Source organism: Hemitrygon akajei, chromosome 9, assembly GCF_048418815.1.
Source record: "Hemitrygon akajei chromosome 9, sHemAka1.3, whole genome shotgun sequence".
Lineage (NCBI taxonomy): Eukaryota > Metazoa > Chordata > Chondrichthyes > Myliobatiformes > Dasyatidae > Hemitrygon > Hemitrygon akajei.
In genome coordinates this window covers 28,451,654-28,523,742 of record NC_133132.1, presented here as the reverse complement: position 1 = coordinate 28,523,742, position 72,089 = coordinate 28,451,654, and the positions used below count along the sequence as shown (strand labels likewise).

At 41.9% G+C, this 72,089-nt stretch overlaps 3 protein-coding genes and 1 gene segment (V, D, J or C); all 4 read right to left on the bottom strand.

Moving 5' to 3' along the window:
- Positions 1-6,895: 6,895 nt before the first annotated feature.
- LOC140732722 (immunoglobulin lambda-1 light chain-like) lies at positions 6,896-11,022 on the bottom strand. Its single transcript, XM_073055394.1, has 3 exons — positions 10,956-11,022; positions 10,484-10,831; positions 6,896-7,218 (listed from the first exon to the last, which is right to left on the bottom strand). The coding sequence occupies exons 1-3, from the start codon at positions 11,002-11,004 to the stop codon at positions 6,896-6,898; spliced, it is 720 nt and encodes a 239-aa protein (XP_072911495.1). The 5' UTR covers positions 11,005-11,022.
- Positions 11,023-25,169: 14,147 nt separating this feature from the next.
- On the bottom strand, positions 25,170-37,008 carry LOC140732642 (immunoglobulin lambda constant 7-like). The segment is given in 2 exon segments: positions 25,170-25,489; positions 36,954-37,008. Coding segments are annotated over 2 exon segments (375 nt in total).
- An 891-nt stretch (positions 37,009-37,899) lies between these two features.
- On the bottom strand, positions 37,900-69,197 carry LOC140732641 (immunoglobulin lambda-1 light chain-like). The gene is made up of 4 exons (XM_073055337.1): positions 69,076-69,197; positions 56,618-56,700; positions 41,452-41,799; positions 37,900-38,222 (listed from the first exon to the last, which is right to left on the bottom strand). The coding sequence occupies exons 1-4, from the start codon at positions 69,195-69,197 to the stop codon at positions 37,900-37,902; spliced, it is 876 nt and encodes a 291-aa protein (XP_072911438.1).
- Positions 69,198-71,467: 2,270 nt separating this feature from the next.
- The window catches only part of LOC140732720 (immunoglobulin lambda-1 light chain-like), a 4,257-nt gene continuing 3,635 nt past the window's right edge, over positions 71,468-72,089 (bottom strand). Inside the window, exon 3 of the mRNA XM_073055392.1 lies at positions 71,468-71,831. Coding sequence (XP_072911493.1) covers positions 71,509-71,831 — 323 coding nt within the window. The 3' untranslated portion in view covers positions 71,468-71,508. The remainder of the gene's footprint in view (positions 71,832-72,089) is intronic.

The following is a 72,089-nucleotide window of genomic DNA, read 5'->3' as shown; positions in this document are numbered from 1 at the left end:
GTCTGTGGCGAATTGTCTCTTTGTATTCAGAAACTACTTGCGCATAGACGACAGGGAGTAGTGGTTGAAGGGACCCATTCTAGCCGGAGACTGTTATTAGTAGAGTTACGCAGGGGTCTGAGCTGCGACTTTTGTTGTTTGTGATGTATATAAATGACCTGGAGTCTAAAAATTGTACTTTTAAGAAGCATAAGAGAGCACTGAAGAAGCAAATTAGGATGGCTGAAAGAAGGCATGAGGTTGCTCTGGTAACAAAGCCTAGGAAATCCTAAGAGTTTCTACATATATATTGCGAGTAGAAGAATAGCAAGTGACTAGTTTCCGATCAGAGCGGCCATGAAGCTGAAAGGGATTAGTGAGATCACAATTGGATTTTTTATATCTGTATTTACTCGCGAGACCGACACAGTGTGAGGCAAAACAGTAGTGTGTTCATGGACTTGAAAGGATTACAGAGGAGGAGCTGCTTACAGTTTTGAGACAACGTAGGGTGGATATATCCCCTGGAGCTGAAGAAGTGTTCTCGGACCATGTGGGAGGCTAGTGCAGAAAATGCAGGGGACCCAGCAAGCATTTTAAAATGTCCTTTGCCTCAGCTGAGGGTAGCTAATTTTGTTCCCTTGTTCATGGGCTCTCCAAGAATAATATTGGCAATTATAGGCAGGTGAGCCTGACGTTAGTTGTAGGCAGATTATTGTACTGGATTCTATGGGATTAGGTTTATAGACATTTGGAGAAAAACAGAGTCTAATTATGAATAGTCAACATGGATGTGCACGAGGTGGGTCATGTCTAACCAATTATTTAAAGGTTTTCGAGAACGTTATCAAGAGGTTTGATGACGGAAAGACAATGGATATTGCCCACATGGACTATAGCAAGGTCGATGACAGAGGCTCCATATGGGAGGTTGCGATGTAGGTTAGGTCGCTTGTCATTCAGTATCAGGTAATGATCTGGATCAGATATTGCTGCGCGGGAAAAACCAGAGCGTGGTAGTCGATGTTTGCCTCTCTGAGTGGAGGTCTGTGTCTGGTGGTGTATCTCAGGGATTGGTGTTATGTCCGTTGTTCTTTGTCATCTATATCAACGATCCGAATCATAATGTTGTGATCTAGGACATTAAATTTGTGGATAACAGCAAGATCGGGGACGTAGTAAACGGCGAGTAAGGTAATTGAATCTTGCATTGGGATCTGAAGCAGCTGGAAAAACAGGCTGAAAACGTCAGATGGTGATTATTCAACATAAAGTGAGGACAAACTAGGTTGGACTTACACGATGAGCTGTAGGGCACTTAGGAGATCGGTAGAACAGATGGAATGTCGATCCATAATTTCTTCATAGTAGCGTCGTAGGTAAGTACTCTGTAAAAAGAGCTTTTGGCATATTGGCCTTCGTAGATCAAAGTAAATATTGAGTACAAGAGTTTGGAAGAAACCTTGAAGTTGTATAAGATTTTTGCGAAGCCTTATTTGGTGTATTGTATATAGTCCTAGTCAGCTGCCCATAGGAACAGTAGAACACTAGTGCACAGTACAATACAGCGCAGTAAAGGCCCTTCAGCCCTCGATGTTGTGCCGACCCATATATTCCTTTAAAAAAGTACTAAATCCACACTACCCCGTAACCCTCTATTTCTCTTTCATCCATGTTCCTGTCGAAGAGTCTCTTAAATACTCCTAATGTTTTAGCCTCTACCACCATCCCTGACAATTCATTCCAGGCACCCACAGCCCTCTGTATAAAAAATTACTCCTGCTATCTCCCCTAAACTTCACTCCCTTAACTTTGTACATATGCGCTCTGGTGTTTGCTATTCGTGCCCTGGGAAACAGGTACTGGCTATCCACCCTACCTATGCCTCTCGTAATCTTGTACACCTCTATCAAGTCCCCTCGCAACCTTATAAGCTCCAAGGAGAAAAGTCCCAGCTCTGCTAACCTTGCCTCATAAGACTTGTTTTCCAATCCTTGCAACTTCTTGGTAAATCTCCTCAGCATCCTCTCCATAGCTTCCACATGTTTCCTATAATGAGGTAACCAGAACTGAACACAATACTCTATGTGTGGTCTCACCAGTTTGTAGAGTTGCAACATGACATCTCTCCTCTTGAATGTAACCCCTCTCTACTCTTGAATTCAGCCCCTCTGTTAATGAAGCCTAACATCCCATAGGCCTTCTTAACTATCCTATCAACCTGTGCAGCAACCTTGAGGGATGTATGGAATTGAACCCCAAGGTTCCTCTGTTCATCCACACTCTTAAGTGACCGACCATTAACCCTGTAATTAGGCTTCTGGTTTGTCTTTCCAAAATGCATCACCTCACACATCCGGATTGAACTCTATCTGCAACTTTTCTGCCCAACTCTGCATCCTGTCTATATCCACTTGTAGCCTTCGACAACCTACAGCTCCATCCACAACTCCTCCAATCTTCGTGTCATCCGCAAACGTACTCACCCATCCTCCCGCCTCTTCATCCAGGTCATTTATAAAAATCACAAAGAGCAGGGGTCCCAGGACGTATCCTTGTGACAGTCCACTAGTCACCAACCTCCAGGCAGAATACTTTTATTTCGCTACTACCCTGTTTTCTCCCTGTAAGCCCTTTTTTAATCCAGATAGCCAAGGTTCCACTGATCCCATGCCTCTTGACTTTCTGGATGAGTCTCTTCTTGGGGACCTTCTCAAATGCCTTGCTAAAACTTGCTGACGGTACGAAGCTTGGTGGCAGTGGGACATGTGATGAGGATGTTAGGAGAATTCAGGGTGACTTGGATAGACTGGGTGAGTGGGCAGATACTTGGCAGATGACGTTTAATGTGAATAAATGTGAGGTTATCCACTTTGGGAGTAAGAACAGGAAGGCAGATTATTATCTGAACGGTGTGGAGTTAGGTAAGGGAGAAATACAAAGAGATCTAGGAATCCTTGTTCATCAGTCACTGAAGTTGAATGAGCAAATGCAGCAGGCAGTGAAGAAGGCTAATGGAATGTTGGCCTTTATTACAAAAGGAATTGAGTACAAGAGCAAGGAAATCCTCTTGCATTTGTACAGAGCCCTGGTGAGACCACACCTGGAGTATTGTGTACAGGTTTGGTCTCCAGGGTTAGGGAAGGACATCCTGGCTGTAGAGGAAGTGCAGCGTAGATTCACGAGGTTAGTTCCTGGGATGTCTGGGCTGTCTTACGCAGAGAGGTTAGAGAGACTGGGCTTGTACACGCTGGAATTAAGGAGATTGAGAGGGGATCTGATTGCAACATATAAGATTATTAAGGGATTGGACAAGATAGAGGCAGGAAATATGTTCCAGAAGCTGGGAGAGTCCAGTACCAGAGGGCATGGTTTGAGAATAAGGGGTAGGTCATTTAGGACAGAGTTAAGGAAAAACTTCTTCTCTCAGAGAGTTGTGGGAGTGTGGAATGCACTGCCTCGAAAAGCAGTGGAGGCCAATTCTCTGGATGCTTTCAAGAAGGAGCTAGATAGGTATCTTATGGATAGGGGAGTCAAGCGATATGGGGACAAGGCAGGAACCGGGTATTGATAGTAGATGATCAGCCATGATCCCAAAATTGCGGTGCAGGCTCGAAGGGCCGAATGGTCTACTTCTGCACCAGTTGTCTATTGTCTATTGTCTAACATCCATGTAGAACACATCTACCGCCCTACCCTCATCAATTTCTTTAGTTACCTCTTCAAAAAACTCAATTAGGGTCGTGAAGCACGACCTTCCCTTCACAAAGCCATGTTGACGATCCTTAAGTAGACTGCACTTCTCCAAATGCTCGTAGATCCTATCCTTAAGAATCCTTTCCAATAGTTTGCAGACCAATGACGTAAGACTCACTGGTCTATAGTTCCCAGGATTCTCCCTATTACCTTTTGTAAACAAGGGAACTACATTTGCCGTTCCCTAGTTTTCCGGGACCTCCCCTGCAGCCAAAGCGGATTCAAAGATCATAGATACTGCTCCAGCGATCTCTTCTCTCACATTCAACAGCAACCTGGGGTATAAAACGTCCGGCCCTATCGACCTCGATGTTTTTCAGAAGATACAGCACTTCTTCATCCTTAATTTCCACATTGTCCAGCACACAGGCCTATTGTCTTTCGACCTCACTCCGATCAAAGTCGTTTTCACTTGTGAATACTGAAGCAAAGTATTCATTTAGGGACTCCCCAACCTCCTCGGCCCTCAGGCACATGTTGCCCTCTTTATCCTTCTGAAGGCCCCACCTTCATTCTTGCAATCCTTCTGTTCTTCACATACGCATAGAATGCATTGGGGTTCTCCTTAATCCTAGATGCCAAGGCTGTCTCATTCTCCCTTGAAGTTCTCCTAAGTCCTCTCCTAAGCTCCTTACTGGCTATTCCAATTTTCTCATGTCACCTACCCCCAGTTCCTGCTCTTTATATCTAACATATGCTTCTTTCTTCCTCTTGAGGAGTTGCCTCACGTGTTTCGTCATCCACGGTTCCCTTTTCCTACCATTTTCTCCTTACTGCAGTAGGACAAACCTATCCTGAACCAATCACAAGTGGTCCCTAAACTTCCTGCACATTACTTCTATGCTTTCACCCTTGAACATCTCTTTTCAATTTCCCTCTTTCCCTTTACAGTTAGACCTTCCACAGTTCAGCACTTACCCATTTTGTTTGCTTTTACCCTTTTCCATAGCTATGCTGAAGTTAAGGGAGTTGTGGTCACTCTCACCAAAATGCTCCCGCACCTAGAGGTCTGCCACTTGACCAGATTCAATACCCAGAACTAGATCAAGTATGGCTTCTCCTCTTCAAACACCAGGACATCTGCAGATGCTGGAAATTCAAGCAACACACACAAAATGCTGGTGGAACACAGCAGGCCAGGCAGCATCTATAAGGAGAAGCACTGTCGACGTTTCGTTTCCAAAGATGTTGCCCGACCTGCTGAGTTCCTCCAGCTTGTTGTACGTGTTGATTTGTCCACAGCATCTGCAGTGTGCTTTGTGTTGCCTACATTTATGTTTTCTCCCGTCTGTCCTTCCTCACCAACTCAGAACACATAGCATCATGCCCTTGTCCTTCTACCCTAATCTCTGCACTTACATTCTAATTCCCACTCCCCAGCCAAACTACAAACTTTTGTAGTATAAACACTCCCCAACAGCAATAGCAAACCGGCCCGCCAGGATATTGGTCGCTTTCCAGTTCAGGCCCGTCCTTTTGTACAGGTCAGACCTTCCCCAGAAGAGATCACAACACGATATCAATAATATTGAAAGAGTGCAGAGAAAATTTACAAGGATTTTACTGACACTGAACCTGAATTATAGGGAGAGCTTCAACAGGTTTTGACTCCATTAGCTGCAGCAAAGGAGAATGATTGGTGATTTAATGGAGATATACAAAATTATGAGATGTATAGACAATGTAAATGCAAGCTGGGCTTTTCCACTAAAATGGCGTGAAATTAGAACTAGAGATCATGGATTAAAGATGAAATGATTAAATGAAGCATGAGGGGAAAGTCTTTACTCCGGCCGTAGTGGGAGTATGCAACGAGCTGCAGTCGAAACGATTGGGTGCGGGTTCTACTTCAACATTCATGAGCAATGTAGATAGGCACATGGATGGGAGTATATGGAGGAGAAAGCCCTGGTGACTAGTCCGCGTAATAGTTCGGCTAGATGGGCTGAAGAGCCTGATTCTGTGCAGTAGTGGTCTATAACAGTATCTATACGTTTCGGAAGCTTTAAAGTACTGGCTGCAATAGTTTCAATTTGGGTTCCGGTGGGCATGAACAGTTCATATATTTCACTGGAATTCGAAACGAAAAACCTGGTAACCACGGTTATTATTAAAAATATTAAAATACCCCTTCGGTTTGAATGATTTGAAAACTATGATTTTTTAAATAAAGATCTAATGTAAAATGACTATTTCAGCAAAGTTCAAGTTGTGGACATACGAAGGAATAACAATTGGAGCAGGCTGACCAGATCTCCGGTCTCCGGTTTCTGTCATGTCTCGACTCCCTCGAATCTCTTAAAGATCTTTCGATCTCAATCTACTTGGGCATCGATAAAATTTCTAAGGAAACTAAGGATTAAATGTGCATCGAGAGAAGAATGCTATCTTTTTTCTTTAGTCCTCAATACCCAAACCTATTATCCGAACACTACAACTTTCAGCTCTCCACAGAAAACAAGCGGGACTCGGCTCGGAATTTAACTTGCCTGCTAACAAAGATTTTTAGATGTTTCAATAACATTACCTCCATTTCATCTAAATGCCATAGAAAATAGGCCGTATACATTTGTTCGCATAAATTCGCACTTAGTCTAGAAGCAAAATCTGCTGCACTTCACGCAATATGAGGATCGGCCCAGACCCACCAATTTCGCCACTTCTATATTCATCAATCGTCCTCTGTTGAATGTGTTCCTTCATGACAAATGACTGTGTGTCTGTGTACACGTGTGTGCGCTTTCATAGCTCTTTCTTTTACGTCAGGGCAATATCATTAAAGAGAGATTTAAAATATATTTCTGCTTCATTCGGAACTCGAAAGAAAAGTCATGAAAACATGTTGCATATCAGACTGGATCGTTAATGTTATTGGGTAGCTGTGGTCGAAATTATCAGCAGTCTGGCAAGAACCAAAAATGCCATCTTCAGATTACGGTTGTTTGATGAACATCTGGGAATGCCTTGGGACTAATTAACATTGGAGTTTGAATTAAGAATTATACTCATTTAATAGAATGTCATTTAAACCTGACAAAACTTAAAGACGAAGCTGAACGCAAATTCTGAACTGCAAAAGAATAATGTTTTAAAGCTATTTTAATGAAGGAAAAGACAGATAAAATAAGCTTTTCATCTTTATTAAGTTTGAAATATGGTTTTAGATACAGCTGGATCTCTCGATCGTTGCCACAAACGGGTTTGCTAGAGCCTCGTGTTTAACCACGCAGGAGTAACGTTCGTGTGAGCTCCATTCTGAGGCTGGAAGAGTCAGGTAACTGCTCACACTGAACGTGTTGTCCGTGTCCTGAAGGACAGGGCTCGTCTCAACGCCATCGCTTTTCGTACGTCTGTCCACGGTCCACTCAATGCCCACAGCTCCCGGATTAAAACGGCTCACCAAACACACCAGTGTCGCTGTGCCCTTTCCCGTAATTTCTTCGGCTGAAGGCCGGAGGACGGTGACAGCGGGGCTCCGAGGATCTGTTTAAAACAAGGTGCCAGTTTAGTATAGGTTGAGTAACTGTTTCTGTTAAAATATCTCTCTTGTTTAAAATGCATTTGGTATTTCATGTATTCCTTCATCGTAATGAACAAATATTTCTTTTCCGTTTTCCCATTTCAATCTGTTGAATTAGATGTGAAAAGATTACCACCTAAAATCTCCCGTGATATTTGTTTTTTTGTGACACTGGGGCACAATATGTATAGTGGCGTAAAATGAATGATTCCGGCTGGGGTTTTAACCAGCATTGAATGAATGAATGAAATTAATTTATTTTGGTCGGTACAAACATAACAAAAAGCATCATTTACAACGATTATTTCATAGGAGAAGATTACAACAAAAACATAGATATTCTTTAAAACAGGCCAAAGGGGTACAGCTTATTACATCTACTCCTCTTACTTACACAACAACATATCTGGCGTCAATCATCACGTCAACAAAAAACATAATCTTTTTACACAAAATCCAGTTCCAAATATCATATATTTATATTGCTCCCATTCATTTTAAATTTCTAAGTTTCCACCGTTTCTACTTCTACCTTAGACACTTTCACTTCATTCAAATCTTCCGTCATCAAGACAAGAGGCAGAAGTCTAATACAAGTTTTGCTTAAAATCGGGGTTTAGTACACGGGGCTCTCAACCTTTTTATGTCATAGACCCCTACTATTAGCAGAGAGATTTGCAGACCCGAGGCTGGGAACCCCTTGAATAGTGTATTTACTTCATCTTAACCGTCGGAATGCAGAGTTTGCTTTACGCAATATAAAATTACAGACTGCCTGTATAGTAAATCACTTTTGGACAGTTTAACATACATGTTGAAACATTATATTTCCACTTAAAGTAAATAATTCAAATCTGGTTTGTGCAGGGTAGCGGATCTTTCTCCTTACACTCACCACTGTTGAAACCACTTTCCTTTAATATTCACGACCTAGGTGGTAAAGAGAGGGAATACAACTGTGTTCATGTAATATGGTTCAGAACTACCGCTCAACGTGGTTTACTTTCATAGTTTTAAGTAATTTCTCGTGCAAAGTTGAAAAGCTCGCTGTCCTGTGTTTGCATTTTTAGTGTAATGAGAACTATAATGATAGATTACTTTCACTGATTTACTTCCCGTTATGCCGCTGTCGTTCAGGGCAGTAGTAAAGATCCTCAATCTATGTCTACAGAATGAATCGCACACAGATAGACAGGGATGTTTCATTGCTATTTCCGTAACAAACTTTGACCTGCTAGGGTTGTTATCCCTGAGATGAACTCCCTGGATGGCGTAAGGATCACTCTTAGTCTGGCCTCTACCCTTTGACCTGCTGGGCATGGTTGACACTATCAAAAAGCAAAGCACAAGGCCATGACACTCGCCAACATAGCTCACCGGGTCAATCAGCCACGCATGTCTTCAAACCCTACGATAAGGTGGTACTCTTGGAAATTGATTTCCACATGGTGACCCAAGAGCATCACGATTTTAAATTGCCAAATTTCATTATCACAATTGGCAGAAAAGTCTGTCTGAACATGTTTGCACATATTGACTTTCCAATGTAAGAGAGAACTAATACCAACATTTGAAAACATAAAATACTAAAAGGCGTCTGCTAATAACTATTTAGCCATATAATAATTACAACACGTAAACAGGCCATCTCAGCATTTCTAGTCCGTGCCAAACGCTTACTCTCACCTAATCCCACCTACCTGCACTCAGCCTATAAACCTCCATTCCTTTCCTGTCCATATACCTATCCAATATGACAATATCGAACCTGCCTCCACCACCTCTACTGGAAGCTCGTTCCACATAGCTACCACTCTCTGAGTAAAGAAGTTCCCCCTGTTACCCCTAAATTTTTGCCCCTTAACTCTCAACTCATGTCCTCTTGTTTGAAACTCCCCTACTCTCAATGGAAAAATCCTATCCACGTCAAGTCTATCTGTCCCCCTCATAATTTTAAATACCTCTATCAAGACCTCCCTCAAACTTCTACGCTCCAAAGAATAAAGACCTAACTTGTCCAACCTTTCTCTGTAACTTAGGTGCTGAAACCCAGGTAACATTCCAGTAACTCTGCTCTGTACTCTCTCTATTTTGTTGATATCTTTCCTATATTTGGGTGACCAGAACTGTACCCAATACGCCAAATTTGGCCTCTCTAATGCCTTGTAGTATTTTAACATTACATCCCAACTCCTGTACTCAATGCTCTGATTTATAAAGGCCAGCATACCAAAAACAATAAAGATTGAGAATTTCCATTCTAATATCTTCGAGCCACTCTTCGAAGCCCGTTCTGGTCTTAAATGCTGCAAGTTTGTTTCAGATTTCATTCAGATTCAAATTTAACTCTATACAACAAAAGACTGAAGGTTGGTTTCAAAATCCCTTGGCGGTTTGATATAAAGATTTAACAGCTCAAACTGGCGATGAAAAACCCCCCAATATAAACTAGGACAATGATTAATCTAGCAGTTAGTCGTCTCTGTAATTGGTTTCCCTGTAATTGATGGATAATTGATCCGTTGTTTTTGATATTCTGTTTCTCTAGGCACCTCAAGAATTTGCATTAACTGCCTGGTTCATCATTATCCATGTCTCTGATGACAAATATGGTACCAGTTTTGTTATTTTTTCGAAGAATGTAAAGAGACACACGAACAACTTGACCAAGGCGGCGAATGATTTAAAAAACAAAATCATATTTTCAGCGTGTTGGAGATAACTAGATACTAAGGAAAATTTCAGAAAGATTCTAGCTTATTGCAATGGATCCAATCGCCTATCTTTCTTCGTCTATGACCCTCCAGTTTGTGATTTTTGAAGAACCCTCCAGGATCCAGTGATCAGTAGCTAGCAGATAGGTTAGGGTTCAGACGGGCATCTGCCCAAAATGGTGTCATCAGCAAAGGTGCATCCACCAACTGATGCAATTAAAATTCGGGAATTTAGGATTATACTTATATACTAACGATAGAAATAATTCTGCACCTGGTTTAGCAATTAGCATTTCGGCTTCCAAAAAGCCAGCTCAAACTAAAGAAACAACAGAGCGGCATTTGGCGGTTCGGCAGCTCAAGTTCAATTAAATTATCAAAGGACCGTTACTTGTGGCTGGATATCCGAAAAGAGCCACCATTTGTATCGAATCCACCCTTAGACGACACAGTTCTAATTATTGTTCACGTAAGTACCAAAAGGCAAAGTGCATTGAATTGATATTTTACTTACTGCCAACTCCCAGCCTCGTTCCTTTGCCGAAGATGTTAACATTATTTTTCCACACAACACAGTAATAGTCTGCCGCATCATCCGACTGGACGCTCGATATTGTCAATGTTGCCGTGTTGCCGGATATTGAGCCGCCGAAACGGTTCGGAACTCCAGAGCCTCGGTAAAAGCTGCTCCCCGAATAATAGAAGAACAGATACCGAGGAACTTTTCCGGGAATCTGCTGGTACCAGGAAACAATGCTACTTCCTAAAGAGGTTCCAGACATGGTGCAGGGTATTTGGACAGTCTGCCCCAGAGATGTGGATTTCGAAGGTGGTTGATTCATTGCAATTTCTGCGTTGATATCTGGAAACATTCAGAGGGAAGGAAAAATGTCCCGAGATTAATATTCGAGTAATACCAGAAGTGCGAGAAGAATGTCATTGAATAGTATTCGAGATTCAATATAATATCCATAGAAAATACTCACAAATTGCAGTGAACACCAGCGTACTGACCACACGAACCCAGCAAGACATTGTAATTAATTGAGTGAAGCTCACACACGGTGCAGCGGTTAAGTGGCGTCTCAACTTTTCAGCTCGCTTATGAATCCTGTGACGAGCTGGCACTGCGTGATCCATATTTATGCAAATCAGTTCAAGCAGAATGGCACATTGACATCAATCACAAGTTGCCAACTTTTTCCTGTGTCAAATTAATTTCAAGTTGTTAGCCAGATAAGCATTTGGTTTCGAGTTGTGTATTTCGCCAATATATTTTAGATAAAGAACTTCTCCTCTCGTCCCTTCAGTTGCATGCGATATTAAAAATACGCAAACTCGCTCCATTATTAAAGATGGTGTGTCCGAGATTTTTGAAAGGAAGAGATGATGAATAAAATAATGGCAATTATTAACGGATCTGTCGGATTGTTAATGAAGTCCAAGCCACTTATCTGTATATTTTTAGAAAACTCAGTACCAAACCGATGTAAAGAGCTTGGAAAGATGTTGGAAAGCTTATTTTTCAGCAGCTCCCTAATCACTCCACTTTACTGAAGATATTCAGAAGGAAAATTGAGAGAGGTATTGAATCGAGCAGAGAGCTTATTGCGTGTTGTGAATAATTTAAAGTGAATCTATTGGATTCAGCTGTTGCCGAGGGTAGTTCACTATAAATTCTGCCAAACTTAAGTCAATATGGGGAACTATATTTACATGCCTTAGCCCATTTTATGTACATAGCGTGTGGCAAGGTGAAGATACGTCTCTGCCTAAGGAGATGTAAGGCGTCCACCGCTAGCCTGCAGGTCACCCTAAGGTAATGTGTCGCAGCTGCTTAGCCCCGCGTTCAATGTCACGTGAATCAGTCGAGCAGGCATTGTAAGGTCGTATGAGCAACTGGTGCATAGCAGAAGGCCTGGTTATGCGACCGCTGACCACAGGCAGACAATCTCTGAAGAGTATTGACAATGGCTGTGTTCAACCGACTTGAAAAGATACTGCCTGGGAGAAAGAAATGGCAACCACTTCTGTAGAAAAATTGCACAGTATAATCTTGAGATAGATCGCCCACGTCATACAACGGTGCCCATTATGCTGATGATGTGTTAAGCAGACACTCTGGAAGTGAATGTTTTAATTTTATTCGTCTCACAGATCAGGCAGAACAGTGAAAAATTCTTCGGTCGTAATAATAGTCAAACCAACGAACATGGCAAATTACGAAGTATATAGGTTTGGAACATGAAGTGCTATTAGAAGAATAATGCATTTTAGATCAAGTATTTAAGCCATGAATGTTGTTATCCTGTTTTCAGAGACTTCCCACACTCCTCAGAGAATAGAAGAATAAACTCTACAGTTTTGTGTCATTCTCAGGGGCATATAAAGAGACGAATTTTAACACAATAGAATTGAACGCGACAGTTAGAATAGAGTATGCCAGGCATTCCGAGTTCCTCCAGCATTTTGAAGGTGGAACGAACCTGGGATATGGGGATATCTCTCAATTCCTGTCGGAGCACAGAATTAGAATCTGACAATCAGTAGCTAACCAAATATCTCAAAGCAACACAGAATTTAAAGGACGATTTCCGAACCCAGAAGTTCATGTCCTCTTTGCAACAGATTTTTACATTAGAAGACGAGTCAATGAACTTATTCTATCAATAGGTAAGTGGCAGAACTCTTTCCGAATAATATACAGAATCGCTATCACGTTTCCGCTAATTCCAAAGAGAAAACCACTGAGATTTTTTGCTTGCACCTTAAATCCATCTATATGCAAATTAACGAAACACCGAATGAGATTAACTTGAAGGCAACAGCTGTACTTAAACCTTGAGCACACAACTCTAATGGAAATAAGTACATCGATGTTACCAAATGGAGCGAACAATTGCAAGTCTTCTATCATGTATTAACATGATGAACAACAGAAACGACCGTTTCCGCGGAGCTTTGTTGCGTCTCACCATAGATTGCTGTGGTACAGGTGTCATAAAACCTGCGAACGTGGAAAAAACATACATGATGTGAATTCTATTTGTTGTTACAATAACATTAATCAAAATTGCCTGAAGGAACATTTAATCATTTGCATTAAACTAATTTACATTTGCAGCAATCATCCAAGCAAAGTACTGGATTTGGGCTATTATTTGGAGATATTAACTGCTCCATAAGGTTGCATGGCTGGAACATCCCTCCTCAAATTTATATAATCGATATGTTTCCACAGTAATCGATGCGGCAGGTTTCAGGTTATCTCCCAATAGCTAAATCGCTCTTTTTCTGACCTGGGAGTGTTGGACAGAGTTGTGTGGAGGGTAATTTCACTTTCAATATCACCGTAAACACTGGCAGGGCCAGGGCAGCACGAGGTAGATCGAAAGAAAATCAGCTACACTGCCCGTTAGTAGTAACAATCTTCAGCAGAATACAGAAATACAGAATTTAGTTAAACGGATCCATTGTTTCTATTCCAGGATCGGAATCGACTTCCTCTTGGGAAATGAGACTTGGCAAGAGACCGGTGGGGGCGGTTTGGAGCCAGTCACCATAATTCCATTAGATTTTAAAGGAGTTTTGAGAAAGAGACACAGTTAGTTCTCTAGTTAAAGGCCTAAATTTGAGCAAAGTAAAATTTGATGGGATTAGACCGGAACTTTCAAAGATCAATTTGGAGAAGCTGTTAGCAGGCATAGTGAAGTTTGGCAAGTCGGAAGCTTTTGAAAATGGGATACAGAGAATTCAGGGGCAATATAGCAGTGAACGGCAAGGTAGGTAGGATTCAGGAGCCCTAATTAATGGAGGGAAATTGAAGTCTGCTGAACAGAAAGGAATAGCCGTCTGGGATATAGCAAAAACTGTTTGGAAAACGAGGACTGCTGGCGTCCAGTTAATGACGAAATCAGTAGCGAAAACGGGCACAAAGCATCCTTGACTGGTAAGTTGATCATGAGAGATTCTTTAAGTATATAAAAAACAAAAGAAGGAGCTGGGGAGAGAAAAGTTCCACTTTGGAATTAGTTTGATTGTCGAGACAAAGGAGGACCTAAATGAAAGCTTCCATTCTACTTTAAAGAGGAAAAGTCATGGAAGCGGGCAAGCTCAGGGACGAGAAGACTGATGCCCTGAAAGGTAATGATATTAAGCAAAATCGATGTTTCTGTTTTTGAAGAGGATAACGGTGAATAAATCCCTGGATCTTGCTCTCTGCACCCCAAAACGTGTAGCATGCTTGGGTGCATTTTGCTAGATCTTTTGCAGAGACCTTTGTGCGTTTGTTAACCACAGGTGTGCAAGGTAATGAGAAGCTGTACAAGATAACGAGAGCCATTGATCATGTGGATATCAGAGGCTTTTTCCCAGGTCTAAAATGGGTAGCTCGAGAGGGCACAATTTTAAGGGGCTTGGAAGTAGGTACAAAGGAGATGTCAGGGGTAGGTGTTTTTTTTTACACAGAGAGTGGTGAGTGCGTGGAATGGCCTGCCGGCTGCGGTGATGCAAGCGGAAATGATAGTGTTTTTAAAGATCCACCTGGACAGGTACATTGAGCTTAGAAAAACAGAGGGTAATGGGTAGGCCTATGTAGTTCTAAGGTATTCAGCACATGTTCAGCACAGCTTTGTGGGCCTAAGTGCCTGAACTGTGCTGTAGCTTTTCTATGCCTCTACGTTTCTAGATGTGGTTTGGAAGCCTAAAAGTTAGCTGATGTTGCCTCTTTATTTAAGCGAAACTTTAAGGATAAGCTACGGAATTACAGCCTGGCGAGCCCAACATTAGTGGTGGGAACGTTACAGCCGCTAATTCTGCGAGACAGGATGATCTATATGCACATGGAAAGGCAAGGAATGCTTAGGAACAGTAAAGTGGTTTAGTGCGTCAGAAGTCACGGATCCTGAATTTACATTCGGATGTTTTGAAGATGTCACCGAAATGGTTGATGTGGGCATGGTAGTAGTTTACCACATGGAATGGACGTCTTGAATTATAATGAACCACTGGGATATTCTGGGATTGCTTTCCTTTAACGCACGTAGGTTGGTATTGACATTATAGAGTCACATTACCTCGTGACGTGAATATATAGGGTGAAAGGTCAAAGTGCATTTCCCGTTGACACGGCTCCTAAAACTGGAGTGGATGTACTTCAGGTGAGAGGGGAATATCAAAGGGGACCTATGGATAAGTGTTCATCGCAAAGGTGGTGACGATGTGGAAATATCTGCCAGAGGAAGTGACAGGCGCAGCAACAATTTCGAGGTTTACAATCCGCTTGGAGATGTGCACGGATAGGAAATGTTTAAAGAGATACAGGGAAAATGTAGGTGAATGGTTTCAGCTCAAGATGACTGCGTATTCAGTACAGCTGAAGTGCGTCCAAGAATTCGGGAATTGATCGTAATGAAGTTGTAAAGGCGTTTATCGATCCGATACTACATTGGTTGTTTCGAGCAGATGGAGCTCGTTAGCCATGTTTGGCAGCTCATCGCGGAGAAGGAACACTCAGATCTCAAACCTCCGATGCCTTGCGGCTATGCCAACACATGGGGAAAGGCTCGGAGTAAACCCCGGTATCCTGGTTCAATTAGTGAAAACCCATGCAGCAGAGCGACCTCCAGTCTTCTTGTACAGTCAAGGATCTAGATGACGACATCTCTCTGTTAAACTGGTAGTTGATGTGCAACTGGTAATCCACATTAATATAAATATTTTGTCATATTAATTAATATATATATTCGAATTGTAACTGCAACTACGCAGCCAAATCGGGCACCGGAAAGTCTGAGTAATTGCACTGCAGCCAGTTAAATGATTTTTTTAAAAAAAAAGTAAGTTATAAATATTGTCGAGAGGAATGATCTCCCTCGCTCCTGCTTCTCTTAAAAATAACGCTCTCAAAGGTCGTGTACTGTCACCGCAGCTACGTAATGCCAATTGTTTGACACGCATTCGGCACCGTTCTACAATGTCAGCCCACGTTTTCCAACCATCTTCAATGTGGGACTTGAACCCGCAACTTGCCATTTGCGAGGCTGCAGGTCAAACCACCAAGAAATAAATGACTGACTGACGATTTGTTATCGTTCTTTAATATGGACATTTCTTTGTTACTCCAGGTGGAAATTGTCCTGCCCTTCGATTGCTGTTCTGCCACCCGAGGTTGAAGGACAGATTGTGACTCTGATGTGACTAGTCAACAACTATTCTCTTAGACAGGTGGAGGTGTCTGAGAAATGGACCACAATGTCGTGGCTGGTGTCCAGACAACCCGAGCCGTCCGGGATACCCACAAGACCTACACCCTCAACTGTTACCTCACGCTGATCGCCTCCCAGTGGAACTCACAAGAAAAGTGCACTTGTGAGGTTCCACGATTGATTCCTTTGTATTTGCAAGCGGCTTTCCTACAGTCGTACTTTACATTATGGCGGATTTACATTTTCACTTTGTACATGTAACCTGCAATCTTTTGCTACAAAAAGTAAAAATATATTCTTCTTGCGTGTCAGTGGTTGAATTAAACCAGAGCAGGGGCAGCTGATATCGTGCCCTGACTGGGTTGGTTATTAACCATAAAACTGGGAAGAGAAATACGGCCTATTGTCCCCCTAACGCGTCCAGATATTTATTAAATACCAGTTGATATTAGATCTCAGCAACATGTTCCTGCCCTTTTCCTTAATATTGAGAAATCTGTAATCTTATGAACGAATTTAATGACGATGCCTCCAAAGGCTGGAGAATAACACCATCGTCAGCACATTGAGTGTGTGTGGTTGAGTGGGGTGCAGGCTGTGCGAAGCTGCCGTTTCCGGGAACATGACGGAACACCCCTGAGTCAGAATTCCGGCAGAAAACCTTTTTCACATCTGTTCCTGGATGCAAACTCCTGATCTGAGACTGCAGCAATGGTTATGAACTCCTCATCTAGATAAGTATCTTCTGTTCATTGAGCATGTTAAGATCTGTTGGAATTTTAATTTTCATCGAGATTGCCACTCACTATCGTAAATATCTAGAGCAAAGAGGGCCAGTCTACGCAATTTCTTCTCAAATGGTCATTCTGCAAATAGTCTATGAATACCTGATGAAATCCCTCCATGTTTTTGATGAAATCTCCATCCCTACATTGGGCCAGATGGCCTAATCCTTGGCCTATGTCTGATGGCCTTTTTAAGCAGCCAAGGCAGGACCACGCAATGACGTCACCATTCCTGTACGCAAATTCTCTCACGAGAAAGGATTAAATAACATTTGTCTTCCCTGTGGTCTGTTGTTCTGGCATTTCGGCTTTCAGGAAGCCGACGGCCAGTTATCTTTACTACATTACCGAATGCCCCGCCATTAAAGTAATTGACACGTTTGTAAGATATATTAAAATTGGAGCATGATATTAAAGACTTAAACTAATGTTTTAATTAAAATTAGTTCCGGAAACAACAAACAATCGAATAGTTAAAATAATAAGTTAAAATAAGCCATATTTGAACAGTTTATATTTCCCTTTATGCAACTCATGTTTTCTCTACACCCCACAAACAATGGTGCCTCCAATGTTTTGAAGCGGTGAATCTGGCCTAGGATACAAGGCACAATCTAGTGTAATGTTGAGCGACGTCCTTTCGGTTCTGCTACGGGTTATTGCAGCTCTGTATTTGGTTCTCCAACGAAACCTGGCCGGTATGCAGATAGATTTCAAACTCTCAAAGCTTGAAAATGCGCGCTTTAGAAAGAAATACTATTTGCATGTCGTCGAAAAATAATTAATCAAAGCAAGAAATGCTGAACAAGTCAGACAGCTCTCCGCATAACGCTTAACAATTTAGTTCAATGCCCTTTCATTAGAAAGTGTAAGTGGTTGAAGTATAGATAGATAGATAGATAGATAGATAGATAGATAGATAGATAGATACTTTATTCATCCCCATGGGGAAATTCAACTTTTTTCCAATGTCCCATACACTTGTTGTAGCAAAACTAATTACTTACAATACTTAACTCAGTAAAAAATATGATATGCATCTAAATCACTATCTCAAAAAGCATTAATAATAGCTTTTAAAAAGTTCTTAAGTCCTGGCGGTAGAATTGTAAAGCCTAATGGCATTGGGGAGTAATGACCTCTTCATCCTGTCTGAGGAGCATTGCATCGATAGTAACCTGTCGCTGAAACTGCTTCTCTGTCTCTGGATGGTGCTATGTAGAGGATGTTCAGAGTTATCCATAATTGTCCGTAGCCTACTCAGCGCCCTTCGCTCAGCTACCGATGTTAAACCCTCCAGTACTTTGCCCACGACAGAGCCCGCCTTCCTTACCAGCTTATTAAGACGTGAGGCGTCCCTCTTCTTAATACTTCCTCCCCAACACGCCACCACAATAGAGGACAGGGAGGCCACAGAGAACAAAGTAAATGTCCGGATAGGATGAAGAGAAAACGAATGGCTCACCTCATCAATAGAAAGGTGGTGAATCACAGGTTTTAATTTATTTAGAGATACAGCACGGAACAGGCGCTTCCGCTACAACGAGCCACACCGTCAAGCAGCCTACCTGTTTAAAACTAGCCTAATCCCGGGAGAATTTACGATGATCAATTAATCTAGTAACGGGAACGTTTTTGAACTGTGGGAGGAAACCGGAGCACCCGGAAGAAGCCCACGCGGTTCACGTGAAGAAGTGAATACAAGTGCTTAGATTATGCAAGGTCACGGTTATAAATAAGAATTTCTTCGCGGATCTTCCTCAAGATTAGCATGTCCCTTCATTGCATAAACACAAATTGTAGGTCGTCGAAAAAAATTAACCTCAGTTCATTGAGAAATGCCAAAGGGCATGCTCGGAACAGTGAAGGTGCAGCTAAATTTAAACACAGAAAGTGTAGGGAATACTCTGCAGGGCAGGTAGCCTATGTGTAAGAAGAGCTATTGCTGACAATTGAATTCATCAGATATACTGATGGCTGGTGGGGGATCAGAAACAGAAACTCAGTTTCTTTTTCCACAGATGCTGCTTGAACCGCGTCTCCAGCATGTATGGTTTTGCTTTCGATTTCTAATATCTAACGTTCATTGTCGTACCAATATTACGTGTAAATCAGTGAAGGTGCAACGGAATATTACATGTATGCAAGATCGCAAAAAAGAATCCATCTTTTCAAGATAATATAGTGCTGACTGTATAAATACATCAGGGCATTTCGAGGTTAAGAAGAAGGAGGTGTTCGGCCTCCTAATGAGTATTAAGGTAGATCGGTCCCCAGGGCCAGATGGGAGTTACCGATGGTTATAGAAGGAGTCAGGAAACGAGATAGCTGGGGCCTTGACCAGTATCTTCGTGGCCTCTAACCATAGGCGATGTCCCAGAGGACTGACGTGTGACTAATGATGCACCTCTATATCCGAAGGGAACAAGGGGAAATCGTCGGAACTATAGACCAGAGAGCTCACGTCAGTTGTAAGAAATTGCGGGAGAAAATACTTCGGGATAGGATATATGAGCATTTGGAAATTTACACCCTAACTAGGGAAAGCCAACAAGGCTTTGTACGTTGCAGGTCGTGCCTTGTCAACTTCGAGTTATTTGACAATATTACGAGAGAGATTGATGAGGGTAGGGCTGTGGATGTAGGTTACATGGATTTTTGTAAGGCTTTTGACAAAGTCCCTCTCAGGAAACTAATCCGGAAGATTAGGAAGCATGGAGTCTGTGGCGAATTGTCTCTTTGTATTCATAAACTACTTGCGCATAGACGACAGGGAGTAGTGGTTGAAGGGACCCATTCTAGCCGGAGACTGTTATTATTAGAGTTATGCAGGGGACTGAGATGCGACTTTTGTTGTTTATGATGTATATAAATGACCTGGAGTCTAAAATTGTACTTTTAAGGAACATAAGAGAACACCGAAGAAGCAAATTAGGATGGCTGAAAGAAGGCATGAAGTTGCTCTGGTAACAAAGCATAGGAAATCCCAAGAGTTTATACATGTATATTGCGAGTAAAAGGATAGCAAGTGACTAGTTTCCGATCAGAGTGGCCATGAAGCTGAAAGGGATTAGGGAGATCACAAATGGATTTCTTATATCTGTATTTACTCGAGAGACCGACACAGTGTGAGGCAAAACAGTAGTGTGTTCATGGACTTGAAAGGATTACAGAGGAGGAGGTGCTTACAATTTTGACACAACGTAATGTGGATATATCCCCAGGAGGCCTGTGTCTAGTGGTGTATCTCAGGGATGGGTGTTATGTCCGTTGTTGCTTGTCATCTATACCAACGATCCGAATCATAATGTTGTAACCTAGGTAATCAAATTTGTGGATAACAACAAGATCGGGATCGTAGTGAACGGCCAGTAAGGTCATTGAACCTTGCAGTGGGATCTGGAGCAGCTGGGAAAAACAGGCAGAAAACGTCAGATGCTGATTATTCAAGGCAAAGTGAGGACAAACTAGGTTGGACTTACACGGTGAACTGTAGGGCACTTAGGAGTACGGTAGAACAGAAGGAATGCCGATACATAATTTCTTCATTGTTGCCTCGTAGGTAAGTAGGTCTGTAAAAACAGCTTTTGGCATATTGGCCTTCGTAGATCAAAGTAAATATTGAGTATAAGTGTTGGGACGAAACCTTGAAATTGTATAAGATTTTTGCGAAACCTCATTTGGAGTATTGTATATAGTCCTAGTCACCTTCCCATTGGAACACTAAAACACTGGAATACTACAGCACAGTACAGGCGTTTCAGCCCTCGACGTTGTGCCGACCCATACATTCCTTTAGAAAAGTACTAAACCCACACTACCCAGTAACCCTCTATTTTTCTTTCATCCATTTGCCTGTCGAAGAGGCTCTTGAATTCTCCTAATGTTTTAACCTCTACCACCATCCCTGACAAGTCATTCCAGGCACCCACAATCCTCTGTATAAAAAATTACTCCTGATATCTCCCCTAAGCGTCACTCCCTTAACTTTGCTCAGATGCTCTCTGGTGTTTGCTATTCGTGCCGTGGGAAACAGATACTGGCTATCCACCCTATCTATGCCTTTCATAATCTTGTACACCTCAATCAAGTCCCCTCTCAACCTTATAAGCTCCAAGGAGAAAAGTCCGAGCTCTGCTAAACATGCCTCATACGACTTGTTTTCCAATCCAAGCAACATCCTGGTAAATCTCCTCTGCATCTTCTCCATAGCTTCCACAACCTCCCTATAATGAGGTGACCAGAACTGAAGACAATACTCTAAGTGTGGTCTCACTTGTAGAGTTGCAACATGACCTCACTACCCTTGACCTCAATCCGTTTATTAATGAAGCCGAGCATCCCATAGGCCTTCTTAGCTATCCTATCAACCTGTGCAGCAACCTTGAGGGATGTATGGATTTGAACCCCAAGGTCCCTCTGTTCATCCACACTCTTAAGTAAACGACCATTAACCCTGTACTCAGCCTTTTGGTTTGCCTTTCCAAAATGCATCACCTCACACTTATCCGAATCGAACTCAATCTGCAACTTTTCTGCCGAACTCTGCATCCTGTCTATATCCTCTTGTAGCCTTCGGCAACCTACAGACCTATCCACAACTCCCCCAGTCTTCGTGTTGTCCGCAAACTAACTCACCCAACATTCCGCCTCTTCATCCAGGTCATTTATAAAAAATAACGAAGAGCAGGGCCCCCAGGACTGATTATTGTGGCACTCCACTAGTCACCGACCTCCAGGCAAAATACTTTCCTTTCACTACTATCCTCTGCTTTCTTCCTGTAAGCCATTTTTTAATCCAAATAGCCAAGTGTTCACTAATCCCATTCCTCATGACTTTCTGGATGAGTCTCCCGTGGGGGACCTTGTCAAATGCCTTGCTAAAATCCATGTAGACCGCATCTACCGCCCTACCATAATCAATTTATTTTGTTACATCTTCAAAAAAACTCAATTATGTTCGTGAGGCACGACCTTCCCTTCACAAAGCCATGTTGACTATTCATGAGTAGTCTGCACTTCTCCAAATTCTCGTAGATCCTATCCTTAAGAATCCTTTCCAATAGTTTATAGGCCAACGACGTAAGAATCACGGGTCTATAGTCCCCAGGATTCTCACTATTACCTTTTTAAAACAAGGGAACTACATCTGCCGTTCCCCAATCCGCCGGAACCTCCCCTGCAGCCAAAGAGGATTCAAAGATCATAGCTATTGCTCCAGTGATCTCTTCTCTCACTTCCCACAGCAACTTGGGGTATGTCACGTCCGGCTCTGGGGACTTATCAATCTCGATGTTTTTCAGAAGATACAACACTTCTTCATCCTTATTCCCACATTGTCCAGCACACAGGCCTGTTCTATGTCGAACTCACTCCGATCAAAGTCTTTTTCACTTGTGAATACTGAAGCAAGGTATTAATTTAGGACCTCCCCAAACTCCTCTGTCTCCAGGCACATGTTGTCTACTTTATCCTTTAGCGGCCCCACCTTCATTCTTGTCATCCTTCTGTTCTTCACATACCCATAGAAGGTCTTGGGTTTCTCCTGAATCTTACATGCCAAGGCCTTCTCGTTCTCCGTTCGATCTCTCCTAAGTCCTTTCCTAAACTCCTTGTTGGCTACCCCAATTTTCTCATGAGCCCCCCCACCCCCGCTTCCTGCATTTTATATCTGATATACTCTTCTTTCTTCCTCTTGACGAGTTGCCTCACGTATTTTGTCATTCACGGTTCCCCTTTCCTACCGTTTTCTCCTTATCTCAGTGGGACAAACGTATCCGGAATCCAGCACAAGTGGTCCCTAAACGTCCTCCACATTACTTCTGAGCTTTCATTCTTGAACATCTGTTTCCAATTTACTCTCGCTAGTTCCTGCCTCATGCCTTCATATCTAGCCCTTCCGCAGTTCAGCACTTTCCCATTTTGTCTGTTTGTATCCTTTTCCATAGCTATGCTGAAGTTAAGGGAGTTGTGGTCACTCTCACCAAAATGCTTCCCCGCCAAGAGGTCTGCCACTTGACCAGGTTCAATACCCAGAGCTAGATCCAGTATGGCTTCTCCACTTCAAACACCAGGAAATCTGCAGATGCTGGAAATTCAAGCAACACACAGAAAATGCTGGTGGAACACAGCAGGCCAGGCAGCATCTATAAGGAGAAGCACTGTCGACGTTTCGAGCCAAGATCCTTTGGCAGGTGGAAGGGTCTGGGACCGAAACATTGACTGCTCGTTTCCACGGATGCTGCCCGACCTGCTGAGTGTCTCCAGCTTGTTGTACGTGTTGATTTGACCACAACATCTGCAGTGTACTTTGTGTTGTCTACATTTATGTTTTGTCCCCTGCCTGTCCTTCCTCACCAACTCAGAACACATAGCATCATGCCCTTGTCCTTCTACCCCGATCTCTGCACTTACATTCTGATTCCCACCCCACTGCCAGGCAAGCTTAAACAACCCCCAACAGCTGTAGCAAACCTGCCCGCCAGGATATCGGTCGCTATCCAGTTCAGGTCTGTTCGTTTTGTACAGGTCAACTTTCCCCAGAAGAGATCACAATACGATATCAATAATATTGAAAGAGTGCAGAGAAAATTTACAAGGATTTTACTGACACTGAACCTGAATTATAGGGAGAGCTTGAATAGGTTTTTACTCCATTAGCTGCAGCAAAGGAGAATGATTGGTGATTTGATGGAGATATACAAAATTATGAGATGTATAGACAATATAAATGTAAGCTGGGCTTTTCCACTAAAATTGCGTGAAATTAGAACTAGAGATCATGGACTAAAGATGAAATGATTAAATGAAGCATGAGGGGAAAGTGTTTACTCGGACTGTAGTGGGAGTATGGAACGAGCTGCAGGCGAAAGGTTAGGGTGCGGGTTCTATTTCAACATTCATGAGCAATATAGATAGGCACATGGATGGGAGTGTATGGAGGACAACGCCCTGGTGACTAGTTCGCGTAATCGTTCAGCTAGATGGGCTGAAGAGCCTGCTTCTGTGCAGTAGTGGTCTATAACAGTATCTATACGTTTCGGAAGCTTTAAAGTACAGGCTGCGATAGATTCAATTTGGGTTCTGGTGGGCATGAACAGTTCATGTATTTCACTGGAATTCGAAAGGAAAAACCTGGTAACCACGGTTATTATTAAAAATATTAAAATGGCCCTTCGGTTTGAATGATTTTGAAACTGTGATTTTTTAAATAAAGATCTAATGTAAAATGACTATTTCAGCAAGTTCAAGTTGTGGACATACGAAGGAATAACAATTGAAGCAAGCTGACCAGATCTCCGGTCTCCGGTTTCTGTCATGTCTCGACTCCCTTGAATCTCTTAAAGATCTTTCGTTCTCAATCTACTTGGGAATCGATAAAAATTTCTAAGGAAGCTAAGGATTAAATGTGCATCCAGAGAAGAATGTTATCTTTTTTTTTCAGTCCTCAATACCCAAACCTATTACCCGAACATTACAACTTTCAGCTCTCCCAGAAAACAAGCGGAACTCGGCTCGAATTTAACTTGCCTGCTCACAAAGATTTTTAGATGTTTCAATGACATTACCTCCATTTCATCTAAATGCCATAGAAAACAGGCCGTATATATTCGTTCACAGAAACTCGCACTTATTCTGGAAGCAAAATCTGCTGCACTTCACGCAATATGAGGATCGTCCCAGACCCACCAGTTTCGCCACTTCCATATTCATAAATCGTCCTCGGTTGAATGTGTTCCTTCATGAGAAATGACTGTGTGTCTGTGCGTACATGTGTGTGCGCTTTCATAGCTCTTTCTTTTACATCAGGGCAATATCATTAAAGAGAGATTTAAAATATATTTCTGCTTCATTCGGATCTCGAAAGAAAAGTCATGAAAACATGTTGCATATCAGACTGGATCGTTAATGTTATTGGGTAGCTGTGGTCGAAATTATCAGCAATTTGGCAAGAACCAAGAATGCAATCTTCAGATTACGGTTATTTGATGAACATCTGGGAATGCCTTTAACTGAGACTAATTAACATTGGAGTTTGAATTAAGAATTATACTCATTTAATAGAATGTCATTTAAAACTGACAAAACTTAAATGTCGAATCTGAACGCAAATACTGAACTGCAAAAGAATAATATTTTAAAGCTATTTTAATGAAGGAAAAGACGGATAAAATAATCTTTTCATCTTTATTAAGTTTGATATATAGTTTTAGAGACAGTTGGATCTCTCGATCGTTGCTGCAAACGGGTTTGCTAGAGCCTCGTGTTTAACCACGCAGGAGTAACGCTCGTGTGAGCTCCATTCTGAGGCTGGCAGAGTCAGGTAACTGCTCACACTGAACGTGTTGTCCGTGTCCTGAAGGACAGGGCTCGTCTCAACGCCATCGCTTTTCGTACGGCTGTCCACGGTCCACTCAATGCCAGCTCCCGGATTGAAACGGCTCACCAAACACACCAGTGTCGCTGTGCCCTTTGCAGTAATTTCTTCGGCTGAAGGCCGGAGGACGGTGACAGCGGGGCTCCGAGGATCTGTTTAAAACAATTTGCCAGTTTAGTATAGGTTGAGTAACTGTTTCTGTTAAAACATCTCTTTTGTTTAAAATGCATTTGGTATTTCATGTATTCTTTCAACTTAATGAACATCTATTTATTTTCCATTTTCCCATTTCAATCTGTTAAATTAGACGTGAAAAAATACCACCTAAAATCGCCGGTGATGTTTGTTTTTTTTTGTGACACTGGGGCACAATATGTATAGTGGCGTAAAATGAATGATTTCGGCTGGGGATTTAACCAGCATTGAATGAATGCATGAAATTGATATATTTCGGTCAGTACAAAGATAACAAAAAGCATAATTTAAAACGATTATTTCATAGGACAAAATTAGAAGAAAAAACTTAGATATTCTTTAAAACAGAACGAAAGGGTACAGCTTATGACGCCTAACCCTCTTACTTACGTAACAACATATTTGGCTTCAATGATCACATCAAAAATAATTGATAATCTTTTTACACAAAATCCAATTCAAATATTACTCCCATTCATTTTAAATGATATATTTTATATTTGTTCATTAAATAATTTTTCAATATTTTTTAAACTTGTTAAGTGTAGTGCATGTTTTTAAATTCTTACTACAACTGTTCCATAGATTCATCCCTCTGACTGAAATTCAATGATTTTTCACATTTGTTCTTATCCTCTGATTTTGAAATATACATGTTCCTCTCAAATCATGTTGACTTTTTCTCATTCAAACAACCTTTGGATACTTTGTTGTAGTTGTCCATTGGACTCAGGTTGAATAAAAATCTGAGGTTATACCTGGCTACTAATTGTGGCTTCCATTGGGACCTTAGCTTCCACCGTTTCTACTTCTGCCTTAGACACCTTCACTTCATTAAAATTTTCAGTCATCAAGACAAGAGGCAGAAGTCTAATGCATGTTTTGCTTAAAATCGGGGATTAGTACACGGGGCTCTCAACCTTTTTTATGTCATGGACCCCTGCTATTAGCAGAGGGATGTATAGACCCGAGACTGAGAACCCCTTGAATAGCGTACTTAATTCATCTTAGCTATCGGAATACAGAGTTTGCTTTGCGCAATATAAAATTACAGACTGCTTGTATAGTAAATCACTTTTGGACAGTTTAACATACATGTTGAAAGTTACACGCTTTGTTTCTGAAATATTATTTTTCCACTTAAAGCAAATAATTCAAATCTGGTTTGTGGAGTGTAGCGGATCTTTCTACTTACACTCACCACTGACGAAACCACTTTCTTACAATGTTCACTACCTAGGTTGGTAAAGACAGGGAATACAACTGTGTTCATCTAATATGGTTCAGAGCTACGGCTCAACGTGTTTACTTTCAGATTTTCAACTAATTTCTCGTGCAAAGTTGAAAGGCTCACTGTTCTGTGGTTCCATTTTTTAGTGAATTGACAACTTTTATGATAGATTAATTCCACTGATTTACTTCCCGTTATGCCGCTGTCTTTCAGGGCAGTAATAAAGATCCTCAATCTCTGTCTACAGAAGGAGTCGCATGCAGATAGCGAGGGATGTTTCATTGCTATTTCCGTAACACACTTTGACCTGCCAGGGTTGTTATCCCTGAGGTGAACCCCCGAACCTGGATGGCGAAAGGAGCACTCTTAGTCTTAGTCTACCCTTTGACCTGCTCGGCATGGTTGACGCTATCAAAAACCAAAGCGCAAGCCCATAATACTCGCCAACATAGCTCTCTGGGTCAATCAGCCACGCATGCCTTCAAACCCTACGATAAGGTAGTCCTCTTGGAAATTGATTTCCACATGGTGACCCAAGTGCATCACGATTTTAAATTGCCAAGTTTCAGTATCACAATTGGCAGAAAAGTCTGTCTGCTATGTTTGCACATATTGACATTCCAAAGTAAGAGAGAAATAATACCAACAGTTGAAAACATACAATACTGAAAGGCATTTGCTAATAACCATTAACAATTTCAGCATGGAAAAAGGCCATCTCAGCCTTTCTCGTCCGTGCCGAACGCTTACTCTTACCTAGTCCCAGCTACCTGCACTCAGCCCATAAACCTCTAATCATTTCCTGTCCATATACCTCTCCAATTTTTTTAAAAATCACAATATCGAACCTGCCTCCAGCACTTCTACTGGAAGCTCGTTCACACAGCTAGCACTCTCTGAGTAAAGAAGTTCCCCCTCCTGTTACCCCTAAATTTTTGCCCCTTAACTCTCAACTCATGTCCTCTTGTTTGAAACGCCCCTGCTCTCAATGGAAAAAACCTATCCACGTCAAGTCTATCTGTCCCGCTCATAATTTTAAATACCTCTATCAAGACCTCCCTCAAACGTCTACGTTCCAAAGAATAAAGACCTAACTTGTTCAACCTTTCCCTGTAACTTAGGTGCTGAAACCCAGGTAATATTCTAGTAACTCTGTTCTGTACTCTCTCTATTTTGTTGATATCTTTCCTAAAATTCGGTGACCAGAACTATACACAATACTCCAAATTTGGCCTCTCCAATGCCTTGTGCCACTTTAACATTACATCCCAGCTCCTATACTGCATGTTCTGATTTATAAAGGCCAGCATACCAAAAGCAATAAAGATTGCGAATTTCCATTCTAACATCTGCGAGCCACTCTTCGAAGCCCGTTCTGGTCTTAAATGATGCAAGTTTTTTCAGATTTCATTCAGATTCAAATTTAGCTCTATACAGCAAAACACTGAAGGTTGGTTTTAAAATCTATTGGCGGAACAAGTTAGTGCACGAATTAGGTACAGAGCAAATCTCCTTTACTTTCTCCAATTATTATGTCCTTGAATTTGCAATTCCGATCTTTTTCAATTCATATCAATTTGCAAGTAAAATTCATATCTGTACGTTTTCCTTTCACACACTCCAAGAATACGAGTATGGTGAGTTTAAAACATATTAATTTCACTTACAATATCGCCGTAAACACTGGCTGGGCCAGGATAGCACGAAGTAGATCGAAAGAAAAGCAGCTACACTGACCGCTAGTAGTAACAATCTTCAGCAGAATACGGAAATACAGAATTTAGTTAAATGGATCCATTGTTTCTATTCCAGGATCAGAATCGACTTCCTCTTGGGAAATGAGACTTGTCAAGCGACTGGTGGTGTCGGTTTGGAGCCAGTCACCATAATTCAATTAGATTTTAAATAAGTTTTGAGAAAGAGACACAGTTAGTTCTCAAGTTAAATGCCTAACTTTGAGCAAAGTAAAATTTGATGGGATTAGACCGGAACTCTCAAAGATCAATTCGGAGAAGCCGTTAGCGGGCATAGTGAAGTTTGGCAAGTCGGAAGCTTTTGAAAATGGGATACAAAGAATTCAGGGCCAATATAGCAGTGAACGGCAAGGTCGGTAGGATTCAGGAGCCCTAATTAATGGAGGGAAATTGAAGTCTCCTGAACAGAATGGAATAGCCGTCTGGGATGTAGCAAAAACTGTTGGGAAAACGAGGACTGCTGGAGTCCAGTTAATGACGAAATCAGTAGCGAAAACGGGCATAAGACATCCTTGACAGGTAAGTTGATCATAAGAGATTCTTTAAATATATAAAAAACAAAAGATGGAGCTGGGGAGAGAAAAGGTGCATTTTGGAATTAGTTTGATTGTCGAGACAATGGAGGACCTAAATGAATGCTTCTATTCTACTTTAAAGAGGAAAAAAGGTCGTGGAAGCGGGCAAGCTCAAGGACGAGCAGACTGATGCCCTGAAAGGTAATGATATTAAGCAAAATCGATGTTTCTGTTTCTGAAGAGGAGAACGGTGAATAAACCCTGGATCTTGCTCTCTGTACCCAGAAACGTGTAGCAAGCTTGGGTGCAGTTTGCTAGATCTTTTGCAGAGACTTGTTGTGTCTTTGTTAACCACAGGTGTTCAAGACAACGAGAAGCTGTACAAGATAATGAGAGGCATTGATCATGTTGGTAGTCAGAGGCTTTTTCCCAGGGCTAAAATGGGTAGCACGAGAGGGCACAGTTTTAAGGGGCTTGGAAGTAGGTACAAAGGAGATGTCAGAGGTAGGTTTTTTTTTACACAGAGAGTGCTGAGTGCGTGGAATGGCCTGCCGGCTGCGGTGATGCAAGCGGAAATGATAGGGTTTTTAAAGATACTCCTGGAAAGGTACATGGAGCTTAGAAAAACAGAGAGTAATGGGTAGGCCTATGTAGTTCTAAGGTGTTCAGCACAGTTTTGTGGGCCGAAGTGCCTGTACTGTGCTGTAGGTTTTCTATGCCTCTACGTTTCTAGATGTGGTTTGGAAACCTAAAAGTTAGCTGATGTTGCCTCTTTATTTAAGCAAAACTTTAAGGATAAGCAACGGAATTACAGCCTTGCGAGCCCAACATTAGTGGTGGGAAAGTTACTGCCGCTAATTCTGCGAGACAGGATCTATATGCACATGGAAAGGTAAGTAATGCTTAGGAACAGTAAAGTGGTTTTGTGCGTCAGAAGTCACTGATCCCGAATTTACATTGCTGTTTTGAAGATGTTACCGAAATGGTTGATGTGGACATGGTAGTAGTTTACCACATGGAATGGACGTCTTGAATTATAATGAACCACTGGGATATTCTGGGATTGCTTTCCTTTAACGTATGTAGGCTGGTATTGACATTATAGAGGTTTATTAACTCGTGACGTGAATATATAGGGTGAAAGGTCAAAGTGCATTTCCCGTTTACACGGCTCCTAAAATCGGAGTGGATGTACTTCAGGTGAGAGGGGAATATCAAAGGGGACCTATGGATAAGTGTTCATCGCAACGGTGGCGACGATGTGGAAATACCTGCCAGAGGAAGTGACAGGCGTAGCAACGATTTCGAGGTTTAAAATCCGCTTGTAGATGTGCACGGATAGGAAATGTTTAAAGAGATACAGGGAAAATGTAGGTGAATGGGTCCAGCTCAAGAAGACTGCTTATTCAGTATAACTGAAGTGAGCCCAAGAATTCGGGAATTGATCGGAATGTAGTTGTAAAGGCGTTTATCGATCCGATACTACATTGGTCGTTTCGAGCAGATGGAGCTCGTTAACCATGTTTGGCAGCTCATCTCGGAGAAGGAACACTCAGATCTCAAACCTCCGATGCCTTGCGGCTATGCCAACACATGGGGAAAAGCTCGGAGTAAACCCCGGTATCCTGGTTCAATTAGTTTAAACCCATGCAGCAGTGCGACCTCCTGTCTTCTTGTACAGTCCAGGATCTAGATGACGACATCTCTCTGTTAAACTAGTAGTTGATGTGCAACTGGTAATCCACATGAAAATAAATATTAGGTCATATAAATAAATATATATATATATATATATATATTCGAATTGTTCCTGCAACTGCGCTGCCAATTCGGGCACCGAAAGGTCTGAGTAATTGCACTGCAGCGAGTTAATTGAATTTTAAAAAATTAAGTTATAAATATTGTCCAGAGGAATGATCTCCCTCGCTCCTGCTTCTCTTGAAAATAACCCTCCCAAAGGTCGTGTACTGTCACCGCACCTACATAATGCCGATTGTTTGACACGCATTCGGCACCTTTCTACAATGTCAGTCCACGTTTTCCAACCATCTTCAGTGTGGGACCTGAACCCGCAACTTGCCATTTGAGAGGCCGCAGGTCAAGACATCAAATAATAAATGACTGACTGACGATTTGTTATCGTTCTTTAATATGGACATTTCTTTGTCACTTCAGGTAGAAATTGTCCTGCCCTTCGATTGCTGTTCTTCCACCCACGATTGAAGCACAGATTGTGACTGTGATGTGACTAATCAACAACTATTCTCTTAGACAGGTGGAGGTGTCTGGGAAATGGACCCGAATGTCGTTGCTGGTGTCCAGACAACCCGAGCCGTCCGGGATACCCACCAGACCTACATCCTCAACTGTTACCTCACGCTGACCGCCTCCCAGTGGAATTCACAAGAAAAGTGCACTTGTGAGGTTCCACGATTGATTCCTTTGTATTTGCAAGCGGTTTTCCTACAGTCGTACTTTACATTATGGCGGAATAAAACATTTTCACTTTGTAAATGTAACCCGGAATCTTTTGCTACAAAAAAAAATATTGTTCTTGCGTGTCAGCAGTTGAATTAAACCAGCGGAGGGACAGCTGATATCGTGCCCTGACGGTATTGGTTATTAACCATAAAAGTGGGAAGAGGAATAAAGCATTTTGTTCCTCTAACGCGTCCAGATATTCATCAAGTACTGGTTGATATTAGATCTCAGCAACATGTTCCTGCCCTTTTCCTTAATATTGAGAAATCTGTGATCTTATGAATGAATTTAATGAAGCTGGCTGGCGAATAACAGCATCGTCAGCACATTGAGTGCGTGTGGCTGAGTGAGGTGCAGGCTGTGCGAAGCTGCTGTTTCTGGGAACATGACGGAACGCCCCTGAGTCAGAATTCCGGCAGAAGGCCCTTCTCACATCTGTTGCTAGATGCAAATGCCTGATCTGAGACTGGAGCAATGGTTGTGGACTCCTCATCTGGGAAATAATCTTCTGTTCATTGAGCATGTTAAGATCTGTAGGAATTTTAATTTTCATCGAGATTTGCACACATTCTCGTAAATATCTAGAGAAAACAGGGCCAGGCTACGCAATTTCTTCACAAATGTTGATTCTGCAACTAATCTATCAATCCCTGATGAAATCCCTCAATGTTTCTGATGAAATCTCCATCCCTGCATTGGGCCAGATGTCCTAATCCTTGACCTATGTCTTATGGTCTTTTTAAGCAGCCAAGGCTAGGCCACGCAATGACGTCACCATTCCTGTACGTAAATTCTCTCAGGAGAAAGGGTTAAATATCACTTGTCTTCCCAGTGGTCTGTTGTTCTGGCGTTTCAGCTTTCAGGAAGCCGACGGCCAGTTATATTTAATACATTACCGAATGCCTCGCAATTAAAGTAATTGACACGTTTCTAAGGAATATTAAAATTGGAGCATGATATTAAAGAATTAAGCTAACGTTTTAATTAAAATTAGTTCCTGAAACAACAAAGAATCGAATAATTAAAATAATAAATTAAAATAAATCATATTTGAACAGTTTATATTTCTCTTTATACAACTCATGTTTTCCCTACAACCCACAAACAATGGTGCCTCCAATGTTTTGAACAGGTGAATCTTGGCAGGATACAAGGCACAATCTAGTGTAATGTTGGGAGACGGCCTTTCGGTTCTGCTGCAGGTTCTTGCAGCTCTGTATTTTAGTTCATTAGAAAGTGTAAGTGGTTGAAGTATAGAGGATAGGGAGGCCACAGACAACAAAGTAAATGTCCTGATAGGATGAAGAGAAAACGAATGGCGCACCTCATCGATAGAAAGGTGGTGAATCACAGGTTTTTATTTATTTAGAGATACAGCACGGAACAGGCGCTTCCACTCCAACGAGCCACACCGTCGAGCAGCCTACCTGTTTAAAACCAGACTAATCCCGGGAGAATTTACGATGATCAATTAATCTAGTAACGGGAACGTTTTTGAACTGTGGGAGGAAACCGGAGCACCAGGAAGAACCCCACGCGGTTCACGGGAAGAACGAACAAACTCCTACACGCAACGCCAGAAGTGAAGTCCGAACTATTGTTGTAGTGTTGCACTAACCGTTATGCTAACCCGATGCCCGGGAGACACGAGCAAGGAAAGGTATAAGTGAATACAAGTGCTTAGATTATGCAAGGTCACGGGGATAAATAAGAATTCATTCGCGGATCTTCCTCAAGATTAGCATTTCTCTTCATTGCATAAATACAAATAGTGTGTCGTCGAAAAAATTGAACCTTAGTTCATTACGAAATGCCGAAGGGCATGCTCGAAACAGTGCAGATGCATCGAAACTTAAACACAGAATATGTAGGGAAAACTCTGCAGGGCAGGAAGCCTCTGTGTAAGAAGAGCCATTGCTGACAAATCAATTCATCAGATATACTGATGGCTGGTGGGGGATCAGAAACACAAACTCTGTTTCTTTTTCCACAGATGCTGCTTGAACCGCGTCTCCAGCATGTATGGTTTTGCTTTAGATTTCTAACATCTAACGTTCATTGTCGTACCAATATGACGTGTAAATCACCGATGGTGCAAAGCAATATTGCATGCATGCAAGATCGAAAAAAGGAAGCCATCATCTCAAGATAATATAGTGCTGACTGTATAAATACGTCAGGACATTTCGAGTTTAAGAAGAAGGAGGTGTTCGGCCTCCTAATGAGTACTATAATTTCTTCATAGTGGCGTCGTAGGTAGTTAGGCCCGTAAAAAGAGCTTTTGGCATATTGGCCTTCGTAGATCAAAGTAAATATTGAGTCCAAGTGTTTGGACGAAACCTTGAAGTTGTATAAAATTTTTGCGAAGCCTTATTTGGTGTATTGTATATAGTCCTAGTCACCTGCCTATAGGAACACTAGAACGCTAGTGTACAGTACACTGCAGCACAGTAAAGGCCCTTCAGCCCTCGATGTTGTGCCGACCCATATATTCCTTTAAAAAAGTACTAAACCCACACTACCCCGTAACCCTCTATTTTTCTTTCATCCATGTGCCTGTCCAAGAATCTCTTAAATACTCCTAATGTTTTAGCCTCTACCACCATCCCTGACAATTCATTCCAGGCACCCACAACCCTCTGTATAAAAAATTACTCCCGATATCTCCCATGAACTTCACTCCCTTAACTTTGTACATATGCCCTCTGGTGTTTGCTATTCGTGCCCTGGGAAGCAGGTACTGGCGATCCACCCTATCTATGCCTCTCATAATCTTGTACACCTCTATTAAATCCCCGCTCAACCTTATACGCTCCAAGGAGAAAAGTCCCAGCTCTGCTAACCTTGCCTCATAAGACCTGTTTTCCAATTCAGGCAACTTCTTGGTAAATCTCCTCTGCATGCTCTCCATAGCTTCCAGATCCTTCCTATAATGAGGTAACCAGAACTTAACACAATACTCTATGTGAGGTCTCACCAGAGATTTGTAGAGTTGCAACATGACATCTCTACTCTTGAATTGAACCCCTCTCTACTCTTGAATTCAACCCCCCTATTAATGAAGCCTAACATCCCATAGGCCTTCTTAACTATCCTATCAACCTGTGCAGCAACCTTGAGGGATGTATGGAATTGAACCCCAAGGTCCCTCTGTTCATCCACGCTCTGAAGAGACCGACCATTAACCCTGTAATTAGGCTTCTGGGTTGTCTTTCCAAAATGCATCACTTCACACTTATCCGGATTGAACTCTATCTGCAACTTTTCTGCTCAACTCTGCATCCTGTCAATATCATCTTGTAGCCTTCGACAACCTACAGCTCCATCCACAACTCCTCCAATCTTCGTGTCATCCGCAAACTTACTCACCCATTCTTCCACCTCTTCATCCAGGTCATTTATAAAAATCACAAAGAGCAGGGGTCCCAGGACGTATCCTTGTGGCAGTCCACTAGTCACCGACCTCCAACAGAATACTTTTATTTCACTACTACCCTCTGCTTTCTTCATGTAAGCCCTTTTTTAATCCAAATAGCCAATGTTCCACTGATCCCATGCCTCATGACTTTCTGGATGAGTGTCTCGTGGGGGACCTTGTCAAATGCCTTGCTAAAATCCATGTAGACCACATCTACATCTACAGCCCTACACTTATCAATTTCTTTTGTTACCTCTTCAAAAAACTCATTTAGGGTCGTGAAGCACGACCTTCCCTTCACAAAGCCATGTTGACTATCCTTGAGTAGACTGCACTTCTCCAAATGCTCGTAGATCCTATCCTTAAGAATCCTTTCCAATAGTTTGCAGACCAATGACGTAAGACTCACTGGTCTATAGTTCCGAGGATTCTCCCTATTACCATTTTTAAACATGGGAACTACATTTGCCGTTCCCTAGTCTTCCGGGACCTCCCCTGCAGCCAAAGAGAACTTAAAGGTCATAGCTACTGTTCCAGCGATCTCATTTCTCACTTTCAACGGCAACCTGGGATATATAACGTCCGGCCCTATCTACCTCGATATTTTTCAGAAGATACAGCACTTCTTCATCCTTAATTTCCACATTGTCCAGCACACAGGCCTGTTCTATTTCGACCTCACTCCGATCAAAGTCGTTTTCACTTGTGAATACTGAAGCAAAGTATTCATTTAGTGCTCCCCAACCTCCTCGGCCCTCAGGCACATGTTGCCTTCTTTATCCTTCTGAAGGCCCCGCCTTCATTCTTGCAATCCTTCTGTTCTTCACATACGCATAGAATGCCTTGGGGTTCTCCTTAATCTTACATGCCAAGGCCTTCTCATTCTGCCTTGAAGTTCTCCTAAGTCCTCTCCTAAGCTCCTTACTGGCTATCCCAATTTTCTCATGAGTCACCTACCACCACTTCCTGCTTTTTATATCTAACATATGCTTCTTTCTTCCTATTGAGGAGTTGCCTCACGTGTTTCGTCATTCACGGTTCTCTTTTCCTACCATTTTCTCCATATCTCAGTGGGACAAACGTATCCTGAATCCAGTACAAGTGGTCCCTAAACGTCCTCCACATTACTTCTGTGCTTTCATTCTTGAACATCTGTTTCCAATTTACTCTCGCCAGTTCCTGCCTCATGCCTTCATATCTAGCCCTTCCCCAATTAAGCAATTTCCCATTTTGTCTGTTTTTATCCTTTTCCATAGCTATGCTGAAGTTAAGGGAGTTGTGGTCACTCTCACCAAAATGCTCCCCCACCAAGAGGTCTGCCACTTGACCAGGTTCAATACCCAGAACTAGATCCAGTATGGATTCTCCTCTTCAAACACCAGGAAATCTGCAAATGCTGGAAATTCAAGCAACACACACAAAATGCTGGTGGAACACAGCAGGCCGGGCAGAGAAAATTTACAAAATTATGAGATGTATAGACAATGTAAATGCAAGCTGGGCTTTTCCACTAAAATTCTGTGAAATTAGAACAAGAGATCATGGATTAAAGATGAAATGATTAAATGAAGCATGAGGGGAAAGTCTTTACTCCGGGCGTATTGGGAGTATGGAACGAGCTGCAGGCGAAACGATTGGGTCCGGGTTCAATTTCAACATTCATGAGCAATATAGTTAGGCACATGGATGGGAGTATATGGGGGAGAAAGCCCTGGTGACTAGTCCGCGTAATAGTTCGGCTAGATGGGCTAAAGAGCCTGCTTATGTGCAGTAGTGGTCTATAACAGTATCTATACGTTTCGGAAGCTTTAAAGTATTGGCTGCAATAGTTTCAATTTGGGTTCCGGTGGGCATGAACAGTTCATATATTTCACTGGAATTCGAAACGAAAAACCTGGTAACCACGGTTATTATTCAAAATATTAAAATACCCCTTCGGTTTGAATGATTTTAAAACTATTATTTTTAAATAAAGATCTAATGTAAAATGACTATTTCAGCAAGTTCAAGTTGTGGACATACGAAGGAATAACAATTGGAGCAAGCTGACCAGATCTCGGTCTCCGGTTTCTGTCATGTCTCGACTCCCTTGAAACTCTTAAAGATCTTTCGATCTCAATCTACTTGGGCATCGATAAAATTTCTAAGGAAACTAAGGATTAAATGTGCATCGAGAGAAGAATGTTATCTTTTTTCTTTAGTCCTCAATACCCAAACCTATTATCCGAACACTACAACTTTCAGCTCTCCACAGAAAACAAGTGGGACGCGGCTCGGAATTTAACTTGCCTGCTAACAAAGATTTTTAGATGTTTCAATAACATTACCTCCCTTTCATCTATATGCCATAGAAAATAGGCCGTTTACATTTGTTCGCATCAACTCGCACTTATTCTAGAAGCAAAATCTGGGGCATTTCACGCAATATGAGGATCGTCCCAGACCCACTAATTTCGCCACTTCTATATTCATAAATCGTCCTCGGTTGAATGTGTTCCTTCATGACAGGTGACTGTGTGTCTGTGTGCACACGTGTGTGCGCTTTCATAGCACTTTCTTTTACATCAGGGCAATATCATTAAAGAGAAATTTAAAATATATTTCTGCTTCATTCGGAACTCGAAAGAAAAGTCATGAAAACAAGTTGCATAGCAAACTGGATCGTTAAAGTTATTTGGTAGGTGTGGTCGAAATTATCAGCAGCCTGGCAAGAACCAAGAATGCAATCTTCAGATTACGGTTATTTGCTGAACATCTGGGAATGCCTTTAACTGAGACTAATTAAGATTGGAGTTTGAATTAAGGATTATCCTCATTTAATAGAATGGCAGTTCAACGTGACAAAACTTAAATGACGAAGCTGAACGCAAATACTGAACTGCAAAAGAATAAAGTTTTAAAACTATTTTAATGAAGGAAAAGACGGATAAAATAAGCTTTTCATCTTTATTAAGTTTGAAATATAGTTTTAGATACAGCTGGATCTCTCGATCGTTGCCACAAACGGGTTTGCTAGAGCCTCGTGTTTAACCACGCAGGAGTAACGTTCGTGTGAGCTCCATTCTGAGGCTGGCAGAGTCAGGTAACTGCTCACACTGAACGTGTTGTCCGTGTCCTGAAGGACAGGGCTCGTTTCAACGCCATCGCTTTTCGTACGTCTGTCCACGGTCCACTCAATGCCCACAGCTCCCGGATTAAAACGGCTCACCAAACACACCAGTGTCGCTGTGCCCTTCCCCGTAATTTCTTCTGTTGAAGGCCGGAGGACGGTGACAGCGGGGCTCCGAGGATCTGTTTAAAACAAGGTGCCAGTTTAGTATAGGTCGAGTAAGTGTTCCTGTTAAAACATCCCTCTTGTTTAAAATGCATTTGGTATTTCATGTATTCCTTCATCGTAATGAACAAATATTTCTTTTTCGTTTTCCCATTTCAATCTGTTAAATTAGATGTGAAAGAATTACCACCTAAAATCTCCAGTGATATTTGTTTTTTTGTGACACTGGGGCACACCATGTATAGAGGCGTAAAATGAATGATTCCGGCTGGTGTTGTAATCGGCATTGAATGAATGAATGAAGTTAATTTATTTTGGTCGGTACAAATATAACAAAAAGTATCATTTATAACGATGATTTCATAGGAGAAAATTACAACAAAAACATAGATATTCTTTAAAACAGGCCAAAAGGGTACAGCTTATTACGCCTACCCCTCTTACTTACACAACAACATATCTGGCGTCAATCATCACGTCAAAAATAAAAAATAATCTTTTTACACAAAATACAGTTCCAAATATCATATATTTATATTGCTCCCATTCATTTTAAATTTCTAAGTTTCCACCGTTTCTACTTCTACCTTAGACACTTTCACTTCATTCAAATCTTCCGTCATCAAGACAAGAGGCAGAAGTCTAATAAATGTTTTGCTTAAAATCGGGGATTAGTACACGGGGCTCTCAACCTTTTTATGTCATAGACCCCTACTATTAGCAGAGAGATGTGCAGACCCGAGGTTCGGTACCCCTTGAATAGTGTATTTACTTAATCTTAGCCATCGGAATACAGAGTTTGCTTTACGCAATATAAAATTACAGACTGCCTGTATAGTAAATCACTTTTGGACAGTTTAACATACATGTTGAAACATTATTTTTCCACTTAAAGTAAATAATTCAAATCTGGTTTGTGCAGGGTAGCGGATCTTTCTCCTTACACTCACCACTGTCGAAACCACTTTCTTACAATATTCACGACCTAGGTGGTAACGAGAGGGAATACAACTGTGTTCATCTAATATGGTTCAGAACTACGGCTCAACGTGGTTTACTTTCATAGTTTTAAGTAATTTCTCGTGCAAAGTTGAAAAGCTCGGTGTCCTGTGTTTTGCATTTTTAGTGTAATGAGAACTATAATGATAGATTACTTTCACTGATTTACTTCCCGTTATGCCGCTGTCGTTCAGGGCAGTAATAAAGATCCTCAATCTATGCCTACAGAAGGAGTCGCACACAGATAGAGAGGGATGTTTCATTGCTATTTCCGTAACAAACTTTGACCTGCCAGGGTTGTTATCCCTGAGATGAACCCCCTGGATGGCGTAAGGATCACTCTTAGTCTGGCCTCTACCCTTTGACCTGCTGGGCATGGTTGACACTATCAAAAAGCAAAGCACAAGGCCATGACACTCGCCAACATAGCTCACCGGGTCAATCAGCTACGCATGTCTTCAAACCCTACGATAAGGTGGTCCTCTTGGAAATTGATTTCCACATGGTGACCCAAGAGCATCACGATTTTAAATTGTCAAATTTCGGTATCACAATTGGCAGAAAAGTCTGTCTGCCATGTTTGCACATATTGACTTTCCAATGTAAGAGAGAAATAATACCAACAGTTGAAAACATAAAATACTAAAAGGCGTCTGCTAATAACTATATAACCCTATAACAATTACACGTAAACAGGCCATCTCAGCATTTCTAGTCCGTGCCAAACGCTTACTCTCACCTAATCCCACCCACCTGCACTCAGCCTATAAACCTCCATTCCTTTCCTGTCCATATACCTATCCAATATGACAATATCGAACCTGCCTCCACCACCTTTCCTGGAAGCTTATTCCACACAGCTACCACTCTCTGAGTAAAGAAGTTCCCCCTCCTGTTACCCCAAAATTTTTGCCCCTTAACTCTCAACTCATGTCCTCTTGTTTGAAACTCCCCTACTCTCAATGGAAAAATCCTATCCACGTCAAGTCTATCTGTCTCCCTCATAATTTTAAATACCTCTATCAAGACCTCCCTCAAACTTCTACGCTCCAAAGAATAAGGACCTAACTTGTTCAACCTTTCTCTGTAACTTAGGTGCTGATACCCAGGTAACATTCCAGTAACTCTGCTCTGTACTCTCTCTATTTTGTTGATATCTTTCCTATAATTGGGTGACCAGAACTGTACACATTACGCCAAATTTTGCCTCTCCAATACCTTGTACAATTTTAACATTACATCCCAACTCCTATACTCAATGCTCTGATTTATAAAGGCCAGCATACCAAAAGCAATAAATATTGAGAATTTCCATTCTAATGTCTGCGAGCCACTCTTCGAAGCCCGTTCTGGTCTTTAATGGTGCAAGTTTGTTTCAAATTCCATTCAGATTCAAATTTAACTCTATACAGCAAAACACTGAAGGTTGGTTTCAAAATCCCTTGGCGGTTTAATATAAAGATTTAACGGCTCAAACTGGCGATGAAAAAAAAATATAAAATATGACAATGATTAATCTAGCAGTTAGTCGTCTCAGTGGCATCTCAATGACTTTCCCTGTAATTGATGGACTAATTGATCTGTTGTTTTTGATATTCTGTTTCTTTAGGCACCTCAGGAATTTGCATTAACTGCCTGGTTCATCATTATCTAGGTCTCTGATGGCAAATATGGTACCAGTTTTCTTATTTTTTCGAAGAATGTAAAGAGACACACGAACAACTTGACCAAGGTGGCGAATGATTTAAAAAAAACTCATATTTTCAGCGTGTCAGAGATAACTAGATACTGAGGAAAATTTCAGAAAGATACTAGCTTATTGCAATGGATCCAATCGCCTATCTTTCTTCGTCTATGACCCTCCAGGGTCCAGTGATCAGTAGCTAGCAGATAGGTTAGGTTTCTGACGGGGATCAGCCCAAAATGGTGTCATCCACCAACTGATGCAATTAAAATTCGGGAATTTAGGATTATACTTATATACTAACGATAGATATAATTCTTCACCTGGTTTGACAATTAGCATTTCGGCTTCTACAAAGCCAGCTCAAACTAAAGAAACAAAAGAGCGGCATTTGTCGGTTCGGCCGCGCAAGTTCAATTAAATTATCAAAGGACCGTTACTTGTGGCTGGATATCTGAAAAGAGCCACCATTTGTTTCGAATCCACCCTGAGACGACACAGTTTTAATTATTGTTCACGTAAGTACCAAAAGGCAAAGTGCATTGAATTGATATTTTACTTACTGCCAACTCCCAGCCTCGTTCCTTTGCCGAAGATGTAAACATCATTTTTCCCCACAGCACAGTAATAGTCTGCCGCATCCTCCGACTGGACGCTCGATATTGTCAATGTTGCCGTGTCGCCGGATATTGAGCCGCCGAAACGGTTCGGAACTCCGGAGCCTCTGTTAATGCTGCTCCCCGAATTATAGTAGAACAGATACCGAGGAACTTTTCCGGGAATCTGCTGGTACCAGGAAACATAGCTACTTCCTAAAGAGGTTCCAGACAAGGTGCAGGGTATTTGGACGGTCTGCCCCAGAGATGTGGATTTCGAAGGTGGTTGGTTCATTGCAATTTCTGCGTTGATATCTGGAAACATTCAGAGGGAAGGAAAAATGTCCCGAGATTAATATTCGAGTAATACCAGAAGTGCGAGAAGAATGTCACTGAATAGTATTCGAGATTCAATATAATATCCATAGAAAATACTCACAAATTGCAGTGAACACCAGCGTACTGACCACACGAACCCAGCAAGACATTGTAATTAATTGAGTGAAGCTCACACAAGGTGCAGCGGTTAAGTGGCGTCTCCACTTTTCAGCTCGCTTATGAATCCTGTGACGAGCTGGCACTGCGTGATCCATATTTATGCAAATCTATTCAAACAGAATGGCACGTTGACACCAATCACAAGTTGCCAAGTTTTTCCTGTGTCAAATTAATTTCAAGTTAATTTCAAGTAAATGCCAGATAAGCATTTGGTTTCGAGTTGTGTATTTCGCCAATATACGTTAGATAAAGAACTTATCCTCTCGTCCCTTCAGTTGCACGCGATATTAAAAATACGCAAACTCGCTCCATTATTAAAGATGGTGTGTCCGAGATTTTTGAAAGGAAGAGATGATGAATAAAATAATGGCAATTATTAACGGATCTGTCGGATTGTTAATGAAGTCCAAGCCACTTATCTGTATATTTTTAGAAAACTCAGTACCAAACCGATGTAAAGAGCTTGGAAAGATGTTGGAAAGCTTATTTTTCAGCAGCTCCCTAATCACTCCACTTTACTGGATATTCAGAAGGAAAATTGAGAGAGGTATTGAATCGAGCAGACAGCTTATTGCATGTTGTGAATAATTAAAAGTGAATCAATTGGATTCAGCTGTTGCCGAGGGCAGTTCACTATAAGTTCTGCCAAACTTAAGTGAATATGGGGAACTATATTTACATGTAACCACAGGTGCCTTAGTCCATTTTATGTACATAGCTTGTGGCAAGGTGAAGATACGTCTCTGCCTAAGGAGATGTAAGGCGTCCACCGCTAGCCTGCAGGTCACCCTAAGGTAATGTGTCGCAGCTGCTTAGCCCCGCGTTCAATGTCACGTGAAGCAGTCGAGCAGGCATTGTAAGGTCGTATGAGCAACTGGTGCATAGCAGAAGGCCTGGTTATGCGACCACTGACCACAGGCAGACGATCACTGAAGAGTATTGACAATGGCTGTGTTCAACCGACTTGAAAAGATACTGCCTGGGAGAAAGAAATGGCAACCACTTCTGTAGAAAAATTGCACAGTATAATCTTGAGATAGATCGCCCACGTCATACAACGGTGCCCATTATGCTGATGATGTGTTAAGCAGACACTCTGGAAGTGAATGTTTTAATTTTATTCGTCTCACAGATCAGGCAGAACAATGAAAAATTCTTCGGTCGTAATAATAGTCAAACCAACGAACATGGCAAATTACGAAGTATATAGGTATGGGACATGATGTGCTATTAGAAGAATAATGCATTTTAGATTACGTATTTAAGCCATGAATGTTGTTATCCTGTTTTCAGAGACTTCCCTCACTCCTTAGAGAATAGAAGAATAAACTCTACAGTTTTGTGTCATTCTCAGGGGCATAAAAAGAGAGGAATTTTAACACAATGGAATTGAACGCGACAGTTAGAATAGATTATGCCAGGCATTTCGAGTTCCTCCAGCATTTTGAAGGTGGAGCGAACCTGGGATATGGGGATATCTCTCAATTCCTGTCGGAGCACAGAATTAGAATCTGACAATCAGCAGCTAACCAAATATCTCAAAGCAACACAGAATTTAAAGGACGATTTCGGAACCCAGAAGTTCATGTCCTCTTTGCAACAGATTTTTACATTAGAAGACGAGTCAATGAACTTATTCTATCAATAGATAAGTGGCAGAACTCTTTCCGAATAATATACAGAATCGCCATCACGTGTCCGCTAATTCCAAAGAGAAAAACACTGAGATTTGTTGCTTGCACCTTAAATCCATCTATATGCAAATTAACGAAACACCGAATGAGATTAACTTGAAGGCAACAGCTGCACTTAAACCTTGAGCACACAACTCTAATGGAAATACGTACATCGATGTTGCCAAATGGAGCGAACAATTGCAAGTCTTCTACCATGTATTAACATGATGAACAACAGAAACGACCGTTTCCGCGGAGCTTTGTTGAGCCTTACCATAGATTGCTGTGGTACAGGTGCCATAAACCCTGCGAACGTGGAAAAAACATACATGATGTGAATTCTAATTGTTGTTACGATAACATTAATCAAAATTGCCTGAAGGAACATTTAATCATTTGCATTAAACTAATTTACATTTGCAGTAATCATCCAAGTAAAGTACTGGATTTGGGCTATTATTTGGGGATAGTAACTGCTGCATAAGGTTGCATGGCTGGAACATCCCTCCTCAACATTATATAATCGATATGTTCCCACAGTAATCGATGCAGCAGGTTTCAGGTTATCTCCCAATAGCTAAATCGCGCTTTTTCTGACCTGGGGGTGTTTGACAGAGTTGTGTGGAGGGTAATATAGTTTGCATCTGATTCTTGAGTTAATTTTCTGTGAATGATTCATCGTGCACGGAACAAGTTAGTGTACGAATTAGGTACAGAGCAAATCTCCTTTACTTTCTCTAATTATTATCTCCTCGAAATTGCAATAGTAAAATTCAAATCTGTACTTTTTCCTTTCACACACTCCAAGAATACGAGTATGGTGAGTTTAAAACTTATTCATTTCACTTACAATATCACCGTAAACACTGGCAGGGCCAGGACAGCATGAGGCAGATCGAAAGAAAATCAGCTACACTGACCGTTAGTAGTACCAATCTTCAGCAGAATACAGAAATACAGAATTTAGTTAAACGGATCCATTGTTTCTATTCCAGGATCGGAATCGACTTCCTCTTGGGAAATGAGACTCAGCAAGAGACCGGTGGGAGCGGTTTGGAGCCAGTCACCATAATTCCATTAGATTTTAAAGGTGTTTTAAGAAAGAGACACAGTTAGTTCTCTAGTTAAAGGCCTAAATTTGAGCAAAGTAAAATTTGATGGGATTAGACCGGAACTCTCAAAGATCAATTTGGAGAAGCTGTTAGCAGGCATAGTGAAGTTTGGCAAGTCGGAAGCTTTTGAAAATGGGATACAGAGAATTCAGGGCCAATATAGCAGTGAACGGCAAGGTCGGTAGGATTCAGGAGCCCTAATTAATGGAGGGAAATTGAAGTCTGCTGAACAGAAAGGAATAGCCGTCTGGGATATAGCAAAAACTGTTCGGAAAACGAGGACTGCTGGCGTCCAGTTAATGACGAAATCAGTAGCGAAAACGGGCACAAGACATCCTTGACAGGTAAGTTGATCATAAGAGATTCTTTAAATATATAAAAAACAAAAGAAGGAGCTGGGGAGAGAAAAGTTCCACTTTGGAATTAGTTTGATTGTCGAGACAAAGGAGGACCAAAATGAAAGCTTCTATTCTACTTTAAAGAGGAAGTCATGGAAGCGGGCAATCTCGGGGACGAGAAGACTGATGCCCTGAAAGGTAATGATATTAAGCAAAATCGATGTTTCTGTTTTTGAAGAGGATAACGGTGAATAAATCCCTGGATCTTGCTCTCTGTATCCCAAAACGTGTAGCAAGCTTGGGTGCAGTTTGCTAGATCTTTTGCAGAGACATTTGTGCGTTTGTTAATCACAGGTGTGCAAGGTAATGAGAGCTGTACAAGATAATGAGAGCCATTGATCATGTGGATATCAGAGGCTTTTTCCCAGGGCTAAAATGGCTAGCTCGAGAGGGCACAATTTTAAGGGGCTTGGAAGTAGGTACAAAGGAGATGTCAAGGGTAGGTTTTTTTTACACAGAGAGTGGTGAGTGCGTGGAATGGCCTGCCGGCTGCGGTGATTCAAGCGGGAATGATAGTGTTTTTAAAGATACACCTGGACAGGTACATTGAGCTTAGAAAAACAGAGGGACAGGGTGATCTATATGCACATGGAAAGGCAAGGAATGCTTAGGAACAGTAAAGTGGTTTAGTGCGTCAGAAGTCACGGATCCTGAATTTACATTCGGATGTTTTGAAGATGTCACCGAAATGGTTGATGTGGGCATGGTAGTAGTTTACCACATGGAATGGACGTCTTGAATTATAATGAACCACTGGGATATTCTGGGATTGCTTTCCTTTAACGCACGTAGGCTGGTATTGACATTATAGAGGTTTATTAAATCGTGACGTGAATATATAGGGTGAAAGGTCAAAGTGCATTTCCCGTTGACACGGCTCCTAAAACTGGAGAGGATGTACCTCAGGTTAGAGGGGAATATCAAAGGGGACCTTTGGATAAGTGTTCATCGCAAAGGTGGTGACGATGTGGAAATACCTGCCAGAGGAAGTGACAGGCGCAGCAAGAATTTCGAGGTTTACAATCCGCTTGGACATGTGCACGGATAGGAAATGTTTAAAGTGATACAGGGAAAATGTAGGTGAATGGTTTCAGCTCAAGATGACTGTGTATTCAGTACAGCTGAAGTGCGTCCAAGAATTCTGGAATTGATCGTAATGAAGTTGTAAAGGCGTTTATCGATCCGATACTACATTGGTTGTTTCGAGCAGATGGAGCTCGTTAGCCATGTTTGGCAGCTCATCTCGGAGAAGGAACACTCAGATCTCAAACCTCCGATGCCTTGAAGCTATACCAACACATGGGGAAAGGCTCGGAGTAAACCCCGGTATCCTGATTCAATTAGTTTAAACCCATGCAGCAGAGCGACCTCCAGTCTTCTTGTACAGTCAAGGATCTAGATGAGGACATCTCTCTGTTAAACTGGTAGTTGATGTGCAACTGGTAATCCACATTAATATAAATATTATCTCATATTAATAAATAAAAAAAATATATATATACATACACACACACACACACACACACACACACACACACACACACACACACACACACACACACACACACACACACACACACACACACACACACACACACACACACACACACACACACATATATATATATATATATATATATATATATATATATATATTCGAATTGTAACTGCAACTACGCAGCCAAATCGGGCACCGGAAAGTCTGAGTAATTGCACTGCAGCCAGTTAAATGATTTTTTTTAAAAAAAGTAAGTTGTAAATATTTTCCAGAGGAATGATCTCCCTCGCTCCTGCTTCTCTTAAAAATAACCCTCCCAAAGGTCGTGTACTGTCACCGCAGCTACGTAATGCCGATTGTTTGACACGCATTCGGCACCGTTCTACAATGTCAGTCCACGTTTTCCAACCATCTTCAATGTGGGACCTGAACCCGCAACTTGCCATTTGCGAGGCTGCAGGTCAAACCACCAAGTAATAAATGACTGACTGACGATTTGTTATCGTTCTTTAATATGGACATTTCTTTGTCACTCCATGTGGAAATTGTCTGCCCTTCTATTGCTGTTCTTCCACCCGAGATTGAAGGACAGATTGTGACTGTGATGTGACTAGTCAACAACTATTCTCTTAGACAGGTGGAGGTGTCTGAGAAATGGACCACAATGTCGTGGCTGGTGTCTAGACTTAGATACCCACAAGACCTACACCCTCAACTGTTACCTCATGCTGACCGCCTCCGAGTGGAACTCACAAGAAAAGTGCACTTGTGAGGTTCCACGATTGATTCCTTTCTATTTGCAAGCGGCTTTCCTACAGTCGTACTTTACATTATGGCGGAATAAAACAGTTTCACTTTGTAAATATAACCTGGAATCTTTTGCTACAAAAAGTAAAAATATATTCTTCTTGCGTGTCAGTGGTTGAATTAAACCAGAGCAGGGGCAGCTGATATCGTGTCCTGACTGTGTTGGTTATTAACCATAAACCTGGGAAGAGAAATACGGCCTTTTGTCCCCCTAACGCGTCCAGATATTTATTAAATACCAGTTGATATTAGATCTCAGCAACATGTTCCTGCCCTTTTCCTGAACATTGAGAAATCAGTAATCTTATGAACGAATATAATGACGATGCCTCCAAATGCTGGAGAATAACACCATCGACAGCACATTGAGTGCGTGTGGTTGAGTGGGGTGCAGGCTGTGCGAAGCTGCCGTTTCTGGGAACATGACGGAACGCCCCTGAGTCAGAATTCCGGCAGAAGACGCTTCTCACATCTGTTCCTGGATGCAAACTCCTGATCTGAGACTGCAGCAATGGTTATGAACTCCTCATCTAGATAAGTATCTTCTGTTCATTGAGCATGTTAAGATCTGTTGGAATTTTAATTTTCATCGAGATTTCCACTCACTATCGTAAATATCTAGAGCAAAGAGGGCTAGTCTACGCAATTTCTTCTCAAATGGTCATTCTGCAAATAGTCTATCAATACCTGATGAAATCCCTCCATGTTTTTGATGAAATTTCCATCCCTACATTGGGCCAGATGGCCTAATCCTTGGCCTATGTCTTATGGCCTTTTTAAGCAGCCAAGGCAGGACCACGCAATGACGTCACCATTCCTGTACGCAAATTCTCTCACGAGAAAGGATTAAATAACATTCGTCTTCCCTGTGGTCTGTTGTTCTGGCATTTCGGCTTTCTGGAAGCCGACGGCCAGTTATCTTTACTACATTACCGAATGCCCCGCCATTAAAGTAATTGACACGTTTGTAAGATATATTAAAATTGGAGCATGATATTAAAGAATTAAGCTAATGTTTTAATTAAAATTAGTTCCGGAAACAACAAACAATCGAATAGTTAAAATAATAAGTTAAAATAAACCATATTTGAACAGTTTATATTTCCCTTTAAACAACTCATGTTTTCTCTACACCCCACAAACAATGGTGCCTCCAATGTTTTGAAGGGGTGAATCTGGCCCAGGATACAAGGCACAATCTAGTGTAATGTTGAGCGACGTCCTTTAGGTTCTGCTACAGGTTATGGCAGCTCTGTATTTGGTTCTCCAACGAAAACTGGCCGGTATGCAGATAGATTTCAAACTCTCAAAGCTTGAAAATGCGCGCTTTAGAAAGAAATACTATTTGCATGTCGTCGAAAAATAATTAAACAAAGCAAGAAATGCTGAACAAGTCAGACAGCTCTCCGCATAACCCTGAACATTTTAGTTCAATGCCCTTTCATTAGAAAGTGTAAGTGGTTGAAGTATAGAGGATAGGGAGGCCACAGAGAACAAAGTAAATGTCCGGATAGGATGAAGAGAAAACGAATGGCACACCTCATCAATAGAAAGCTGGTGAATCACAGGTTTTAATTTATTTAGAGATACAGCACGGAACAGGCGCTTCCGCTCCAACGAGCCCCACCGTCAAGCAGCCTACCTGTTTAAAACCAGACTAATCCCGGGAGAATTTACGATGATCAATTAATCTAGTAACGGGAACGTTTTTGAACTGTGGGAGGAAACCGGAGCACCCGGAAGAAGCCCACGCGGTTCACGTGAAGAGGTGAATACAAGTCCGAACTATTGTTGTAGTGTTGCACTAACCGTTACGCTAACCCGATGCCCGGGAGCCACGGGCAAGGAAAGGTATAAGTGAATACAAGTGCTTAGATTATGCAAGGTCACGGGTATAAATAAGAATTCCTTCGCGGATCTTCCTCAAGATTAGCATGTCCCTTCATTGCATAAACACGAATTGTAGGTCGTCGAAAAAATGGACCTCAGTTCATTGAGAAATGCCAAAGGGCATGCTCGGAACAGTTAAGGTGCAGCTAAATTTAAACACAGAAAATGTAGGGAATACTCTTCAGAGCAGGTAGCCTATGTGTAAGAAGAGCTATTGCTGACAATTGAATTCAACAGATATACTGATGGCTGGTGGGGGATCAGAAACACAAACTCAGTTTCTTTTTCCACAGATGCTACTTAAACCGCGTCTCCAGCATGTATGGTTTTGCTTTAGATTTCTAACATCTAACGTTCATTGTCGTACCAATATTACGTGTAAATCAGTGAAGGTGCATCGTAATATTACGTGTATGCAAGATCGCAAAAAGGAATCCATCTTTTCAAGATAATATAGTGCTGACTGTATAAATACGTCAGGACATTTCGAGTTTAAGAAGAAGGAGATGCTCGGCCTCCTAATGAGTATTAAGGTAGATCGGTCGCCAGGGCCAGATGGGAGTTACCGTTGTATCTTGAAGGAGTCAGGAAACGAGATGGCTGGGGCCTTGACCAGTATCTTCCTGGCCTCTAGCCATAGGCGATGCCCCAGAGGACTGACGTGTGACTAATGATGCACCTCACTATCCGAAGGGAACAAAGGGAAATCGTCGGAACTATAGACCAGAGAGCTCACGTCAGTTGTAAGAAATTGCGGGAGAAAATACTTCGGGACAGGATATATGAGCATTTGGAAATTTACACCCTAACTAGGGAAAGCCAACAAGGCTTTGTACGTTGCAGGTCGTGCCTTGTCAACTACGAGTTATTTGACAATATTACGAGAGAGATTGATGAGGGTAGGGCTGTGGATGTAGGTTACATGGACTTTTGTAATGTTTTTGACATAGTCCCTCTCAGGACACTAATCCGGAAGATTAGGAAGTATGGAGTCCGTGGTGAATTGTCTCTTTGTATTCAGAAACTACTTGCGCATAGACGACAGGGAGTAGTGGTTGAAGGGACCCATTCTAGCGGGAGACTGTTATTATTAGAGTTACGCAGGGGACTGAGATGCGACTTTTGTTGTTTATGATGTATATAAATGACCTGGAGTCTAAAATCGTACTTTTAAGGAACATAAGAGAACACTGAAGAAGCAAATTAGGATGGCTGAAAGAAGGCATGAGGTTGCTCTGGTAGACAAAGCATAGGAAATCCCAAGAGTTTCTACATGTATATTGCGAGTAAAAGGATAGCAAGTGACTAGTTTCCGATCAGAGTGGCCATGAAGCTGAAAGGGATTAGGGAGATCACAAATGGATTTCTTATATCTGTATTTACTCGAGAGACGGACACAGTGTGAGGCAAAACAGTAGTGTGTTCATGGACTTTAAAGGATTACAGAGGAGGAGGTGCTTACAATTTTGACACAACGTAATGTGGATATATCCCCAGGAGCTGAAGAAGTGTTCTCGGACCTTCTGAGAGGCTAGTGCAGAAAGTGCAGGGGACCCAGCGAACATTTTAAAATGTCCTTAGCCTCAGCTGAGGGTAGCCAATTTTGTTCCTCTGTTCAAATAGCTCTGCAACAATAAGATTGCCAATTATAGGCAGGTAAGCCTGACGTTAGTAGTAGGCAGGTTATTGTACTGGATACTAGGGGATCAAGTTTATAGGCATTTGGAGAAAAACAGAGTCTAATTATGAATAATCAACTTGGATGTGCGCGAGGTGGCTCATGTCTAATAATTATTTAGAGATTTTCGAGAACGTTATCAAGAGGTTTGATGACGGAAAGACAATGGATATTGCCTACATGGACTATAGTAAGGTCGATGACATAGGCTCCATATGGGAGGTTGTGATGTAGTTTCGGTCGCTTGTCATTTAGTATCAGGTAATGATCTGGATCAGATATTGCAGCGCTGGAAAAGCCAGAGAGTGGTAGTCGATGTTTGCCTCTCTGAGTGGTGGCCTGTGTCTAATGGTGTATCACAGGGATGGGTGTTATGCCCGTTGTTGTTTATCATCTATATCAAAGTTCCGAATCATAATGTAGTAACCTAGGTAATCAAATTTGTGGATAACAACAAGGTCGGGATCGTAGTGAACGGCCAGTAAGGTCATTGAACCTTGCAGTGGGATCTGGCGCAGCTGGGAAAAACAGGCATAAAACGTCAGATGCTGATTATTCAAGACAAAGTGAGGACAAACTAGGTTGGACTTACACAGTGAACTGTAGGGAACTTAGGAGTACGGTAGAACAGAAGGAATGCCGATCCGTAATTTCTTCATTGTTGCCTCGGAGGTAAGTAGGTCTGTAAAAACAGCTTTTGGCATATTAGCCTTCGTAGATCAAAGTAAATATTGAGTATAAGTGTTGGGACGAAACCTTTAAATTGTATAAGATTTTTGCGAAGCCTTATTTGGAGTATTGTATATAGTCCTAGTCACCTGCCCATAGCAACACTAGAACACTGGAATACTACAGCACAGTACAGGCGTTTCAGCCCTCGACGTTGTGCCGACCCATACATTCCTTTAGAAAAGTACTAAACCCACACTACCCAGTAACCCTCTATTTTTCTTTCATCCATTTGCCTGTCGAAGAGACTCTTGAATTCTCCTAATGTTTTAGCCTCTACCACCATCCCTGACAAGTCATTCCAGGCACCCACAAACCTCTGTTTAAAAAATTACTCCTGGTATCTCCCCTAAGCGTCACTCCCTTAACTTTGCACAGATGCTCTCTGGTGTTTGCTATTCGTGCCGTGGGAAACAGATACTGGCTATCCACCTTATCTATGCCTCTCATAATCTTGTACACCTCAATCAAGTCCCCTCTCAACCTTAGAAGCTCCAAGGAGAAAAGTCCCAGCTCTGCTAACTTTGCTTTATACGACTTGTTTTCCAATCCAGGCAACTTCTTGGTAAATCTCCTCTGCATCCTCTCCATAGCTTCCACATCCTTCCTATAATGAGGTAACCAGAACTGAACACAATACTCTAAGTGTGGTCTCACCAGAGATTTGTAGAGATGCATCATGACCTCTCTACTCTTAAATTCAACCCCCCGTATTAATGAAGCCAAACATCACATAGGCCTTCTTAACTATCCTATCAACCTGTGCAGCCACCTTGAGGGATGTATGGATTTGAACCCCAAGGTCACTCTGTTCATCCACACTCTTAAGTAACCGACCATTAACCCTGTACTCAGCCTTCTGGTTTGTCTTTCCAAAATGCATCACCTCACACTTATCCGAATCAAACTCAATCTGCAACTTTTCTGCCGAACTCTGCATCCTGTCTATATCCTCTTGTAGCCTTCGGCAACCTACAGACCTATCCACAACTCCCCCAGTCTTCGTGTTGTCCGCAAACTAACTCACCCAACATTCCGCCTCTTCATCCAGGTCATTTATAAAAAATAACGAAGAGCAGGGCCCCCAGGACTGATCATTGTGGCACTCCACTAGTCACCGACCTCCAGGCAAAATACTTTTCTTTCACTACTATCCTCTGCTTTCTTCCTGTAAGCCATTTTTTAATCCAACTAGCCAAGTGTTCACTAATCCCATTCCTCATGACTTTCTGGATGAGTCTCCCGTGGGGGACCTTGTCAAATGCCTTGCTAAAATCCATGTAGACCGCATCTACCGCCCTACCATAATCATTTTTGTTTTGTTACATCTTCAAAAAAACGCAATTAGGTTCGTGTGGCACGACTTCCCTTCACAAAGCCATGTTGACTATTCTTGAGTAGTCTGCACTTCTCCAAATTCTCGTAGATCCTATCCTTAAGAATCCTTTCCAATAGTTTATAGACCAACGACGTAAGAATCACGGGTCTATAGTCCCCAGGATTCTCATTATTACCTTTTTAAAGCAAGGGAACTACATCTGCCGTTCCCCAATCCGCCGGCACCTCCCCTGCAGCCAAAGAGGATTCAAAGATCATAGCTATTGCTCCAGTGATCACTTCTCTCACTTCCCACAGCAACTTGGGGTATGTCACGTCCGGCTCTGGGGACTTATCAATCTCGATGTTTTTCAGAAGATACAACACTTCTTCATCCTTATTTCCACATTGTCCAGCACACAGGCCTGTTCTTTGTCGAACTCACTCCGATCAAAGTCCTTTTTACTTGTGAATACTGAAGCAAGGTATTAATTTAGGACCTCCCCAAACTCCTCTGTCTCCAGGCACATGTTGTCTACTTTATCATTTAGCGGCCCCACCTTCATTCTTGTCATCCTTCTGTTCTTCACATACCCATAGAAGGTCTTGGGGTTCTCCTGAATCTTACATGCCAAGGCCTTCTCATTCTCCCTTCGATCTCTCCTAAGTCTTTTCCTAAGCTGCTTGTTGGCTACCCCAATTTGCTCATGAGCCCCCCCCCCCCCCCACCCGCGCTTCCTCCATTTTATATCTGATATACGCTTCTTTCTTCCTCTTGACGAGTTGCCTCACGTGTTTTGTCATTCACGGTTCCCCTTTCCTACCGTTTTCTCCTTATCTCAGTGGACAAACGTATCCGGAATCCAGCACAAGTGGTCCCTAAACGTCCTCCACATTACTTCTGAGCTTTCATTCTTGAACATCTGTTTCCAATTTACTCTCGCTAGTTCCTGCCTCATGCCTTCATATCTAGCCCTTCCGCAGTTCAGCACTTTCCCATTTTGTCTGTTTGCATCCTTTTCCATAGCTATGCTGAAGTTAAGGGAGTTGTGGTCACTCTCACCAAAATGCTTCCCCACCAAGAGGTCTGCCACTTGACCAGGTTCAATACCCAGAACTAGATACGGTATGGCTTCTCCTCTTCAAACACCAGGAAATCTGCAAATGCTGGAAATTCAAGCAACACACACAAAATGCTGGTGGAACATAGCAGGCCAGGCAGCATCTATAAGGAGAAGCACTGTCGACGTTTCGAGCCGAGATCCTTTGGCAGGTGGAAGGGTCTGGGACCGAAACGTTGACTGCTCGTTTCCACGGATGCTGCCCGACCTGCTGAGTGTCTCCAGCTTGTTGTACGTGTTGATTTGACCACAACATCTGCAGTGTACTTTGTGTTGTCTACATTTATGTTTTGTCCCCTGCCTGCCCTTCCTCACCAACTCAGAACACATAGCATCATGCCCTTGTACTTCTACCCTGATCACTGCACTTACATTCAGATTCCCACCCCACTGCCAAACTAGTTTAAACAACCCCCAACAGCTGTAGCAAACCTGCACGCCAGGATATCGGTCGCTATCCAGTTCAGGTCCGTCCTTTTTGTACAGGTCAGATCTTCCCCAGAAGAGATCACAATACGATATCAATAATATTGAAAGAGTGCAGAGAAAATTTACAAGGATGTTACTGACACTTGACCTAAATGAAAGGGAGAGCTTGAATAGGTTTTGACACAATTAGCTGCAGCAAAGGAGAATGATTGGTGATTTGATGGAGATATACAAAATTATGAGATGTATAGACAATGTAAATGCAAGCTGGGCTTTTCCACTAAAATTGCGTGAAATTAGAACTAGAGCTCATGGATTAAAGATGAAATGATTAAATGAAGCATGAGGGGAAAGTGTTTACTCGGACTGTAGTGGGAGTATGGGACGAGCTGCAGGCGAAAGGATAGGGTGCGGGTTCTATTTCAACATTCATGAGCAATATAGATAGGCACATGGATGGGAGTGTATGGAGGACAACGCCCTGGTGACTAGTTCGCGTAATCGTTCAGCTAGATGGGCTGAAGAGCCTGCTTCGGTGCAGTAGTGGTCTATAACAGTATCTATACGTTTCGGAAGCTTTAAAGTACAGGCTGCGATAGATTCAATTTGGGTTCTGGTGGGCATGAACGGTTTATGTATTTCACTGGAATTCGAAAGGAAAAACCTGGTAACCACGGTTATTATTAAAAATATTAAAATGGCCCTTCGGTTTGAATGATTTTGAAACTGTGATTTTTTAAATAAAGATCTAATGTAAAATGACTATTTCAGCAAGTTCAAGTTGTGGACATACGAAGGAGTAACAATTGGAGCAAGCTGACCAGATCTCCGGTCTTTGGTTTCTGTCATGTCTCAACTCCCTCGAATCTCTTAAAGATCTTTCGTTCTCAATCTACTTGGGAATCGATAAAATTTCTAAGGAAGCTAAGGATTAAATGTGCATCCAGAGAAGAATGTTATCTTTTTTTTTCAGTCCTCAATACCCAAACCTATTATCCGAACACTACAACTTTCAGCTCTCCACAGAAAACAAGCGGGACTCGGCTCGGAATTTAACTTGCCTGCTCACAAAGATTTTTAGATGTTTCAACGATATTACCTCCCTTTCATCTAAATGCCATAGAAAATAGGCCGTATATATTCGTTCACATAAACTCGCACTTACTCTGGAAGCAAAATCTGCTGCACTTCACGCAATATGAGGATCGTCCCAGACCCACCAATTTCGCCACTTCTATATTCATCAGTCGTCCTCGGTTGAATGTGTTCCTTCATGACAAATGACTGTGTGTCTGTGTGTACACGTGTGTGCGCTTTCATAGCTCTTTCTTTTACATCAGGTCAATATCATTAAAGAGAGATTTAAAATATATTTCTGCTTCATTTGGATCTCGAAAGAAAACTCATGAAAACATGTTGCATATCAGACTGGATCGTTAATGTTATTGGGTAGCTGCGGTCGAAATTATCAGCAGTCTGGCAAGAACCAAGAATGCCATCTTCAGATTACGGTCATTTGATGAACATCTGGGAATGCCTTTAACTGAGACTAATTAACATTGGAGTTTGAATTAAGAATTATACTCATTTAATAGAATGGCATTTAAACCTGACAAAACTTAAATGTCGAATCTGAACGCAAATACTGAACTGCAAAAGAATAATATTTTAAAGCTATTTTAATGAAGGAAAAGACGGATAAAATAATCTTTTCATCTTTATTAAGTTTGAAATATAGTTTTAGAGACAGTTGGATCTCTCGATCGTTGCTGCAAACGGGTTTGCAAGAGCCTCGTGTTTAACCACTCAGGAGTAACGCTCGTGTGAGCTCCATTCTGGGGCTGGCAGGGTCAGGTAACTGCTCACACTGAACGTGTTGTCCGTGTCCTGAAGGACAGGGCTCGTCTCAACGCCATCGCTTTTCGTACGTCTGACCACGGTCCACTCAATGCCCACAGCTCTCGGATTAAAACGGCTCACCAAACACACCAATGTCGCTGTGCCTTTTGCAGTAATTTCTTCGGCTGAAGGCCGGAGGACGGTGACAGCGGGGCTCCGAGGATCTGTTTAAAACAAGGTGTCAGTTTAGCATAGGTTGAGTAACTGTTTCTGTTAAAACATCTCTTTTGTTTAAAATGCATTTGGTATTTCATGTATTCATCTTAATGAATAAATATTTCTTTTCCGTTTTCCCATTTCAATCTGTTAAATTAGACGTGAAAAAATTACCACCTAAAATCTCCGGTGATGTTTGTTTTTTTGTGACACTGGGGCACAATATGTATAGTGGGGTAAAATGAATGATTTCGGCTGGGGTTTTAACCAGCATTGAATGAATGCATGAAATTAATATATTTCGGTCAGTATAAAGATAACGAAAAGCATCATTTAAAACGATGATTTCAAAGGACAAAATTACAAGAAAAAACTTAGATATTCTTTAAAACAGACCGAAAGGGTACAGCTTATGACGCCTAACCCTCTTACTTACGTAACAACATATTTGGCGTCAATGATCACATCAAAAATAATTGATAATCTTTTTGCACAAAATCCAATTCCAAATATCATATATTTATATTACTCCCATTCATTTTAAATCATATATTTTATATTTGTTCATTAAATAATTATTCAATATTTTTTAAACTTAAATGTAGTGCATGTTTTTAAATTCTTACTACAACTGTTCCATAGATTCACCCCTCTGACTGAAATTCAATGATTTTTCACATTTGTTCTTATCCTCTGATTTTGAAATATACATGTTCCTCTCAAATCATGTTGACTTTTTCTCATTCAAACAACCTTTGGATACTTTGTGGTTGTTGTCCATTGGATTCAGGTTGAATAAAAATCTGAGGTTATACCTGGCTACTAATTGTGGCTTCCATTGTGACCTAAGCTTCCACTGTTTCTACTTCTACCTTAGACACCTTCACTTCATGAAAACCTTCAGTCATCAAGACAAGAGGCAGAAGTCTAATACATGTTTTGCTTAAAATCGGGGATTAGTACACGGAGCTCTCAACCTTTTTTATGTCATGGACCCCTACTATTACCAGAGGGATGTATAGACCCGAGACTGAGAACCCCTTGAATAGCGTATTTAATTCATCTTAGCCATCGGAATACAGAGTTTGCTTTGCACAATATAAAATTACAGACTGCTTGTATAGTAAATCACTTTTGGACAGTTTAAAATACATGTTGAAAGTTACACGCTTTGTTTCTGAAATATTATTTTTCCACTTAAAGCAAATAATTCAAATCTGGTTTTTGGAGTGTAGCGGATCCTTCTACTTACTCTCACCACTGACGAAACCACTTTCTTACAATGTTCACTACCTAGGTGGTAAAGACAGGGGATACAACGGTGTTCATCTAATATGGTTCAGAGCTACGGCTCAGCGTGGTTTACTTTCAGATTTTCAACTAATTTCTCGTGCAAAGTTGAAAAGCTCACTGTTCTGTGGTTCCATTTTTTAGTGAATTGACAACTTTTATGATAGATTAATTCCTCTGATTTACTTCTTGTTATGCCGCTGTCTTTCAGGGCAGCAATAAAGATCCTCAATCACTGTCTACAGAAGGAGTCGCACACAGATAGAGAGGGATGTTTCATTGCTATTTCCGTAACAAACTTTGACCTGCCAGGGTTGTTATCCCTGAGGTGAACCCCCGAACCTGGATGGCGAAAGGATCACTCTTAGTCTTAGTCTACCCTTTGACCTGCTCGGCATGGTAGACACTATCAAAAACCAAAGCGCAAGGCCATGATACTCGCCAACATAGCTCTCTGGGTCAATCAGCCACGCATGCCTTCAAACCCTATGATAAGGTAGTCCTCTTGGAAATTGATTTCCACATGGTGACCCAAGTGCATCACGATTTAAAATTGCTAAGTTTCAGTATCACAATTGGCAGAAAAGTCTGTCTGCTATGTTTGCACATATTGACATTCCAAAGTAAGAGAGAAATAATACCAACAGTTGAAAACATACGATTCTAAAAGGCATTTGCTAATAACCATTAACAATTTCAGCATGGAAAAAGGCCATCTCAGCCTTTCTCGTCCGTGCCGAACGCTTACTCTTACCTAGTCCCAGCTACCCGCACTCAGCCCATAACCCTCTAATCCTTTCCTGTCCATATACCTATCCAATTTTTTTTAAAATCACAATATCGAACCTGCCTCCACCACTTCTACTGGAAGCTCGTTCACACAGCTAGCACTCTCTGAGTAAAGAGGTTCCCCCTCCTGTTACACCTAAATTTTTGCCCCTTAACTCTCAACTCATGTCCTCTTGTTTGAAACTCCCCTGCTCTCAATGGAAAAAACCTATCCACGTCAAGTCTATCTGTCCCGCTCATAATTTTAAATACCTCTATCAAGACCTCCCTCAAACGTCTACGTTCCAAAGAATAAAGACCTAACTTGTTCAACCTTTCCCTGTAACTTAGGTGCTGAAACCCAGGTAACATTCTAGTAACTCTGCTCTGTACTCTCTCTATTTTGTTGATATCTTTCCTAAAATTCGGTGACCAGAACTATACATAATACTCCAAATTTGACCTCTCCAATGCCTTGTGCCACTTTAACATTACATCCCAGCTCCTATACTCCATGCTCTTAATTACAAAGGCCAGCATACCAAAAGCAATAAAGATTGAGAATTTCCATTCTAATATCTGCGAGCCACTCTTCGAAGCCCGTTCTGGTCTTAAATGGTGCAAGTTTTTTCAGATTTCATTCAGATTCAAATTTAGCTCTATACAGCAAAACACTGAAGGTTGGTTTTAAAATCTATTGGCGGAACAAGTTAGTGCAGGAATTAGGTACAGAGCAAATCTCCTTTACTTTCTCCAAGTATTATGTCCTTGCATTTGCAATTAATATCTTTTTCAATTCATATCAATTTGCAAGTAAAATTCATATCTGTACGTTTTCCTTTTACACACTCCAAGAATACGAGTATGGTGTGTTTAAAACATATTAATTTCACTTACAATATCGCCGTAAACATTGGCTGGGCCAGGATAGCACGAAGTAGATCGAAAGAAAAGCAGCTACACTGACCGTTTGTAGCAACAATCTTCAGCAGAATACAGAAATACAGAATTTAGTTAAACGGATCCATTGTTTCTATTCCAGGATCAGAATCGACTTCCTCTTGGGAAATGAGACTTGACAAGCGACTGGTGGTGTCGGTTTGGAGCCAGTCACCATAATTCCATTAGATTTTAAACAAGTTTTGAGAAAGAGACACTGTTAGTTCTCAAGTTAAATGCCTAACTTTGAGCAAAGTAAAATTTGATGGGATTAGACCGGAACTCTCAAAGATCAATTCGGAGAAGCCATTAGCAGGCATAGTGAAGTTTGGCAAGTCGGAAGCTTTTGAAAATGGGATACAAAGAATTCAAGGCCAATATAGCAGTGAACGGCAAGGTAGGTAGTATTCAGGAGCCCTAAATAATGGAGGGAAATTGAAGTCTGTTGAACAGAATGGAATAGCCGTCTGGGATGTAGCAAAAACTGTTGGGAAAACGAGGACTGCTGGAGTCCAGTTAATGACGAAATCAGTAGCGAAAACGGGCATAAGACATCCTTGACAGGTAAGTTGATCATAAGAGATTCTTTAAATATATAAAAAACAAAAGAAGGAGCTGGGGAGAGAAAAGGTCCATCTTGGAATTAGTTTGATTATCGAGACAATGGAGGACCTAAATGAATGCTTCTATTCTACTTTAAAGAGGAAATAAAGTCGTGGAAGCGGGCAAGCTCAAGGACGAGCAGACTGATGCCCTGAAAGGTAATGATATTAAGCAAAATCGATGTTTCTGTTTTTGAAGAGGAGAACGGTGAATACATCCCTGGATCTTGTTCTCTGTACCCAAAAACGTGTAGCAAGCTTGGGTGCAGTTTGCTAGATCTTTTGCAGAGACTTGTTGTGTCTTTGTTAACCACAGGTGTTCAAGACAACGAGAAGCTGTACAGGATAATGAGAGGCATTCATTATGTTGGTAGTCAGAGGCTTTTTCCCAGGGCTAAAATGGGTAGCACGAGAGGGCACAGTTTTAAGGGGCTTGGAAGTAGGAACAAAGGAGATGTCAGGGGTAGGTTTTTTTTTACACAGAGAGTGCTGAGTGCGTGGAATGGCCTGCCGGCTGCGGTGATGCAAGCGGAAATGATAGGGTTTTTAAAGATACTCCTGGAAAGGTACATGGAGCTTAGAAAAACGGAGAGTAATGGGTAGGCCTATGTAGTTCTAAGGTGTTCAGCACAGTTTTGTGGGCCGAAGTGCCTGTACTGTGCTGTAAGTTTTCTATGCCTCTACGTTTCTAGATGTGGTTTGGAAACCTAAAAGTTAGCTGATGTTGCCTCTTTATTTAAGCAAAACTTTAAGGATAAGCAACGGAATTACAGCCTTGCGAGCCCAACATTAGTGGTGGGAAAGTTACTGCCACTAATTCTGCGAGACAGGATCTATATGCACATGGAAAGGCAAGTAATGCTTAGGAACAGTAAAGTGGTTTCGTGCGTCAGAAGTCACTGATCCCGAATTTACATTGCTGTTTTGAAGATGTTACCGAAATGGTTGATGTGGACATGGTAGTAGTTTACCACATGGAATGGACGTCTTGAATTATAATGAACCACTGGGTTATTCTGGGATTGCTTTCCTTTAACGCATGTAGGCTGGTATTGACATTATAGAGGTTTATTAAATCGTGACGTGAATATATAGGGTGAAAGGTCAAAGTGCATTTCCCGTTTACACGGCTCCTAAAATCGTAGTGGATGGGCTTAAGGTGAGAGGGGAATATCAAAGGGGACCTATGGATAAGTGTTCATCGCAAAGGCGGTGACGATGTGGAAATACCTGCCAGAGGAAGTGACAGGCGTAGCAACAATTTCGAGGTTTAAAATCCGCTTGCAGATGTGCACGGATAGGAAATGTTTAAAGAGATACAGGGAAAATGTAGGCGAATGGGTCCCGCTCAAGAAGACTGCTTATTCAGTATAACTGAAGTGAGCCCAAGAATTCGGGAATTGATCGCAATGTAGTTGTAAAGGCGTTTATCGATCCGATACTACATTGGTCGTTTCGAGCAGATGGAGCTTGTTAACCATGTTTGGCAGCTCATCTCGGAGAAGGAACACTCAGATCTCAAACCTCCGATGCCTTGTGGCTATGCCAACACATGGGGAAAGGCTCGGAGTAAACCCCGGTATCCTGGTTCAATTAGTGAAAACCCATGCAGCAGAGCGACCTCCAGTCTTCTTGTACAGTCAAGCATCTAGATGACGGCATCTCTCTGTTAAACTGGTAGTTGATGTGCAAGTGGTAATCCACATTAAAATAAATATTAGGTCATATAAATAAATAAATATATAAATTCGAATTGTTCCTGCAACTGCGCTGCCAATTCGGGCACCGGAAAGTCTGCGTAATTGCACTGCAGCGAGTTAATTGAATTTAAAAAAAATTAAGTTATAAATAATGTCCAGAGGAATGCTCTCCCTCGCTCCTGCTTCTCTTGAAAATAACCCTCCCAAAGGTCGTGTACTGTCACCGCACCTACGTAATGCCGATTGTTTGACACGCATTCGGCACCTTTCTACAATGTCAGTCCACGTTTTCCAACCATCTTCAGTGTGGGACCTGAACCCGCAACTTGCCATTTGAGAGGCTGCAGGTCAATCCACGAAGTAATAAATGACTGACTGACGATTTGTTATCATTCTTTAATATGGACATTTCTTTGTCACTCCAGGTGGAAATTTTCCTGCCCTTCGATTGCTGTTCTTCCACCCGATATTGAAGGACAGATTGTTACTGTGATGTGACTAGTCAACAACTATTCTCTTAGACAGGTGGAGGTGTCTGAGAAATGGACCCGAATGTCGTTGCTGGTGTCCAGACAACCCGAGCCGTCCGGGATACCCACCAGACCTACTTCCTCAACTGTTACCTCACGCTGACCGCCTCCCAGTGGAATTCACAAGAAAAGTGCACTTGTGAGGTTCCACGATTGATTCCTTTCTATTTGCAAGCGGCTTTCCTACAGTCGTACTTTACATTATGGCGGAATAAAACAGTTTCACTTTGTAAATGTAACCCGGAATCTTTTGCTACAAAAAAATATATTGTTCTTGCGTGTCAGCGGTTGAATTAAACCAGCGGAGGGGCAGCTGATATCGTGCCCTGATTGTATTGGTTATTAACCATAAAACTGGGAAGAGGAATAGAGCATTTTGTTCCACTAACGCGTCCAGATATTCATCAAGTACTGGTTGATATTAGATCTCAGCAACATGTTCCTGCCTTTTTCCTTAATATTGAGAAATCTGTGATCTTATGAATGAATTTAATGACGATGCCTCCAAAGGCTGGAGAATAACACCATCGACAGCACATTGAGTGCGTGTGGTTGAGTGGGGTGCAGGCTGTGCGTAGCTGCCGTTTCTGGGAACATGACGGAACGCCCCTGAGTCAGTATTCCGGCAGAAGACCCTTCTCACATCTGTTCCCGGATGCAAACTCCTGATCTGAGACTGCAGCAATGGTTGTGGACTCCTCATCTGGGAAAAAATCTTCTGTTCATTGAGCATGTTAAGATCTGTAGGAATTTTAATTTTCATCGAGATTTGCACACATTCTCGTAAATATCTAGTGCAAAGAGGGACAGACTACGCAATTTCTTCACAAATGTTGATTCTGCAACTAATCTATCAATTCCTGATGAAATCCCTCAATGTTTCTGATGAAATCTCCATCCCTGCAATGGGCCAGATGTCCTAATCCTTGGCCTATGTCTTATGGTCTTTTTAAGCAGGCAAGGCGAGGCCACGCAATGACGTCACCATTCGTGTACGTAAATCCTCTCAGGAGAAAGGGTTAAATATAACTTGTCTTCCCTGTGGTCTGTTGCTCTGGCGTTTCAGCTTTCAGGAAGCCGACGGCCAGTTATCTTTAATATATTACCGAATGCCTCGCAATTAAAGTAATTGACACGTTTGTAAGGTATATTAAAATTGGAGCATGATATTAAAGAATTAAACTAACGTTTTAATTAAAATTAGTTCCTGAAACAACAAAGAATCGAATAATTAAAATAATAAATTAAAATAAATCATATTTGAACAGTTTATATTTCTCTTTATACAACTCATGTTTTCCCTACAACCCACAAACAATGGTGCCTCCAATGTTTTGAACAGGTGAATCTTGGCAGGATACAAGGCACAATCTAGTGTAATGTTGGGCGACGTCCTTTCGGTTCTGCTGCAGGTTCTTGCTGCTCTGTATTTCAGTTCATTAGAAAGTGTAAGTGCTTGAAGTATAGAGGATAGGGAGGCCACAGAGAACAAAGTAAATGTCCGGATAGGATGAAGAGAAAACGAATGGCACACCTCATCAATAGAAAGGTGGTGAATCACAGGTTTTTATTTATTTAGAGATACAGTACGGAACAGGCGCTTCCGCTCCACCGAGCCACACCGTCGAGCCGCCTACCTGTTTAAACTAGCCTAAACCCGGGAAAATTTACGATGATCAATTAATCTAGTAACGGGAACGTTTTTGAACTGTGGGAGGAAACCGGAGCACCAGGACGAACCCTACGCGGTTCACGGGAAGAACGAACAAACTCCTACACGCAACGCCAAAAGTGAAGTCCGAACTATGGGTGTAGTGTTGCGCTAACCGTTAAGCCAACCCGATGCCCGGGAGCCACGGGCAAGGAAAGGTATAAGTGAATACAAGTGCTTAGATTATGCAAGGTCATGGGGATAAATAAGAATTCCTTCGCGGATCTTCCTCAAGATTAGCATTTCCCTTCATTGCATAAATACAAATTGTGTGTCGTCGAAAAAGATGGACCTCAGTTCATTGCGAAATGCCGAAGGGCATGCTCGGAACAGTGAAGGTGCAGCTAAACTTAAACACAGAAAATGTAGGGAATACTCTGCAGGGCAGGAAGCCTCTGTGTAAGAAGAGCTATTGCTGACAATTCAATTCATCAGATATCCTGATGACTGGTGGGGGATCAGAAACACAGACTCTGTTTCTTTTTCCACAGATGCTGCTTGGACCGCGTCTCCAGCATGTATGGTTTCGCTTTAGATTTCTAACATCTAACGTTCATTGTCGTACCAATATGACGTGTAAATCAGTGAAGGTGCAACGTAATATGACATGTATGCAAGATCGCAAAAAGGAAACCATCTTTTCAAGATAATATAGTGCTGACTGTATAAATATGTTGGGGCATTTCGAGGTTAAGGAGAAGGAGGTGTTCGGCCTCCTATTATTAAGGTAGATCGGTCCCCAGGGCCAGATGGGTGTTACCGTTGGTTATAGAAGGAGTCAGGAAACGAGATGGCTGGGGCCTTGACCAGTATCTTCGTGGCCTCTAGCCATAGGCGAGGTCCCAGAGGACTGACGAGTGACTAATGATGCACCTCATTATCCGAAGGAAACAAGGGAAAATCCTCCGAACTATAGACCAGAAAGCGCACGTCAGTTGTAAGAAATTGCGGGTGAAAATACATCGGGATAGGATATATGAACATTTGGAAATTTACACCCTAACCAGGGAAAACCAACAAGGCTTTGTACGTTGCAGGTCGTGCCTTGCCAATTTCGAGTTATTTGACAATATTACGAGATAAATTGATGAGGGTAGGGCTGTGGATGTTGGTTACATGGATTTTTGTAAGGCCTTTGACAAAGTCCCTCTCTGGAAACTAATCCGGAAGATTAGGAAGCATGGAGTCCGTGGCGAATTGCCTCTTTGTATTCATAAACTACTTGCGCATAGACGCCAGGGGGTAGTGGTTGAAGGGACCCATTCTAGCCGGAGACTGTTATTAGTAGAGTTATGCAGAGGCCTGAGCTGCGACTTTTGTTGTTTGCGATGTATATAAATGACCTGGAGTCTAAAAAATGTACTTTTAAGGAGCATAAGAGAACACTGAAGAAGCAAATTAGGATGGCTGAAAGAAAGCATGAGGTTGCTCTGGTAGACAAAGCATAGGAAATCCCAAGAGTTTCTACATGTATATTGCGAGCAAAAGGATAGCAAGTGACTAGTTTCCGATCAGAGTGTCCATGAAGCTGAAAGGGATTAGGGAGATCACAAATGGATTTTTTTATATCTATATTTACTCAAGAGACGGACACAGTGTGAGACAAAACAGTAGTGTATTCATGTGTGTAAAAGGATTACAGAGGAGAAGGTGCTTACAGTTTTGGGACAACGTATGGCGGATATATCCCCAGGAGCTGAAGAAGTGTTCTCGGACCATGTGGGAGGCTAGTGCAGAAATTTAAAATGTCCATAGCCTCAGCTGAGGGTAGCCAATTTTGTTCCGCTGTTCAAGAAGCTCTCCAAGAATAAGATTGACAATTATAGGCAGGTGAGCCTGACGTTAGTTATAGGCAGGTTATTGCACTGGATTCTAAGGGATTAGGTTTATAGGCATTTGGAGAAAAACAGAGTCTAATAATGAATAATCAACATGCAGTGTGCGAGGTGGGTCATGTCTAACCTATTATTTAGAGATTTCCGAGAACGTTATCAAAAGGTTTGATGAAGGAAAGAAAGTGGATATTGCCTACATGGACTATAGCAAGGCCGATGACATAGGTCCCATATGGGCGGTTGTCATGAAAGTTAGGACGCTTGTCATTCAGCATCAGGTAGTAATCTGGATCAGATATTCGCTTCACTGGAAAAGCCAGAGAGTGGTAATCGATGTTTGCCTCTCTGAGTGGAGGACTGTGTCTAGTGGTGTACCTCAGGGATGGGTGTTATGTACGTTGTTGTTTGTCATCTATATCAACGATCCGAATCATAATGCAATCTAGGTAATCAAATTTGTGGATAACAGCAAGATCGGGGACGTAGTGAACGGCGAGTAATGTCATTGAATCTTGCAGTGGGATCTGGAGCAGCTGGGAAAAACAGGCTGAAAACGTCAGATGGTGATTATTCAAGACAAAGTGAGGACAAACTAGGTTGGACTTACACGAGGAACTGTAGGGCACTTAGGAGTACGGTAGAACAGAAGGAATGCCGATCCATAATTTCTTCATAGTGGCGTCGTAGGTAAGTACGCTGTAAAAACAGCTTTTGGCATATTGGCCTTCGTAGATCAAAGTAAATATTGAGTACAAGAGTTTGGACGAAACCTTGAAGTTGTATAAGATTATTGCGAAACCTTATTTGGAGTATTGTATATAGTCCTTTTCACCTGCCCATAGCAACACTAGAACACTAGAATACTACGGCACAGTACAGGCCCTTCAGCCCTCGATGTTGTGCCGACCCATATATTCCTTTAAAAAAATACAAAACCCACAGTACCCCGTAACCCTCTATTTTTTCTTTCATGTATGTGCCTGTCCAAGAGGCTCTTAAATACTCCTAATGTTTTAACCTCTACCACCATCCCTGAAAAGTCATTCCAGGCACCTACAACCCTCTGTATAAAAAATTACTCCTGATATCTCCCTTAAATGTCACTCCCTTAACTTTGTACATATGCCCTCTGGTGTTTGCTATTCGTGCCCTGGGAAACGGGTACTGGCTATCCACCCTACCTATGCCTTTCGTAATCTTGTACACCTCTATCAAGTCCCCTCGCAACCTTATACGCTCCAAGGAGAAAAGTCCCAGCTCTGCTAACCTTGCCTCATACAATTTGCTATCCAATCCAGGCAACATCTTGGTAAATCCTCTCTGCATCCTCTCCATAGATACCACATCCTTCCTATAATGAGGTAACCAGAACTGAACACAATCCTCTAAGTGTGGTCTCACCAGAGGTTAGTAGAGTTGCAACATGACCTCTCTACTCTTGAATTCAACCCCTCTATTAATGAAGCCTTCTTAACTAGCCTATCAACCTGTGCAGCAACCTTGAGCTATGTATGGATTTGTACCCCAAGGTCCCTCTGTTCATCCACACTCTTAAGTGACCGACCATTAACTCTGTACTCAGCCTTCTGGTTTGTCTTTCCAAAATACATCACCTCACTCTTATCCGGATTGAACTCCATCTGCAACTTTTCTGCCCAACTCTGCATCTTGTCTATATCATCTTGTAGCCTTCGACAAACTACAGCTCCATCCACAACTCCTCCCATCTTCGTGTCATCCGCAAACTTACTCACCCATCCTTCCGCCTCTTCATCCAGGTCATTTATAAAAATCACAAAGAGCAGGGGTCCCAGGGGTCCTTGTGGCAGTCCGCTAGTCACCGACCTCCAGGCGGAATACGTTCCTTTCACTACTACACTCTGCTTTCTTCCTGTAAGCCCCTTTTTAAATCCAAATAGCCAAAGTTGTACTAATCCCATGTCTCATGACTTTCTGGATGAGTCTCTCGTGGGGGACCTTGTCAAATGCCATGCTTAAATCCATGCAGACCACATCTACCGCCCTACCTTCATCAATTGCTTTTGTTACCTCTTCAAAAAACTCAATTAGGGTCGTGAGGCACGACCTACCCTTCACAAAATCGACTATCCTTGAGCAGACTGCACTTCTCCAAATGCTCGTAGATCCTATCCTTAAGAATCTTTTCCAATAGTTTGCAGACCAACGACTTAAGACTCACTGGTCTATAGTTCCCAGGATTTTCCCTATTACCTTTTTTAAAGAAGGGAACTACATTTGCCGTTCTCCAATTCTCCGGGACCAGTAGTCAAATCAACGTGTAAAACAAGCTGGAGGAACACATACGGTTCCCTTTTCCTACCATTTTCTCCTTATATCAGTGGGTCAAACATATCCTGAACCCAGCACAAGTGGTCCCTAAACTTCCTGCACATTGCTTCTGTGCTTTCACCCTTGCACGTCTGTTTTCAATTTAATCTCGCTAGTTCCTGCCTCATCCCTTCATAGTTAGCCCTTCCGGAGTTCAGTACTTTCCCATTTTGTCTGTTTTTATCCTTTTCCATATCCATGCTGAAGTTAAGTGAGTTGTGGTCACTCTCACCAAAATTCTCCCCCACCAAATGGTCTGCCACTTGACCAGGTTCAATACCCATAACTAGATCAAGTATGGCTTATCCTCTTCAAACACCAGGAAATCTGCAGATGTTGGAAATTCAAGCAACATACACAAAATGCTGGTGGAACACAGCAGGCCAGGCAGCATCTATAAGGAGAAGCACTGTCGACGTTTGGAGCCGAGATCCTTCGGCAGGACGAAAGGTCTCGGCCCGAAACGTTGACTGCTCGTTTCCACGGATGCTGCCCGACATGCTGAGTTCCGCCAGCTTGTTTTACGCGTTGATTTGACTACAGAATCTGCTGTGTACTTTGTGTTGTCTACATTTATGTTTTGTCCCCTGCCTGTCCATCACCAACTCAGAACACATAGCATCACGCCCTTATCCTTCTGCCCTGATCTCTGCACTTACATTCTGATTCCCACTCCACTGCCAGGCAAGCTTAAACAACCCCCAACAGCTGTAGCAAACCTGCCCGGCAGTATATCGGTCGCTTTCCAGTTCAGGTCCGTCCTTTTGTACAGGTCAGACATTCCCCAGAAGAGATCACAATACGATGTCAATAATATTGAAGGAGTGCTGAGAAAATTTACAAGGATGTTACTGACACTTAACCTGAATTATAGGGAGAGCTTCAATAGGTTTTGACTCCATTAGCTGCAGCAAAGTAGAATGATTGGTGATTTGATGGAGATATACAAAATTATGAGATGTATAGACAATGTAAATGCAAGCTGGGCTTTTCCACTAAAATGGCGTGAAATTAGAACTAGAGATCATGGATTAAAGATGAAATGATTAAATGAAGCATGAGGGGAATGTCTTTACTCGGACTGTAGTCGGAGTATGGAACGAGATGCAGTCGGAAGGATTGGGTGCGGGTTCTATTTCAACTTTCATGAGCAATATAGTTAGGCACATGGATGGGAGAGTATGGAGAACAACGCCCTGGTGACTAGTCCGCGTAATAGTTCAGCTAGATGGGCTGAAGAGTCTGCTTCTGTGCAGTAGTGATCTATAACAGTATCTATACGTTTCGGAAGCTTTAATGTAATGGCTGCGATAGATTCAATTTGGGTTCCGGTGGGCATGAACAGTTCATGTATTTCACTGAAATTCGAAGCGAAAAACCTGGTAACCACGGTTATTTTAAAAAATATTAAAATGCCCCTTCGGTTTGAATGATTTTAAAACAGTGATTTTTAAAATAAAGATCTAATGTAAAAGGACTATTTCAGCAAGTTCAAGTTGGGGACATACGAAGGAATAACAATTGGAGCAGGCTGACCAGATCTCCGGTCTCCGGTTTCTGTCATGTCTCGACTCTCTTGAATCTCTTGAAGATCTTCCTATCTCAATCTACTTGGGCATCGATAAAATTTCTAAGGAAACTAAGGATTAAATGTGCATCGAGAGAAGAATGTTATCTTTTTTTTCAGTCCTCAATACCCAAACCTATTATCCGAACACTACAACTTTCAGCTCTCCCCAGAAAACAAGAGGGACTCGGCTCGGAATTTAACTTGCCTGCTCAAAAAGATTTTTAGATGATTCAATGACATTACCTCCCTTTCATCTAAATGCCATAGAAAATGGGCCGTATATATTCGTTCACATAAACTCGCACTTATTCTGGAAGCAAAATCTGCTGCATTTCACGCAATATGAGGATCGCCCCAGACTCACTAATTTCGCCACTTCTATATTTATCAATCGTCCTCGGTTGAATGTGTTCCTTCATGACAAATGACTGTGTGTCTGTGCGTACACGTGTGTGCGCTTTCATAGCCCTTTCTTTTACATCAGGGCAATATCATTAAAGAGAGATTTAAAATACATTTCTGCTTCATTCGGAACTCGAAAGAAAAGTCATGAAAACATGTTGCATATCAGACTGGATCGTTAATGTTATTGGGTAGCTGTGGTCGAAATTATCAGCAATTTGGCAAGAACCAAAAATGCACTCTTCAGGTGTGGCCTTTTATACATTGGTGAGGCCCGACGCAGACTGGGAGACCGTTTCGATGAACACCTACGCTCGGTCCGCCAGAAAACGCAGGATCTCCCAGTGGCCACACATTTTATTTCCACGTCCCATTCCCATTCTGATATGTATATCCATGGCCTCCTCGATTGTCAAAATGAATCCAAACTCAGGTTGGAGGAACAACACCTTATATACCGGCTGGGTAGCCTCCAACGTGATGGCATGAACATTGACTTCTCTAACTTCTGTTAATGCCCCTCCTCCCCTTCTTACCCCATCCCTGGCATATTTAGTTGTTTGCCTGTTCTCCATCTTCTTCTGGTGCTCCCCCCTCCTTTCTTTCTCCTGAGGCCTCCTGTCCCATGATCCTTTCCCTTCTCCAGCTCTGTATCACATTCGCCAATCACCTTTCCAGCTCTTAACTTCATCCCACCCCCTCCGGTCTTCTCCTATCATTTCGCATTTCCCCCTCCCCCCATACTTTGAAATCTCTTACTATCTTTCCTTTCGGTTAGTCCTGACGAAGGTTTCGGCCCGAAACGTCGACAGCGCTTCTCCCTACAGATGCTGCCTGGCCTGCTGTGTTCCACCAGCATATTTGTGTGTGTTGATGCATTCTTCAGATTACGGTTACTTGATGAGCATCTAGGAATGCCTTTAAATGAGACTAATTAACATTGGAGTTTGAATTAAGAATTAATCTCATTTAATAGAATGGCATTTAAAAATGACGAAACTTAAATGACGAATCTGAACGCAGATACTGAACTGCAAAAGAATAATGTTTAAAGCTATTTTAATGAAGGAAAAGACGGATAAAATAATCTTTTCATCTTTATTAAGTTTGAAATATAGTTTTAGATACAGCTGGATCTCTCGATCGTTGCTACAAACGGGTTTGCTAGAGCCTCGTGTTTAACCACGCAGGAGTAACGCTCGTGTGAGCTCCATTCTGAGGCTGGCAGAGTCAGGTAACTGCTCACACTGAACGTGTTGTCCGTGTCTTGAAGGGCAGGGCTCGTCTCAACGCCATCGCTTTTCGTACGTCTGTCCACGGTCCACTCAATGCCCACAGCTCCCGGATTAAAACGGCTCACCAAACACACCAGTGTCGCTGTGCCCTTTCCCGTAATTTCTTCGGCTGAAGGCCGGAGGACGGTGACAGCGGGGCTCCGGGGATCTGTTTAAAACAAGGTGCCAGTTTAGTATAGGTTGAGTAACTGTTTCTGTTAAAACATCTCTTTTGTTTAAAATGCATTTGGTATTTCATGTATTCCTTCATCTTAATGACCAAATATTTATTTTCCGTTTCCCCATTTCAATCTGTTAAAGTAGGCGTGAAAAAATTACCACCTAAAATCTCCCGTGATATTTGTTTTTTGTGACGCTGGGGCACAATATGCATAGTGGCGTAAAATGAATGATTTCGGCACGGGAT

Excerpts from the sequence above, each read along its gene's own strand:
- LOC140732722 (XM_073055394.1), bottom strand. The coding sequence starts at position 11,004 with ATGTCTTGCTGGGTTCGTGTGGTCAGTACGCTGGTGTTCACTGCAATT. Across the intron at positions 10,832-10,955 it reads GCTGGTGTTCACTGCAATTT|ATATCAACGCAGAAATTGCA; the intron begins GTGAGTATTTTC and ends GAATGTTTCCAG. Across the intron at positions 7,219-10,483 it reads AACGAGGCTGGGAGTTGGCA|ATCCTCGGAGCCCCGCTGTC; the intron begins GTAAGTAAAATA and ends TGTTTTAAACAG.
- LOC140732641 (XM_073055337.1), bottom strand. The coding sequence starts at position 69,197 with ATGTCTGACCTGTACAAAAGGACGGACCTGAACTGGAAAGCGACCGAT. Across the intron at positions 41,800-56,617 it reads CAGCGACATTGGTGTGTTTG|ATATCAACGCAGAAATTGCA; the intron begins GTGAGCCGTTTT and ends GAATGTTTCCAG. Across the intron at positions 38,223-41,451 it reads AACGAGGCTGGGAGTTGGCA|ATCCTCGGAGCCCCGCTGTC; the intron begins GTAAGTAAAATA and ends TGTTTTAAACAG.